Source organism: Toxotes jaculatrix, chromosome 2, assembly GCF_017976425.1.
Source record: "Toxotes jaculatrix isolate fToxJac2 chromosome 2, fToxJac2.pri, whole genome shotgun sequence".
Taxonomy (NCBI): Eukaryota; Metazoa; Chordata; class Actinopteri; family Toxotidae; genus Toxotes; species Toxotes jaculatrix.
Window position 1 is genome coordinate 27,510,142 of NC_054395.1, and position 69,641 is coordinate 27,579,782.

General features: G+C 41.8%; 4 protein-coding genes across 8 annotated transcripts in view; all 4 read left to right on the forward strand.

Moving 5' to 3' along the window:
- Window positions 1-1,311, forward strand: part of zfp64 (zinc finger protein 64 homolog (mouse)) — a 3,630-nt gene extending 2,319 nt beyond the window's left edge. The window contains exon 6 of the mRNA XM_041046089.1: window positions 1-1,311. This exon is cut by the window's left edge and continues 834 nt beyond it. Within this exon, the coding sequence (XP_040902023.1) occupies window positions 1-587 (587 nt within the window). The 3' untranslated portion in view covers window positions 588-1,311.
- A 22,222-nt stretch (window positions 1,312-23,533) lies between these two features.
- Window positions 23,534-30,951, forward strand: sall4 (spalt-like transcription factor 4). Its single transcript, XM_041045909.1, has 4 exons — window positions 23,534-23,699; window positions 26,001-28,457; window positions 28,548-28,852; window positions 28,977-30,951. The coding sequence occupies exons 1-4, from the start codon at window positions 23,633-23,635 to the stop codon at window positions 29,412-29,414; spliced, it is 3,267 nt and encodes a 1,088-aa protein (XP_040901843.1). The 5' UTR covers window positions 23,534-23,632; the 3' UTR covers window positions 29,415-30,951.
- Window positions 30,952-32,468: 1,517 nt separating this feature from the next.
- Window positions 32,469-60,650, forward strand: LOC121195022 (probable phospholipid-transporting ATPase IIA). Its single transcript, XM_041058177.1, has 28 exons — window positions 32,469-32,599; window positions 33,990-34,134; window positions 35,644-35,757; window positions 35,943-36,051; window positions 37,021-37,079; window positions 38,034-38,085; window positions 39,178-39,272; window positions 41,313-41,393; window positions 41,978-42,053; window positions 42,647-42,723; window positions 42,964-43,124; window positions 43,234-43,376; window positions 44,144-44,256; window positions 45,054-45,263; window positions 47,555-47,716; window positions 48,300-48,392; window positions 48,521-48,604; window positions 49,586-49,756; window positions 50,882-50,980; window positions 52,709-52,798; window positions 53,081-53,225; window positions 53,925-53,989; window positions 54,782-54,937; window positions 56,634-56,698; window positions 56,932-57,040; window positions 57,133-57,190; window positions 57,990-58,193; window positions 59,145-60,650. Exons 1-28 carry the CDS (start codon window positions 32,532-32,534, stop codon window positions 59,279-59,281), a joined length of 3,141 nt encoding a protein of 1,046 aa, XP_040914111.1. The 5' UTR covers window positions 32,469-32,531; the 3' UTR covers window positions 59,282-60,650.
- A 5,918-nt stretch (window positions 60,651-66,568) lies between these two features.
- nfatc2a (nuclear factor of activated T cells 2a) overlaps window positions 66,569-69,641 on the forward strand; it is an 18,695-nt gene continuing 15,622 nt past the window's right edge. For 4 of the 5 annotated variants that reach the window (XM_041059486.1, XM_041059494.1, XM_041059503.1 and 1 more), the window contains exons 1-2: window positions 68,146-68,445; window positions 68,877-69,641. The exon at window positions 68,877-69,641 is cut by the window's right edge and continues 166 nt beyond it. In XM_041059486.1, coding sequence (XP_040915420.1) covers window positions 68,316-68,445; window positions 68,877-69,641 — 895 coding nt within the window. In that variant the 5' untranslated portion in view covers window positions 68,146-68,315. Of the gene's footprint in view, window positions 66,898-68,145; window positions 68,446-68,876 lie in introns of those variants that run through there. The other variant, XM_041059519.1, reaches the window with a different exon arrangement.

Here is a 69,641-nt window from a genome sequence, read left to right on the forward strand (position 1 = left end):
TAAGCCCAGAAAACCAGGACATGGTAGTGAACTCCATGATCCAGCAGGTCAACCTGCTTGCTCCTATGCAACCGCTCGGCTCGTCCCAGACTGCAGAAGCCACCCTCGAATCCCAGACGGTGCTCTTGACACAACTCAACCCCCAAGACGCCAACAACCCACTCCACCAGGCCCTGCTGCAGACCGCCATAACCACTCAGGACTCCAGCAGCGGCACGCAGACTTTCATCACCACCTGCTCTGAACTGGAGGGCCTCAACGCCTTGATCCAGGAAGGTGGCACAGAGGTCACAGTGGTGACAGAAGGGAACACCGCTATGGTGACCACAGCAACACCACCCAACATGGTATGTGGTCCGTCGGAGGACATGTCCAAATCCGCAGGGACGGTTACGGTCGAGGAGAGTGCCTTACCCTGTGAGGAAAGTGCGCTACTGGTGCCCAACATTGGCCTTGGCAGCCAGAATGTGGTCATCCACAGCGTTCCACTGATTGTGTCCACTCAGCCACAGCAAAGTGCAATAGGGCAGCTCTCTCCTCACACACTCTACACAGATTCACACACACTGGAAGGTATTCCACAGTGAGCGGAGGGTTCAGTGTGTTGAAAATGAAAAGACTGTATCGTAAGTTATTTCTTTGCCAGTAAGAACTCTGAGGCCTAAAGGTTACGTATGTGCAGGCCATTAACATATAACAGTTTTTGTTTCTAGCAGTTTAACCACTTAAGTAACAATACTGTTAACTTTGGACATATAATTGTTCTAATTTCCAGGTTTTAGAATATTTAATTGTTGTCGTAGCACATTCATTCAGTCCAGAATGTTTAACACTGAATAACTTTTGAACATGAAAGTTAATCATTAGCACATCATTTCATACACTTTATTTTCAAGTGTCATTTTTGGAGGCATCCGAACTAAAATACTGTTTATTTTCATCAAACCTCTTAGAAGAAATTCTAAAAGGTAGAAGAATAAAATCTTAATCAAATGGACACAACTTGAAATTGAACTTCTTTGTGCCATGGTTTTCTCCCGTTTGTCCATAAGGTGGCAGCGGAGGAATTAGAGTACAGGGAGAAGTTTACCCTGAAACTGTGGGTTATTGCACTCTTGTAGTACTGATTCTACAAATTCTGTATATGTAGCTTTTTTTTTTTTTGGAAATGAATATTTGCAAGCCCTCATTCTGAGTCTACAAAGTAGATGTCAATTGTAGAAAGCATCAGACAGCATATCAAGGTCTTATTTTCTAAAAGCCAAGTTGCTCTCCCAATAGATTTTCAATAAAGTGCCTGTTTTGCTTGTGGCTATCTATTATTCTGGCCTTTTTTTACACTCAGACTCCAGCACTTAGTATTTGCAGAGAGTGAAGGCTGGACCTAAATAGGAGTCTCCTGTGAACAGTTGACCATTGATTTCTCTCTCGTCCCTCAGCACTAATGGCTCTCCTGATGCAGACTCCTACATTTTGTGGCTCGCCATGGCCACAAACTCAGATGAAGTTGTTTGATGAATGACTCTTTGACTGCGCTGATGTTTTACCTCAGAGTTGGTTTGCGGTTCAAAAGGTGAACTGTCTACTGTCGGAAGAGGAAATGGCAAAGAAATATAATGACAGTTCCACTTCTTGTTGTGATACAACAATCTAATAACTCATCTTTTACCTCGTATATATTTTATTTAATGCTATAGAATTTACTAAGTACATTTACACAAGTGCAATTTAGAGATACTAAATAAGATATAACGTGTGGCGGTGGGCAGAGACAGCAGGTTTGCTGTTTCAGCATGTTGCTAAGCTAAGCTAAGCTAAGCTAAGCTAGCCGCTGGCTGTAGCCTCATATTTAGGTTCTGTATGAGACAGATATAAGATGATTCGTCCGTGGGTCTGGAATGGGACGAGTTGTGCTCCTGCATTGTCAGTGGCTGCGCTCACATTTATATTGTAGTCACACCACTGATCTGTGATGGTGTCTCCGGTGACCCGTTTGGACATTGTGTGCGATTCCAGAACCAAAGTCTTCAGGTAGAATTGGGAAAAAAAAAAAGCTCCTGAAATTCCATTATATATGAAAGTGAGTGTTATGTGGGAAAAGCAAGCGGTGCTCTCTGGTGTATCTCTTTGATCTATTATCTAACAGGCATCCAGGCCCTAATCCTGAGCACTCTTGAGGAGAAGAGCCCATTTTTCCCCCCCTTCCCTTTCTCCATATGTGACATCATGGCTGGGGTAAGTGCTTTTTTCTATGGGCTACAACTTCTTCAGAGATTTGCTTGAGGGGAGAGTTTGAACTTTTTTGAATCATGCAAAGCTCAATTTATTCAGTGCATGTTTGGTTTTAGGGTGAATGATGAATGAATGATGGGATGGGTCTCACCTTATTTAAATCATATGTTATAGTTGGTTTCTGTAATGAAATCTACAGTTTCTCTTTGATTTCGCTGTGATTTTAACCCTCTTTGTTTTCCAGAGGGGTGGCAGGAGTTTTAAACAGATATCAATACTGTATGGCCCTTCTCAGTTCCTTCCTTCCTGTGTTTGAGATGTCAGCCTTTGAATGGGGTCATAAATGTCTCCCCAAAAAGCAATTTCCACTCACAGCTGCTTAAAGAAATCGTAAGTTGTGATGCATTCTTTCTGGACATAGACAGACCCAGAGAGCACCAGGTGAGAGGAGGACAGCAACCAGAACTAGATCACATCGGTAAAACAGATCTGGCGCTTTAAACAGTGTGAAAATGTCAAAGGGCTGTGAGTGAATTTAGTATTATGGTTAATTTCTCTCATCAGTGGTGCTTATAAATCGCTCAGACAGCCACTGAGTGCAAACTGTTTTTCCACACTGCGCTCTCCCACATGTAATCCGTCTCTGGGTTCAACAATACATTTTTGACCTTTGCTTTGTTTGCACACAATTTGCTATCCCCAGAGTAAATGGCATTGGTTGCCTTAATGAAATTAACTGATTGGTAAAGTATTGATATGGATTTGTTTTCCAATGCAAGCATCTTTTGGCTGTGACACTATTGACATCTTAAGTGAGTTTTGATTTCTCAGTACACTGGAGGCTTTTATCTTGTCTTTGTTCACTGCTTTTTGTCTGTGTGATAGAAATACAAGACGATAGTGCAAAACGATTTGATCAGCCTTTTACAGCCGGGCAACAAAAAGACACCTTAATTTGCTTTTCTGAATGCGACGTGATTATTTGTTAAGACATTATTAGGCCATTGTGTCTAAGAGTGGAATCAATGGCGTCACTTTAGGGCATGTTCTGGGTGTGAGATTATTTCTGCCTCTGTGGGTGGTTGCATGTTTCATATTACACGTTTTCAGTTTTTATTTTAAAATCACGCATAATTTGAAGCGATTGTCTTCTCAAATCTTCAAATTAGACACGTTAATTTCCTCGTTCCTTTCATGTTTTCTCAAAGCATTGTCACCTTTTTTTGTGGCATTCATTTGGCATTTGAGTGTTTATGGTGTTGTTTTTGTCTTTATTGTTTTTTTTTTTCTGTCTGTCCTGGGTTGTCAGGAAGTATTACCCTGACAGGCTCTTTTGTTGTTGTTTCTTTAAGATTGAAAGCAGCAGTTTAAAGCCAGTCCTCAGGGGGCAGAAAAATAAGTATAATTTTGGGCCAGCAGTCATGGCTGGAGAGAGAGAGAGAGAGAGAGAGAGAGAGAGAGAGAGAGCACGACAAGCCCATAAATGTCCTTTAATGGACAATGGAATGCTACAGTATCTCCTGCTCTCCAACACAGAGCCAGTGCCTTTTATAACAATGTCCTTTATAACGATGAGGGTTTCACCATTTAGCAATGAGCGCTGAGTGTGATCTCGTGAATGCAAATAAGCAGCTATCAGCTTTTGTGATTCAGTAACAAAGACATTTGGCCTTTGTTTTCCTGTCCTGTTTCTGTGCCACTAACCCCAAACAAATGAATGTTTGCATGGTTTTGACCGCGCACACGGTGCCATGCATTGAAGGGGGGAACAATCACTCAATTGTTTTCTTTTATTCCATATTTTGTGGGACGCAAGTTGCGCTGGGAACACTGGCTAAGTGTCAGTCTTGGGCCATCAGGTTTAGCTCTGCGCAGATACAGGATTTGTTTTTTAATGCTCGGGTTTTGCGGCGACCTCTGATCATTCTCACATGTCAGCATGTTGCTTTGTGTTTTTCTCTGTCCGCATTCTCATAGTTTGTCCAGCAGGACAGTCGGTTTTTGTGTGGTTGGGCATTTGCTTTCACTGCCGGCCTGTCATCATAGAGCGATTAGATTGTTCTTGGGCATTCAATAATTAGAGTTATGCTTGCAAAGAATTGGTAAAGTAAATTTAATTATAACAATACAGATAAATGGGATTCTGCTGAGTTAAATGTTTAAGTATTTTAAGTTGATATTTGTTGCTTTATTTCATTTAAAGGCAAAAAAAAGTGCAACCACCGTGTAGGATTCAAAATTTAAACATTTAATTTTTAAATTATGACTTACTTACAGTAACCAGTGTTAGAATATTGTGCCAATTAAACTTGTTGCATAGCCAAACAAACCTATTTACAATTTTAGGGATTCCTCTGGTTTCAACAGATGGCTACGAGCAAGCCAAATATTTTCTTTGTTCTCACATGCCTTATCCTAAGAAAACAAACATGATGGAAATCTGATCTTTACACATACAAGCCATTGTTGTGTGTGTGAGTGTGTGTTTGTGTGTGTGCGTGTGGACTATGGACTTCTTTTACAATATTCGTAGGGACCGAAAACCCCAGGAGTCCACTATATTTGTGGGGTCCAACGGTTTCGTGGGGATCAAAATGCTGGATCCCATAAGTTTAAAGGGCTGTTTGAGGGTTAAGACTTGGTCTTAGGGTTCAGGTTAGAATCAGGTTTAAGCTGAGGTTATAGGATAATGGGCTAGGGAATGCATTATGTCAATGACTGGTCCTCACGACTGTAGTAAAACAAGGATGTGTGCGCATGCAGCTGCGTGTGTGTGCATAGGTCTGTGTTTACCTTGCCTGCTTTAAAAGCTTTTAATGTGCACAGATACGGCTGCTGCCAAATTCAATGGTTCAGTTCTTATGCAATGGGAAAAATATCCAATCCAGGGTGGATATGAAGCACTTAGGAAAGCAGTGCAAATAATATAGATTACTTTTGACATTCAGCATCTCCACAGTATAGTTTTGAAAACTGACATTTATGTTTTTTCATCATCTTTCCAAATTTCTATCCATAAATGGTGTGATAAAAGATTTTCACATAAAGCGTCAAGACATATTTTATTTTCATATCCTGTGCGGTTTGGGCTCATCAGGGTGATCTGAGGTACTTTCAGTTTATCTTGTCTGCATATCCTTTTCATTACTGGTGATGATTCAGTACACTGAGGGACTCGGTCAGTGCCAGACCCAGGAAATGTCCTTGTTTTCGTTTTGATATGGTGTGGAGAAAGGGGATGGTGACGGGGGCAGAGAGGGGAGATAAGATTAAGGCTCTGCTTTTTCAAGTACTAGCATTTGTTACCGTAACTAATGGGATTGCAAAGAGAGTCACTTCTGTTTTTTGTTGCTGCCAGTAAGAAGGACAAAAAAAGGGGAAAAACAAAATATGCCTTCATCCCAGGCGTTGTCTTTTTGCCTTAAATGAAATTCTCTCACTGCCACCATAATGTCCACCCAACCCCATGATCTAAGTCATAGCCTGTCCATATTTGCTGTTTGTTTGACCCCTTAGGGGCATGAACCCTGGCTGATCCTTCATGTGAGGACAAAGCTTATGTTTGCAGTGACATAATAAATGCCTGTGCAGGGAAAACAATGGCTGATGAATTCAGCGGGAGTCGGGCACAGTGGACAGCAGGGACTCGGAGACATGGCCCGAAACTTCTAGTGTCATGGAAAATTTTTAGACGAGGACCCACACCTTGGTCAAACACGCAGAGTGCTCCCAAAATGAGGGGAGCTGTCGCGTGACAGGATCAAATTGCTGCGGTTGTTTCGGAGACAGTGGCAGGGAGGGACTGAGCATGGCTTGGAACATCAGGTTATAACACTAAATGTTTACATGAAGCTTTGTGAGTGGTGGAGACAGTCAGAGACGGGGCTCTGCTCCTTGAGGAAGAAAGACGCTTTGTTTTTATAGGCTGCCTGGAATGTGTTGAGGACTGCGGACATCTGCTTTATTAGCATATGTGATTCCACCCCCAGCTATGAAACTGCTGGTGGTCTGATAATGTGTCATACTGTTACTGATATCTGTAAATACAGAGTGTGTGAATGACTTGTCTGCAAATTTATCACATGTTCATGAATGGGTTTTTAATCATGCTTAAAAAATGTTTAACCTGTGACTGAAACTGAGGAAGTAGGCTCAGTTAAATGCTCTGAATGCAAAAAGTTTTTGTTTTTTCAGTTGCACCTCACGGAGATTAGCGCCATGTGCATGAATGTGTGTCGCTGCAAAGTTTTAGTCTGGCTCTCCTGCAGCTTATTGGTGTGAAAATTCCTCAGGAGCATTCTCAGAGTCATTCTTAGGTCATTACAGATGCATCCCACCCATGCTCTCATACCGGCTCATGGATTACCATTTTCTTTGTTAGGCAAATTGCATCACTGTGGCTTAAAAAAAAAAAAAAAATCAAGCAGGGGGTATGTGGGCTTTTGTATTAATGTACAATCACTTATGGATGAGATTTATTGTTTTTTCACTGGACACTGAAGTCTGGTTTTGTTATAACATTTCATGCTTAAAATTAATTTTTAAGATTAGTTGCTGATTTGATGATTTTTTTTTTTTTTTTGTAGAACATATCATCTCAAACTCTGGGGTAGACCCACAACACAGCCTCAGGGTATTTCTTGTTACCACAACGTCGTGTCAGATGATGAATTAGTTTATGAATGATGCACCATTCTTAAAAAAAAGCTGACTGATAAAGATCCTGTGGCAAAGTCCCTTCAGACAGATATCATCTATTAAATAGACCAGGCCCGTGTAACCAAACACCTTTTAGGGAATGCACTCAATCAAGCCTATTGTTTCTGCTCACATACAGTTCCTTCTGTGAGATAAGTATGGCCTGGCCACAGAGATAACAGCAACGCCTTAAAAGCATGGATGACATGTTCACTGTCAACACCTCCGTTTGTGAGATTCTTGCTCAGTTTAATGCGCTGTCTCAGCTCAGTCAAGCAGCTGTGGAAGAAAAATAACCCTATATTTGACCATGGTGTGTGTGTGAGTGGCTCTCCACTAAGCCATTGTTCCTAATATCACATCATCCCAGACTAATATTCAGACAATTAGTCAGGATATAATGCGGTGAGCTGGTGACTGTGGTGTGATTCACTTTGCTATTTGATGAGGGCAACTTCTGAATAGGCAGCATAAATATTATGGCACGGAGGATGTGAGTCAGGACAGAGAGAATCCAGTTCACTGGGCCATTACTTGAGTTGAAAGGAAGGAGAGGAAGTCAGTTTGAAGATTTGTCACCAGAAGATCTTTCTGTTTTAGGAAAGGGGTGGGTACTGCACAGCTCAGGAATGTGGAAAAAAGACCTGAACGGTGGAAGTTTTTTTTTTTTTTCATGATGTCTCACTTGTCTAATTAGTCCCCTGATTTAAAAAAAAAAGTGACAGAGGACATTATTTTTAATTTCATATTTATTTCGTTTCATATAATTATATTAAAATAGTGATTGAAAAAGCAACATGATGCCTGGAGGAAAAAAAAAACCTAAATATGCTTTAAATATGTCTTGAACAACAGGTTTTGTCTGCTTTCAGAAAATCTGCAGAGCAACAGGTAAATCAGAAACTGACCCAGTTCTTTTGTTTTCTGTCTTCCTGCTGTCCTGATGAGGTTGACTCATTATTTCACTTCAAATCTTTTGACTGCATCTACATTCCCGCTGAAAGCTAATTTGAGGCAGTTGTCCCACCAGACACTGATCGCTGGTGGTGGGAGGCTGATATATCCATCTGCGCCTGTGAAGGGGCGCTAATCCTTGACAACTGTGCCCCTCTGGCACCATATCCGTTGCACTGCTGGTTGTGTGATACAATAGGCTCCCCTCCTTTGTCCTTGAAATTGTTTTAATTAGCCCCACGGTGGGGGCTGGGGTGGCAAACATAAGGCTGACTCAATGGGACTGATAAAATCACAGGAGCGTGATACTACAGACTTGGGGATGACAGACACGTGTTTGAAGCAGACGATCAGTAATAAAAACAGATAAAAGTGACGCATCAGCCGTCAGCGCAGCCTTTTTTGAATAACAATGAATGAGTCAAATTAACCTTGGACATCAGGATCACTTCAAATATCCCTAAATTTGAATCCATAAAGTTCTGGTATCCAGCACAGCAGAATATGTTTAAATAAGTGTTTATTCATAAGAATTTAATTATTCAGAACTTTGATGGACTGATTGACCTAATAGAAGGCAAAGTCCTGTTTTGTTATTCCAGTAGTTGTGTGTGTGTGAACGTGCATGTGTAGGGTTAGATAAGCCACAGCCACATGCAATTGCTTGTCCAGTCGCAGCATGGTTCACTTGGACCTCCCAGCAGTCAGCCAGCCCTGCCAACAAGAGGTGACAAGAAGCCAGGTCGTTACGTGATCCGAGAGGATCATGTGACTTCTAAAACGCCACTTTAATCCAATATCCGTGTCTGTTGTGCAGGTCAGTGTCTTTTGGAAAGTTAATTCAAGGAGTCTCTGTGGAATGTCAGTCCAAACCTGAGCTTCGGTTTTTGATACCTGGTTGAAATAGCTGTAATTTAGAGGTACGTTTTTTTTTTTTAAACAGCGATACAGTAACTCTCCATGGATGAAAAAACTGAGGCAAAAACTTACTTTGGCCTTTTATGTAAATGCTCTCACCCCCTTCCAAATTCAGCTCTCCCGAGTCAAATACACCCATCCCCCCCCTCATGTTGTCCTCCTCTCCCTGCCCCATGGGAGGAGGGGTGGTGGTAGAGAGAGAGAGAGAGAGATCCCAAACCATCTGAATCCCTTTTAACTAAGTGGCCAGAGAGGAGTAAGGGCAATTATTCCACCATGATGCATTCCTTTTCAAAAGAGGATACCACCACTGTTCAACACATGGAATGCAAGCTGTGTTATGGGCACTGAAGGCATGTCACATCCTCCCACTGCTCACGAAAAACTAGTGATGTACATGAGAAACAGCAAAACAGGTGCTTAAGAAGGAATTAAGTGCCGCATGCACAGTGGGAAAGACAGTATAGGCAGATATATTAAGTAAAAGTGACATTTGTACACTATAGAAATAATTAATTACAAGTGAATGTCCTGCATTCAGGGTTAAGGCACCGGGGTGAAATGTAGGGGAATAGAAGTACAAAGAGAAGGAAGGAAGGAAAAAAATCCATTTCTAAACAGAATGTACCCTGACAGATTTTTCACTGCGTGTTCAGAGGATCTGATCTGATCTGATCAGAAGGTCTGACAATCGGATCTCAAACTGCGTCTTTGAGGTTTGATTATGTGGCTCTGGTGTTGTAGGTCAGTTTCCTTGCACTGTAATTAAACCCAGTCTAAATGATTTTTTTTTTTTTTAAATGCAGCTGTGGGGACATTTAGTTGCAGAAGCCTACAATTAACAAAGATTAATAACGGTGTGCTGTGATGAAGCCCCCTCCTCACACACTGGGTCCCTCGGGCAAAAGTTCTCAGAGAAAAAAGCGTTTGTTTGTTTTCACCCTTCACAGTTACTGATGCTGATTATAAGAAACTGGAGACGTTGCATTCTTGGAGTTTGAAGTGGCCTTTTTTCCCCTCCTGACACCTTTCATCATCAGTTCATTGAAAATGGAAGAAAAGAAGACACATTGGACAATAATCAGGACATGCACTCTGAAGGCACTTTTGAATGTTCTCAGGCGTGAGAATGATGTGCTTGGTTTTGCCCCTTGTGTATTTGCGTAGTCTGTCCTCTTCATACATGTTTATAATCTATGAGTTTGTCATCCTGATTGTCCATATTGTAAATCTGCCTGTTCTGTGCTCTATTATTACACATGCATGCATGTTCGTCCTCAAAGAAGGATCCCTCGTTGCAAGTTTTTTGGCAAAAACATGATTTTTATAGCTGTGTGGCCTCGGTCCCCATGTCCCACCTGTAGCCTGTGCAGTATTGATTGCTCCAGACAGCCTTGCAAGGTCCTCTCCTTCAGTGGTGTTTAATGGAGCTCATCGTCCCCTACCAATTCTCTCACCATTTCCCCTGAAACTGGACACTTCTGCCCATGTTTCATCCAACAGCACCTTTTTTAGGAAGCGACTGGAGCATGGAGTGAGAGCTTTAACACTTCTTTCAAAGAGTAAGACAATGAGCGCAAGACAAATTTCCAGCCGAGCAGCTGTGTGGCGGAAAACACTTGCCTTTGTCCAGTTCTTCCCACAGTCACATAGGGGCTGTCATATGCTCTGCATTTGTTTGACTGTTTTAGATGGGTTTTTGAATGCTTGTGGGGTGGAACCAAACACATTCTTATGTGTGTGAAAGTCAAAAGGTATAAAGACAGATGTAGCATTGCTCTGTGATTACTGGGCTGTAATATTAGAAACCAAATCAGGTTTCAGATTTCTGTCCTCACATGAGCACCTATGCTTTTTTAAGCTTAGCTTAGCACAAAGACTGGAAACAGGGGGAAGCAGCTAGCATCACTTTGTCCAGAGGTCACAAAAGCGTAGAACAACAAGTTGCACTTCAGTTTTTATGCAGATTAAAGTGTTACTGCTAGACAAACCCAAACTCGCTATAACCTGCTGAAGCTTGAGATTTCTGTAGCCTGCATCTCATACCAAACTTCACAGTGTCTGTGTCGTGTTAGCAGGCAGATTTTATGCGCTGACACACAAACAGCAGCCAGCTGAATGTGTCTGTGTGATAAGTCCAGCCCGAGCCTTTCATCCCCTGGACTGGACGGAGACACAGACAGGTCAGGGTTAATGACAGGCTGTCATTGCACCTTTAATGTACAATGTGTTGAGTAAAGGCCGTTTACTCATCCAGATATGGATAATGGTTTTCCACTGAAAAGAAATAAGTCAAATCATTACGTGACAGGATTGTAATAATCGAATGTTAATGAAAACCCACTCATTCCGTAAATATTTTCTCTGGTTTATAGAACGATTGAAACTGTGCGTTTGTCAAAATGAGTCTGATTTCTAATGAATTTATTTCCCAGCCCGCGCCATCAGGGTGAGTTCAAATTCCATATCTGTGTAACCTACCTCTCTCCCCTGCCCTGCCCTCCCCACGAAGAAACAGAGTATGAACATTTCCTTTAGAAAAGTCTGACTGTAATGGAATACTTGTTAAAAAGAGAAGAATGTGCTTTAATTTGTCAAGGGGATCTGAGCTGACAACTTTGGTAAAGTCCACTATAACAACCTTCGAGGGCCCCTGACCTAGGGAGGGAGTGACCCCTGACCTTATTTGGGCCTCTTTTATGAGGACTTTTTTTGGCTCCGGCCAGATGGCTAAACTATCAAAGGGTTTTTTTATGAGAAAAATCTGCAGGCAAGAGCGGAGTAGTATATTTATCTCATTGTGTGGAGGGCGAAGCCTCTGTAACTTCCGATTAGGTGAGTCAAGAAAGAAGAGGCTACACACAGAGTGTGTGTGTGTGTGTGTGTGTATGTGTGTGTGTGTGTGTGTGTGTGTGTGTGTGTGTGTGTGTGTGTGTGTGATTTATAATTTTTATCCAAAAGAAATTAGTTCTTTTTCAGCAATATTATCAGCTTCATCCTAACGTTTCAGGAATGGAAGCTGTTTCATTGAACCATCTCCATACTTTCTCTCGTTCAGCTTTTGTTTTTTTCATATTTATCTCAAACACAACCTTGAGAGCTACACATAATGGTTTGTATTAGCTATCATCAAAAAATGTTTTCTTCCTGTCTCCATTGTCAGTAGCTTTCTATCAACTTAGTCCTCCATCCCAGGCTAATGCTAGCAGCAGCGTCAGACAAGGGAAAAAAATATTGATTTTATGTCTTTGCAACTCATAAGCAGCTGCTTGTCAATGGTGGCAATAGTAAGACAGTAAAATGAAATGAACGGCCTGCTGTTGAATGGGGTTGCTAGTTTTCTATTTTCAAACAAAAGCTGTGATTTTTACAAGTAACGTAAAACCAGTGTTTGAAAGGATTTTATAAACGCTACCCTGAAACTGATGTGACAGTTGCCGGAGATCACAGATGAGTGCAAATCAGTGGAATTTGTGTGTTTGGGAAAGGGAAGAGTTGTGTGTCCCAGGGTCACTATAACTCGCCCTGCTCACATCACTCATGTGGCGTCTTTATGAGCGATGGCCTGTTTTGTTGGATTAGGTTTCTGGGGAAGCATTTAGGGGCTGGTCTACGAGTACAGCAATACACAAGCAGATTCAAAATCCCACTAACTTTTTGATGTGCATGTAGTCTAGTGCGTGTTTGTGCGCATATTTGCATGACTTTAAGAGTTAATGACAACAAAGCTACTCTATCTGTGCAGTCGCACCGGTGAAAACCCCGCTCAGCAGGAAGCAGGTTCTATATGCACAAGAATATTCACACAGCTGTTGTAATCATTACCTGTTTGTTGTTCACCTCAGAAACCAACTCCTCTTCTCCCTCTGAGCCCACTCATCACGGGTCTTTTGACTTCTGTATGAACAGGAGAAAGATAATTTCCAGAGATGTATTCCACATGAGTTGGAAGAGCATTCACGGGAGTTTCAAAGTTATTGATGTGCCACCTTTATCATATACATGCGTATAATAGATTCAAAGGAATCATTTGGTTTTTCACATTCTGTGCAAAACTTTAACTTTAATGTCAAACTTTGCGATGTTTTGATATTTGAAACCGTCCATAATTATTATCTGATGCAAAGAAGAGACATCGATCAATCATTCAGGGACATTTGAAGCTTCAAAACTAGTATCTAACCCTTCACAAGTGGGGTAACCGAAGCGGTCGTCGGCCCGGCTTGTTTTAATGTGGCCATTCCTTCCCTTGATTGCCCTCAGAGGTCGAGCAAGATCTGAAGTCACTGGAAGCAGTTAAAATAATAGGAGCTGACCATGTGTTTGAGGTTATGAGAAGGGAAGGGACCGCCCCCTTACACAAGAGCCAAAACAGTCACAGTGGAGACTGCTGCAGTTTACCTCCACGTTATTAGATCATAGAGAATGTAAGGTGATAAAACATCAGGTATGAGGATTCTCATCAGTTATACTTTGGGTATTATTTTGACTGTTTTCTCTCCTTTGATGTTGGTTGCCATCATTAACAGGGAGTGTGCAACTCATTTTGATCTGCTGTCTCAGAGTCCGATGTTTGTTTCCATCAAAAATCCACATGATGTCATTTTAAAGGAAACATCCTACAGATCAGATCAAATCTGGAAAATAAACTGAATAAATAACTGCAAAGTGAAGTCAGTCAATCAAGACAGAAAAAAGCTCTGGGAGATGTTTTTGCCAAAAAACTTGCAAAGAGGGATCCTTCTTTGAGCTGGGATTTGTACAAACTACGAAAATTATTTAATTTTTCATATCTTCCACAACTCAATTAGAAATGCTGTTGTTAAAGTCTGTACAAACTGCCTGTTTACCTTCCCCCTGCAGGGCAACAGCTCAGCACATGTAGTCGCACATGCGCGCACCCCCCCCCCCTTTCAAAAATACTCACTGGCACCACATGTACATACACTCCAGATAGCTGTCTCCACCCATGTTCATTCACAAAGAGAATCGTGGTGCAGGGGGCGGAGCGAGTGCTCGCCTGAAAATTTGTATGAGTCACTGAAAGACCACAACAGGCGCCTGCTGTGTGCTGCAGGGAAAGTCGCTTGTTTGTCTCACTCATGTTGTTATTGTGAAATTTCACTACAGATCCTCAAACTTCTAAACTAAATGTTTTTCATCAACATGATCGTCGCTGTGGTTCCCTTTATGAGCACTTTGCTCCGTGCCATCTTAACTTCACAGTTTGGTTTGTGTGTCTTGGAAATGAGCTAGAACCAGAATTATGAGGGGGATCCTTCACCTTAAGATGTGTGTGTGTGTGTGTGTGTTTTCTTTTTTCAGTTTCACTGTTAAATCTCCTAAAGTTTAGAACACAAAGACCCCTCAGCGCTGGCCAGCCCACCCTGCAGATGGCCAGAGGATCAGAGGCTGTCAGCACGCTTAAACGAGCCAAGAGTCGAGGCTTCAGCCCTGCGGGGGAGGACAGAGCGTGAATGGGGTATTTCCACCAAACTCTATAGCCCCCCACTGGGCATTTGTAAAATGATTTGTGGCAAATTTGTTTAATCAATATGGATGTGGGGGTTTGGATACCCTCCTCACACAGAAGTCTTTCTTTCCCCTTTTTTTCTTTCTTGTAAATGCACCAGTGGCCACTATGTACAAAGAAAACTCACGGCCAAATCAGGTTTTTGTTTGTCTCTGTGTGTGAGTGTGAGCACACACTCAGGGGGACGCATACCTGAGACGAAAGAAGTTATTGATCAGCGGAGGACTTGCCAAACAGCACATGGATTCAGACAAGTCATACAAGTTTGGACACTTCATAATTAAGACTTGTTCTTTACATCTATTGCATGTCTGTTCACCCTGGAAGAAGGTTCCTCTGTTTTTTGAGGGGGAGTCTAAAGTTGGACGAACAAACAAACAAACAAAAAGTAAAAATCTCAGGCCTTTATGTGTGAATGCAGTCTTCTTCTCCCTCCATTCACGGTAGCTTTGCAGACAGGCAGGTGGCTTCAATCCAATTCCACCATGGCCGCTGTCCGTGAGGAATCAAAGGACAAAGACACTATAGGGCTTTCTCCTTTTTGTCCAGCTTGTGATTTACAGTTGTGCCTCCCATAAACTGAACCACCTTCTCTCTCACACACATACTTGCCTAAAGTTTTGCTCGGTTTTCTCTGGTCAGAGAGGAGATTGAGGTTACTGTGGTCTTCACATGACATGAATGAATTATTTCAGTGACTTTTTCAGTCGAAAATCAGAGCATCTAGGACATTATGGCATTTCTGACAACTAAATAGTCTAAACTGACCCATAAACCCACATATGCTGACTCACATAGTCTCACACACAAGCCCTGCTCCTTGTTGCCATGTAGTCTGTGCTGTAAACTAAAAGCACAAGGCAAAAGAAAGTTCCGGGGGTGTACATATTGTGGCTCCGCATAACTTCCTGGTTGCTATGCTCAGTTATAATTTGCAGCTTATCCAGCTGGCTGTTTCTGGCTCTTCCTCTGGAATTGTTTGCCATCACAAACCCTGCACGGCACATAAGAACATTTGTCACACACTTTTCAAGCCCATTGAGTTGAATAACACCGACAGGCCCTCACGTGTCTTTTCCCCTCTCTTACTTCCTATCAAAACTACGCTACCAGAGCTTTGCACATCACAGTTCCTGGACAGATGTTGGCAGAATTCCTAATTTCATTCTCATTCTCTCAGCCTGTCAGTTTTGAAAGGGGGAAGCAGGACAGAAAATAATCGGCAGAACATCCTATAAGTCTGAATGTGGGGGCAGCAGATGTGGGTGTGGAGGGGGCTGCCACTGGGCCTCCCCAAGGCCCATCTGACCATTGTTCAGCAGAGAAGCCATTTCTGTGGTTGCTATAACAACCATAATACACTCTTATCCATGTCCCTGCACAACACTCATGGTAGTATGAGCTCTGATTCTTTCAGCCTAATTGACGAGAGGAAGCAATAACATAAACAAGTCCTTTTAATGATTTTTCTTTTATGATAAAAAAAAAATTACAAATCTGTACCTTTCATATTAAACATCACAAGACCAACGAGAAAACGTAACCACAGGAGCACAAAGTAACAAGAACTCCGTGATATTTTACTCATCTCATAGGAAATGTGCACAGATTTTAAGTGCCTGTGAGTGAATGAGGTTGAATACAGTAGGCAGAGGCTGTGGGGATTAAGAGTTTCTTTCAGCAGTCACAGAAGGCAGTCAATACCTCTGAGGTCAGCCGCTGTCTTTGTCAATGGCTGCTGTAAACCTACAATGAAGAGACTGAAAACCCACCAGGTGTCTTATGGTCTTTGAGCCCCACAAGAACGACCACATTCACTGTCAAGTGCTTTATGCTGCGTGTTTCCTTTGTGTCCGGGGACGTTTTTCTCCTATAACACCCAAGGGCACTTTTGAGTCTTTTGCTAATGCTAAACTGACCATTTCCAAACTGCATTAAAACTATTTCCCTCATTATTCTGTTTGTGCTTTGTCTAATACCTGTTGCCACTTGTGTGAGTGACCTAAGAGTCAGATGTTTAATCAGAAAAACAAAAATTTCAAAGTGTCTGACAATGTATTTAGATCATGGAACATGAAGAATGAATACTTTAATGTGCTTTATTATTAATTTTCTGCTCATCATTCAAAGACATTTTTTTGTTTGTAGATAAATTTTGATCTGAAAATGATCAGCAACGTTTTTTGCTTTGTGGCAAATGCAGAAGCCGAGCGTGCGTGTGCATATGTCGATGGGCGTGTCAGCGTGAGAGCATGTTAACATGGGTGTGTTACAGTCAGTCATCAACGTTTCATCAGCATCATACTTTTTGCTCCGGTCACTTTGCCATCTGGGTGCGCTTTCCACAAAACTTAATCCATCACTGTGAATGAGCATAACATGTGTCCTGCTGCACCATAAACCAACTTTGTTCTGTTTGTTTAAAAAAAAAAAAAATACAAAATCAGTTCACAGTTTATATAATTTACATTAAAGTTTTACATTGGTGTTTTCTGAGGGGCCATTCATTCATTCATTTTCCTGAGTCAGATTGTTTTTAATTTATCTCTGAAACGACAGAAACATTCAAACTGATTCTTTCACTTTGATGCATTTTGACTTTTTTTATTTTTAGTATTATTTTTTTGCCCTTCAACTGAAATTAACACATGGAAATGACCAAAACAGGAGCTGGCAGTGTGCTATTGTGTAACCGTTGCGTTCCTCATAAGCTAATTAGAAGTGAGAGAGGGCCGGTGTCCTGCAGCCCCCTCTGCTCAGCACTTCCCACCCTGTAAATGTTTATGACCCTGGCCCAGATTGAATCTCAGATTTGAAGGATTGGCCCCCCTGTTGACTCACAGCTTGATGGTGACTGCTAAGCTCTCTCTATCTCTTTGTTTATTGTGTCTCAAATTCTTCAGGTTTGACCTCTTCTTCCCCAAAACTGCAGTTCCTTTTGACAAACAGATAGAAACATGTGAATTAATAGCAGTTAAAGGAGCTGTGGGTCATTCTCCCCTTAAAACATTTGTGACAGTGACATATCGCGTGTTGTGCTTCATTTTCTCTGTAATGTGTGACTTCTGCTCTCCCGGCTTGTTATTGCTCAGATTCATCTTACTGGCTGATTAGAAGTGAGAGTGAGAAGTGGGCACAGTGGATTTCTCTTCATACACTGAGTCCTTGTCCCCACCCCACCCCCACCACCACCACCATCACCACCACCACCCCAACACTCTATTGTTTATTGATGGAGGCAGTTGTCATAGTCATGCAATAACAAAAGCCTGACTATTGCCGTGTTTACCTCTGCACAGGAACCACTGGGCAATTCTCCATTAAATTACAGCCATGTGTGGGCCACTGATCTCTCCCCTCACCCGCCAGCTCCTGCACCAGGAGACACACATACTCACACAGATCACACACTCAGGGTAGAGTAGGATATTAGACTGTTACCATCACCATAAACCAAGATCTGAAAATAAATAAATCACTAAAAATCCACACGGTCACCGTCACCGTCTGTGAGAAAATGTCACAAAACTCTGGTAAATAATCAGCAGTTACAATAATCTGGAAGAGAATTATTGTCCAAAACTAAATTCAAAGAATTCATGACCAGAGCTGAAGTTGTTTGTGGAATGCTGTGGCACGTAATTTCCTTCAGCCCCAACCCCCAACCTTTTCAGCCAACAGTGTGAGACAAATAAGCAGTCATCTTGTTATCTCCAAAGACACAGATCTAGTTTAAAGACAGAGTCATTTATACTTCCTGTTTCACCCAGGTGTCACAACCATTTCCAGTTAAACTCTTAACATGCAAATGCTTCTTTTGAATGTGATTTTGTGTTTTGCTGAATTTTGTTAGTCACATTTTTCAGTCAAATGTCTCCTTCAGACATGTTTTAAGACACCAAAAAAAAAAAAAAAAAAAACAACTAAAAAAAAACAAAACAGATTTGTGTTTGTGGTTGGGTTGGTTTAATACAAAAAGTTAAACTACTCATTAAAAATTCTCAAAATTACATCAGCTCCTTCTTCCTCATTGAAAAATTCTAACTCTATGAACATGCAAACTTTTTTTTTGTTCTTTGTGATGATTTCAATTCACAAAATCCTGCTAATACGATTAAATCATTAAATTCACAGGTAAGGTGAGCGCAGGGAAACTTGTCAATGTGAAAACAGCCTTTTACTGGGAGGAAGACTTTAAAAATGTAATCTTAAATAGATTCAGTTATATACATGATGTGTTTGTGCATCTCTGTGGTCAGTTGACCAGTAGGTCTATGTGGCATCCAGTATGACTCATATGTGTAATCCTTTTCAAAACAGCGACATTCAATGGGGGCAAAACAATATTGGTACAGCATACAAACATCCAATACCTTTCACCTCACTGCCCTCAGTCTCTATTCTAGGCTGATGTTACCAAACAAAAGACTAAATACATGTGTTCATGAAAAGGAGGACGTTTGAAAGGGTGTTTGCTGATCAATAATGAAAACAGTCTGACACTATAGTAATCACCGTGAGCCTCCCAACTTGTATTTGCTAGATAATGCCATGTTTAGATGATTGTGCAATCGCTGAAAACAAAGGGTGGAAGGGAAAATTACTGAACAGTCTTAGCAGTACTCTCATAGAAAAAAACGGTGCATTGATTGCCTAAAAGCAAAGCTTATGTTGTGATATGACTAATATGAATGGAAAAAATAATAATAAATACAGGGTCTAGGTTGTCCAAGTAACAATAAAAGGTCACCCAGACTGTTTTCATTTGTGCTTTCCTGTCCTCAGCATTACTTACCCTTTCCATGGGAATCAAGTCTTGCATGAAAAAAAAAGAGAAACTTTTCCCTTTGTCCTTTGTGCGAGTTTAATGATGTTATTTATGACTGCAAGGGAGGAAATGTTTTAAGGGGCACCTGAAGAAAACCAACAGAGGATAAAATAATAAAACAGGATCTAGGAAACACACTCAGAAGAAATCCTGATGTCAGTGAGCAAGAAACTGGTCAACCATTAAAAGACCATTTGTGGTGTCCCACTGCTGAGGAGAACACATCTGAAATGGTGAGAAATGAACCCACCGGCTGTGTTTTCTTTTCTTTACATAGAAATATGCAACTTTTCATTGTGTTTCTCCAGTAGTCAGTTAATTATTTGCAACCTAACACTTGTCATGAGTGTTATTCAATTCAAAGAGGCTCAGGATTATATTGAAAAGTCACTGAGAATATTGAAAGAGTGTTTCCTGGTGCATTTGTCACAAATAGTCACAAACCATTTCAAAAGTATTTGTTTTTCTTTCAGAAGGATTCAGAAATGCTTGAAGACATATAAAAATACTCTGGTTTGAATAAGAGTTTGTCCCTGATGTGGTTTATCCACAAAAATGCAATAAACTGGAGGAAGGCATATGCACTGCTTCTCTGTCTTTGAAAAATACACAATGAAATAGGTCCTATTAGAAAAGTCCACTGTCAGTGTTTGTGCAGGTATAAGATTCGTAAGCTTGCACATTACAAACCACCGGCAGTGTCACAAAATCATAGTATTACATCTAAACCTCACATTTAAGGCAACAACAGAGAATATAGTCCTTCATAAGCAGGTCAATGTGAAAACAATGTAGAAACACAGAATTTTGCACAGTGATGGTCAAACATCCAAATGATTTAACAATAAGCAAAATCCATTTTTTGAGAAAACGTGGACTTTAACTTGTTTTAATTTGGCTAAATCTACTTAATCTGTGTTCTCACAGGAAAAGTAAAGCTGACACTTTTCATTAAAAAATTGTGCTTGTTTTAACAACAGCACTGATTATCACACCGACGTGAAATAGCTCCTCTTCCCAAGTTGGTCTGTGCCTTTCATCTTTTACTGAGTCCTAAAAAACACATGTTCAATTCACAATTCCTCAGCAAGTGTCGGGCTGTTATTGTTTGTCCACTGCAAGGTCATCGTAAAGCTCGGCAAATGACACATCTGCGAAACTTTACGTCTCTGCATCTCGCAGCATTCTCTGTGTAAACCCCAGAAAGAATCAGTGATTGGTCGGGATATAGAAAATACTCTGTGAATAGTAACTGCCCCAAGGCTGTTTTCCAGCTGCCCTGTTGGCCATTTATGAGTTCTTTCATGTTTGACCAATGTAGATTCACTATTGTCAGATACATGGTCTGGTCAAGGACACGGTATTACGTTTGCGTTCTGTGCTCACTGCAACATGCCACTTCAGCAGTTGTTGTTTCTCTTTTCGCAAAAAAAAAAAAAAAGACATAACTGACATTGACCAGCACAAAATGATCACAATGGGTCACTTTAACAAAGGGTAGAGAAAAAGCCAAGGAAGCAGTGGTTTATGGTGCAGTGCTTTTCACAGAGTACAGAGCAGCAAGATGGATTTCTATTCTTTCATATAATCACTTTCTTCTTTTCTTCACAGATTATGTTCCAAGGTAAAAACAGATTTGTTTGTTTCATATTTCAGCTTTACTGTTATTATTTCATTTTCAAAACAGAGATGGGTCATACAGCTGACATCCCTCTAGTTCCCGCAACTACAGTTTTTATGACTGCGCGCAGTTTGAGTTGTTTAGATTGAACGTGGAAGAAACAGCGTATTCAAGCATAGTTTCTTATTGGGGCAATAAACCGTCTAGACAGAACTCCCCTCTTTTTCACCTTCAGCCAGGCCCTTAAAGGGCATTTGTTTATCTGAATATATTGGCTTGTCTTTGTCTCACACTTATCAGCTGTGGGATTATATAACACATGCTGAGGCATTTTAGACTGAAACAGATCCATAAAAAGGCCATTATCATGTATAATGTAAAGTTAGTTAGAAATTGCACATTACACTTTATTTCAGTTAAGTCACGTCTAAAATTAACCTCAGCTAATGTATGAATTACTTATTCCTGTAAAAAAAAACTAAAAGATATTCAGTTTGAAATAGTATGCAAGTGAGAGAAAATAAGATTCTCACATTTGAAAAGCTATAACCAGCCAGTAATTATATTTTTACTATTATAAGTGACATCAACAGTGAAATGATTACCAATCTTTGGTCCATCAACAGATCGATCAATAGTCTTCAACTGTTTTGTTCATCACCTTTATATTGTTTTGTTTTTATGTCTTTATTTTTATTTAATGTTTGTGTCTAAAACTTAATGTCTAAGTTTAAATGCACTTTGAATTGTGAATTGTGTTGTATGAATAAGTTCGCCTTGTCTTAAAAGACTAATTCTATCAGCATTATTGTGAAAGGAAAGCTTTCTGTGTCTATTTTTCCTCCACGAACAGTTTAATTGTTTACTCTCTGAAACCCAGGATGAGTTTTATATATAATATAATTCTTGTCGTATCACAGCGTCTCATTAGGATTTTTTTCTGTCCCAAATAGACTTTTCCCACACTTCAGTGATCTCAGCTGACCCCTCAGTGTGGTATGCCCTTGGTGTGTCACATTCCAAAAAAAAAAAAAAAAAAATCCTGAGAGAATATATATACCAGGTGTAATGTTTTTAAACCAGCCAAGTGAACAGGGTTGAGTTGAGTGACACAGAGCCAGTATTGTGGCTCTGTGTGATTTCTACTCTGTCAGGACATGTAATGTTGGGTTATTCATTAGCTCATAATCCATTCACTTGTTCTATTGCATCTGTCTAAAGCAGCTTTTTGATTATGGAGTTCACTATAAACATGCAGGGGGCGATCACAGTGTGTGGTTTCTAATAAAGGTTTTCCCCTTGTGTGATGTGCAGTGAACTTCCTAGAATGTTTTTGGAACACGAACTATGCCCACAAGGTGACTGTTAATGAGAAGCAGAGCTAACAACATCATTCCAGCATCTTCTTCATTCCAACACAAACACTATTTGTTTCCCATTAAGCCAGTGTTGCACCAGCACCAAAACGTTTAATGACATTTAGGTGACATTTGTCACATTTTCAGAAATAACTATATATTTTGGGGCGTTAGGACTCAGCAGACCGACATGTACGGAGCACTGGACAAACTATGCGACAAATTCAGCCTCATTAATAAATAATGCACCACTGCAAATTGATAATCTGTTGGCATCATCTCAGGCACGGGTGAACCCAAGTTACTGCAAAAAAACTTTCCCAAAAGCCACCAGTGTAGGAGCTTATTACTGTTTGCATTAGCCTGAACATTCACATTAGTTTGGTGAGATCTGTCTACAAAACTAAAGGATTCATTTTTGAACAGAAACATAAGAATTCAAGTGAGAAACTGCAACTTCTAGTCACAATAACCATCAAAAAAAGTTGTTGATGTTTTGGCTTCTTATCCCTTACAAATTACATACTACTTCTATAATGTCTGAAATGTCTTCTATAAAAATACATATGTCAGTCCCAAAAAAACCCATGTACAAAGAGAGTTAATGTGTGTGTGTGCCAGTGTGTGTGTGTGTGTGTACCCTTCCATTGCTGCACAGTCCATGCACAAAACTGCATTAACTTTTGACTGTATTTGGAAGAACTTAGATGAACATTTATAGCCATGCCACAAAAAACAGAGATCTCATGATATTTGTCAGAAAAAATATCCAAACAAAAAAATCTTTAAATGCCCCAAGAACTATTATGAGAACAAGATGGTGATACCGTGTGTGTGTGTGGTGTGTGTGATATGAGTAATTGACTGTGATACTGCATAAGATATGAAATATGAAGAGTTTCCTGGAAAGTGATGGGCAGCAGTGAGTCCCTGCAGAGACACACGAGATCAAAACACGTATGTGTGTATGATTTTCATAGTTACCTTATTGGAAATGGCAAATAAAATAAAATAAAAATCGCAAAATGTTCAAGTTTACCGTTTAAACTTATCCTAATTATAACTTCTGCTGCAGGTAAAGTGTCTAATGATGCCTATCGATTTAAGACAAAGATGTTTGACTGATCTTTTGCTCGCTTCAGTCTGAGGGTAACTTTTTTTTTTTTTCATGAACAAGGAAAAAGAGCGATGAGTTGGGTGTTATTAACCCTGCCTCCATCCTGCAGTCCATCCACTAGCATGGCTCCTCCCGCCCCCTCCTGGCACTCCGCTCCGCTCATCAATAGGGAGCGCATTTGAATAATGTGTGAGCACTTGGACTGGAGCCAATCAGCTGTCAGAGGACCGTGATAAATCGCAATGCATTATTGATAATAATAATTACGTTGACATGCGCATTTCTACTTGAGGGGCTAATTTTCCAAGCAGAAGAATTTGTTGAAGAAGGGGAGTAAAATTGTTTGCAACTCTTTGCTCCTGATGGTTGCACCATGTCGAGGCGCAAGCAAGCCAAACCGCAGCACATCAACTCCGACGAGCCCGGTTCGCTTGAAAATGGTAAGTTTTACGCACAAGATACGAGAGAGCTGGTTACCCAGAAACTTAACGTGTGGCCCCGCCATGTCAGCTTCCCGACTATCGACGTTTTATCTCGGAGACTTTTTACATTGCTCCTCTCGCACTTTGACCTGTTGCTGTCCCTTTGAATTGACCAGGAGTTAAACCTAGCCGCAGAGCTGGGAGGAGACACGTTTGTTAAATTATTTTAAACACAATACAGGTGCCTCGCCGCTCGTCGCTTAAAAATACAACACAACGCCGTCTTTTACTTTTACTAGTGACCGAGTTGAAACCTTTATGTGAAACATTTTTGGTTCTGTTTAACTAGTTTCATCCCGCATCGCCTCGTCTGGTTGTAGGTTTTTGTGTAGTTATTTCGTAGGTAAAGTTAAAGACGGTCAACTTTTTTTTCCACCAATATTGATTGAATCGAGTGTTTGCACCGGTTGATTTTTTTCATTATAGACTTCCATAGGAATTTGTTTGGCTAAGAATGACTGCACACTGTGGTCGGGATTTCTTTCGTGTGTATTTTTTCCCTGTATTCCATTTAAATATTACTAACTTGCCTCGTTTGTCATTTAAACATCACTTGAAACTAGTGGGAAATATGAGCGTACTTGTGTTTGACTAAATTTAGATGGGTATTGTTACAGTTGCCATTGTTTAGTGAGTTTTTAATGACTCTAATTTCTACCTTTGCTTATTACTTTGATGCATCTAATGTATCAGTGCTTGTATTTTGAAATGAATATTTTTCTTGGCGGAACTGATTTGCAAGTGTGCGCCAAAGTTGAAGTTTTAAACAAAGGTAGCCCCCAAAAACTGTATGAAATGTGACTCTGGAGTAAGCTGACCTATAGGCAATAAATCCCCCAGTTTAATGCATGACTGTTTCCTTTCGTTCATATGTGGAGAGGTGGGGGATGGAGCAGTGACCTTTTTGTGGAGACTGGGTGGGGGTGCGTTTTGGTGTTGCCATATGCAAGTTCCAGCTCTGTGGCAGATAGAGCTCACCTTTAGAATTAGGAAACTCAGGATAGCCCGGTGTTTGGAGCGCCGCGGGCTGTTCTGATTTCTATCTGCCGTTTGGCACTTTATTGTTAATGAAAGATGACTTTTGTGTACCACACCAGCGCCCGTGAATTGAATGTTTAGTCTGACCTCGTGTCCTGTACCCCACCAAAGGTGACCAGACGCAGGTCATGCGCCGTCAAGTGGTAAAACTGGAGCGTTGCCGCTTTTTATATTTCCCCCAATATTCGGCAAATTGATTTTTATTCTAAGTACGCTGATATAAATTGTTCAGTTGCGCTTGTGTGCACTGTGCCTGTTGAAGTTGACCCTATCGAGATAAGAACGGCCTCATGGTACAGTGTGCAGATGTGTGTGGCTGAGACATACTCAGCGTTTCCTCATGGATCAAAACGTGATGTAGTTTGCGACTTTCTTTTTTTTGTGTGTGTGACACCGCTTCAGTGCCTCCTGGTGAGCAATTAACAAGTCCAACAGTTTCCTTGGGCAAATGCAAACAGGTGGTCTACCCCCTTTCTCTGGGGCATTAGCATTTAACAATACACCCAGTTGTGAAATGGCCTCTTGGTTAGCAGGCAAATTAAAATGCACACTTGGAGCACTTATCAGGCTTTCACAGGCTGTGGAAATAGGTAATCAACATTAGATTGCCCCTTTCTTTTTCCCTCTGTTTTTAGCCTTTGTGTGCTTAGTAAACTTAGTCTTGCTTTTCTTGTCTAACTGGGACATCAGAATCAGTCTTTATAGACATCCAGTGCTTATTGAGGAACAAAGCTTTTACTGGATTTTGGTTTGGGATCAGTCACAAGCACTGCCCCACACGTGGTGCTGGAAACAGATCTGATTTTTTTTAGCAAGTGGTTGGGGGCTTATTTCAGAAACACAGTAATTTAATGCCCAGTGGCTCTTTGTCTTCCTGGACATTGTTCTGAGTAATGTCAAAGGTAGATGATTGCCCTCTGCTGGCCCTGTGGACAATAGGCAAATCTTTAACAACCCAGTGCAGTGACCCAGAGGGAGTGGACAAATTTAAAGAGGGATATGATACAAGATTGTGTTATCCAATAAACACAACAAGCTATTACCACAGTTTTATTTATCTTGACACATTAGCAGTAATTCTGTTCCTAAACCTGCAAATCTGTGTATGCTCTGTTTTTAATTTATTAATTTATTTTTAACTAATTAATTCAGTCTATTGGTCAAATATCATCATAACTTGATAGAGCGTTAATCTAAATCCTGTTGTCCTCTTGTTTTCAGGGATTCTTCGAGATGAACAGGCTGAGGAGACTGGAAACGAAGTGAAGAGGTTCAGATTGGATGAGACCAGAGTCTGCAACAAGTGTTGTGCTGAATTCTTTGACGAAGCAGAATTTCTTGAGCATGAGAAAAATTGCACTAAAAGTCAGCAAGTGGTCATCATGAGAGATGGAGATGGCAAAGAAGTGCCTGAGGAATATTCACAAGATTCTCCTGAAGGCCCCACCAGTGACCATGACGATAGCCAGTCCAGCAGTCATTCCCTATCGATTGTTAACACAGACCATCTGGAAAGAACAGAGGAGGAGTCGAGCATGAATGCAGAGGACTCAGGACAGCAGGATCATGCAGAGATGTCTGCTAGCCCTGACATGACTTTCCACCCCTCACCCAAAATGCAAGATTCAAATGTCACTCTTGAAACCATGGCAGACACTAAAGTTGCTGTCTCCCAGCATTCTTCAAATAATACATCTCTGACCTCGTCACAGGATGCCCTGCAGGTCATCCCGATGATCTTGGAACAGTTAGTGTGCCTCCAGCAACAGCAGCTACAGCAAATCCAGCTCACAGAGCAGATTCGAATCCAAGTAGCTATGATGACTCCACAGGGTCTCCAGTCATCAGTCGGGGCAGCAATGGACCCTCTGAAAGCCCTTGGTGCACATCTCTCTCAACAGCTGTCTGCTGCAGCAGCTCTGATAGGAAAAAGGACTGGCACTCAGAGCCTTTCTATGGAGACAATGAAGCAAGGTAAACTACCTCTGCCCACTAGCATCCCTACCTCTCTAGCTGGAGGACTGGGTTCAGTGACTTCTAAAACAGACATTTTGAAGGGCATTCCAGATCTGGCCAGCCGTTTACCAGCACTACTGCCCCAGTCACCAGGTGTCATGGGTTTCCCTAGCTCCTTCAATGGGATCCAAGCAGGACTGGAGTCCTCCAAAAAGGTGAAGACAAAGATGCTGAACCTCCCGCCAGAATCAAAGAATGGGGACTCATTGTACAAACACAAGTGTAAGTACTGTGGAAAGACCTTTGGCAACGACAGTGCTCTCCAGATCCACTTGCGTTCTCACACTGGTGAGAGGCCCTTCAAGTGTAACATTTGTGGAAACCGCTTCACAACCAAAGGAAACCTCAAAGTGCATTTCCAGCGGCATAAAGACAAGTATCCGAACATTAGCATGAACCCTCATCCTGTGCCAGAACATCTTGATAATATTCCCACCAGCAGTGGCATTCCCTTTGGCATGTCTTTGCCTATTGAAGAGTCAAACCTGACTGAAATAAAGCCTATGCTTGGCCATCCTGCTGCTGGGTTCCACCCGTCGTCCATACCAGGATTCAAGACGACATTTGAAAGCTTTGGAGGGGACCCATTTTCCCAGAGACCCTCCCCATCAGCGAGTGATGGCTCTCCATCTGTTTCCTCTGTGTTTGGCCAAGAGGGTGGACTGGATCAGAATCAGAAGGATGCTAAAGAATTGCTCGGAGCACTGCATCATATGAATGGGAATGCACTCCCGGGAGAACAAAGCTCTGGAACAGCAAAACTTCAGCAAATGGTGGATGGCCTGGAAAAGAGGACCAATGACCCCAACGAGTGTGTAATCTGCCATAGGGTGCTCAGTTGCCAGAGCTCACTCAAGATGCATTACCGTACACACACCGGTGAGAGGCCCTACAAGTGCAAAATCTGTGGCCGTGCATTCTCCACCAAGGGTAACCTCAAGGCCCATTATGGAGTGCACAGGGCCAACACTCCTCTCAAGATGCAGCACTCGTGTCCTATCTGCCAGAAGAAGTTCACCAACGCTGTGGTTCTGCAGCAGCACATTCGTATGCACATGGGTGGGCAGATCCCCAACACCCCGATGCCAGAAAACCAGTTTGAAGCAGCAGAAACAATGGAGCCATCTCTACCAGAGGAGAAGCCCATGGATACCAATGGTTTTGAAGCGAGCATGGAGGAGCATGAGCCTGAGCTGAACTCCCAGAAGCCAAATGATACCTCAGATTCCCTCCCATCTGCCTCTGACGAACAACCACAGAACCATGCTGCCCCTGTAGCATTTTCCAGCCTAGATGTCTTGAAGAACCTCACCTCTGCTCTTGCACTGAAACGACAGAGTAGCACTGCCTCAGAGAGCGAGGGAACCTCCAAAGAATCCCCATCAGCTCCAAGAGAGCAGGATTATCAGAATGGCCGCAGTCCTGCCATTTCTGACTCGGCCATGTCTTTTCATTCATCTTCCCCAGTGAACATGAGCAGTAGCAAGTCTCCTGAATCTGCTGCTGATGAATTTGCCTATAGTGGGTCAAAACCAGAATCTGATGGTGGCACTCAGGAGGGCACTGAGTCAAGTGGAGCCCTTGACCTCACGGCTTCCAGCAGCTTTACCCCCAAAGCCATTAAAGAAGAACCTGGCATGCCATTCACAAATGGAGACTATGGTGAGTTTTGTTAGTTTAAGAGTAAAAAGTATTTTAAAAGCTGTCATGTTGAATATATTGGATCTAATTTTCGTCTTCTTGCATCAACAGTTCCTAGTAACATGCCTTTCATGAGGATACCAACAAGTCTGGCCAGTTTAGAGATGAAGATCCCCCCAGAGAATCCTCTGGGCCCTCATGGTTTGTTCAGCTCCCATATGCCTCAGGGAACGGCCATGTCCTCTCCCATCTCCACTGCACCTCGACGATCAACCAAACAGCACATATGTAATGTCTGTGGCAAGAACTTCTCATCTGCCAGCGCCTTGCAGATCCATGAGCGCACTCATACAGGGGAGAAGCCTTTTGCCTGCAACATCTGTGGCAGGGCTTTCACCACCAAGGGAAATCTAAAGGTAAGCCACCACTGTCTCACAAAGCATTGAATAGACCATGTTCAGTCGATTTAAGTATATACTTTGGAATAATGCAGCTAGTGTTTTGATGGGATTATAACTGACTGGGCGTCTTGTTTTTCAGGTGCATATTGGCACTCACATGTGGAACAACTCATCACGGCGTGGTCAGCGCCTGTCTCTGGATAATCCGATGGCACTGATGGCAATGAGCGCCGAGGCTAAGATGTTGCCAGAAATTATGCAGGCGCCCAAAGAAGTGGGTGCTCCACCAATGAATTTTGACCCATCTCTGTGGAACCAGTACGCTGCTGCTGCCTTCAGTGGTGGCCTGACCATGAAGACCAATGAAATTTCTGTCATCCAGGGTGGCGGCATCCCACTTCCTGGGAGCCCTGCTGGTGGGCCTCTGATTGGATCCACTGGAGGCCTCATGAAGATGGATGGCTCCCACTCTGGCTTGCCTGCCACGGTGGCTGAAATAGAGAAGAACAGCTCAGACAGTGTGCCAAAATCACAGTTCCCACATTTCATGGAGGAGGGTAAAATTGCAGTCAATTAGGCTTTTTAGCCATCTGCCGGCTTATCACCTGAACTCGGTTTATGAATGTCTCCATTTTGAATGAGGTACAATCAATATTCAGAGAAAACCCTGTAGAATTCTTCTTAGATAGGTTAAAAATTTTCCTCAGTAACTTCATTGCAGCTCTCTCTCTCCTGATCTGAACGATTCAAGTGTTATTTTTAGTTGAACTTGATATAACTACTGTAGTTGTATTTTGTTTTATATAAATATATATGCGGGTATTTTTTTTTTTTTCCTGTGACTTTTTCTTTTTGTTTTGGTGTCTATCCAGAAGTTTGAATGTATAACTTACTTGAAACTGCTTTAATTCAGACTGTCTCCTTGATACTGAAGGATTTTGACTTTAATAGGAAAAGGGTATGATGATTTCAGGGCCTGACACAATGTCTGTGTTCTGAAATAATAGTGCAGTTAACCGTATGTGACTATGATGACTACTTTCCCTCCTATTGTGTGCCATAGGTTTTATGACATTGTACATTTTCGTAGTGGTAAATGTCATTATCATGTCTCATTTTGAAGGGGCCTTTGATCAGACTGACAGATTACTCCTGTGGCTTGTCTGTTAAAGCAAGTTGCAACAGTTGAGTCATCGGTTTTGGACAATGCAGATTATAAACCAGGCTTTCGTGTTCGTTGCAAGATACAGTAGTTAATGACTCAAACCTTCCAAGTGCCTAATCTAAACTGTACCTGTTGCTGTTGTCTTTCACTGCACCATTAGGTTGTTATGAAGGGTCTGTCAGACTGATAAATTAGTGTGTTGTACAGTGTAGCATGGCATAGATTTCATATTTTCAGTTTACAGAAGTCAATTTTTCGACCTACATATTCCGCTTGTAAATCTGCAGAGTCAAGTTTAGTTGGCTGAGCTCTGAAGGCTATTTATATGCTTAATGTTCTCATGCCTGCACTTTATTTCAGGTGTTAGTTAGGTTTACTTTTTAATAGGTGCATTTCAGTTTCACTGCTTTTATTGTGATGGCTTGGGAAAGAAAAACGGGGAAAGGGACAAATCAGCAATTTTGTCTGCTTTTCCTTCCTGTCAGATTTTGTTTGAAACAACCATTTAGATTGACTGTCAGACTTATCAACTTGTAGCATCGTTTATTTATTTATAATACACAAAATGCTTGAGTTTAGGGGTTAAGTTCTACCTCGTTTTAGATTTTAGTTGTCCTCTGTGCCCCCTACTCTCAATGTAATGCTCTGTATATTTTCCGATACATTCGTGAGCATGCGATAAGACTTGTCATTCTCAACCTGCTGAGTTGAATAGTAATGAATGTATCACTGGACACTTTACACAACTCAGAACGGTCAGAGTACTTTGTAGGCCCCTGCTGTACATTCCTTATCGATATGCATTTGCCAGATTGTGCCTTTCTTTAGCAAACCATGTCAAAACTGCTTTCAAGTTGTCTCTACAATTCAATTAATGTTGAGCCAATTTGGCCTGTTTACAATGTAAATGTTTTTTTCTTTTGTTTTTCAAATGTTTCCTTCACCTAAATGTTTTCTGATTTTGAAAAATAAAATCAGGGTGACTTTTTCAATATTTTTACTTGTCATTACTCCATCACAGACGACATTACTGGACTCACCTGAGCTGATGCTCAAGGACAAAAACTCTTCCCAGCTACAAAGGGCGGGTAGTGAAGTGAAAGTGAAATGTACCCTACCCATATGCTAATGTCACAGGTCAGTTTGAAGGTACATCAAATCCCTTATTTGTATCAGTTCACCTTCAGAAGTCAAGTCGTTAAATTTTTCTTTTCCTATTCTTGTTACGCATCAGTGGCCATCAATCGCTTCCCATTTTGCATCCTCAACGAAAAAATATTTGCATCCACAACTGAAGCATGCTCCCCAATCACGCGTGTCAACAATCCATTATAGGTCAATTATACAGTGGCCCTTTATGTGTTTGACATGATACTGTATGTAATTGTCAGTATGAGGTGGGCATAAGCAGAAATACAGAAACAACTGTAATTCAGCCATAGACAACATACACATAGAACACTTGTCCAAACATTCACAAAAAAATATGAATATAAAAGACCTGGATATACAAAGACAAAGAAATAATAATAAACCAAACCACAAGGGTTTACGTGTAAAAGTGAAGCATGACACAAGATAGAAACACTTAACTCATTTTCATAATGGTTTTCACCCAAACCATGATGACAACACAGGCTGCTGTGCCTCTGCTACATTAGAAACTTAGGTCAAAGCTGTGGTATGCAAATTTAATTTCTGTTGGCATTTCTCATTATACAAACATTGTGTGTTTTTTGCTAAGGTGGTGTACATTCACTCATCTCCCCTCTTCCCATTTCTGTTACTAAAAAGTTTTCCCACCTCTTACCATTTATGTGTCAATATTTAACCAACATTTAATGTAGCTGGTTTAAGGTGGAGCTGACATGAACTATTTCATAAACTGTTGGGTTGTTGAAACCCCCCGTTTCTACCTTTTCTCAGAATCATGTGTGAACATGCAATGACTGACTGATGATTGCTTTTTAGAGTAAAATCAAATATAGCTGTTAAATAACTGAAGTGCCATAAGGGCACAACACATATTCCCTCTCAAAGTATAAAGAAGCATAAAATAGAAATACTCAAGTAAAGTACAGTCTCAAATTGTACTTTGTAGTTTCCCCAAAACAGAATGATAGTCTGACATGTAAGTATTTTCAAAAAAGCACATTCTCCCGTGTTGCTTCTGATGGCACCAGTAACAGAAATAATTATTCCTAGGTAAATATTATCTGACAATTATAACTTCCTACTCTGAATTATCCCCCAAGGGACATGATAATAAAGAGTTATTAAGTCCTGTAAAAAAAAAAAAAAGTGAACACTAAATCTAAAGTATAATAATTATCTAATGGATCAGTGAGTCATATCTAGCGGGATTTCGTCCAGGTTTGCTCTGCAGGCTCTGTCCCGGCAGCGCTAACCCGCTGACTGTTGAACCGTCCTGTGTGACTGACAGCTGCGGAGCCTCCGCCCAGAACCGCTACAGCACCTCACAGTCCGGCTGCCCGCAGCTTGTGCCCGGCTACCAGGGGGGCCGCAGGAATGACCGACAATATCCCTCTACAGCCCGTGAGACGGCCGAAAAGACACGACAGTAAACACAGAAATGGGTAAGGGCGTTGTTCATGGAGAAATACTCATACGAAGCCAGTTTGTTAGCGCGTTTCGCTCGTCGGCTCCTGTTGTTCGCCAGTGTAGCCGCTAAATTGTTTACAGGAGCGCGTCGACATTGTCTCAGTAACTAGCAAAGCGGCGGAGGGTTTTAGGGGATCAATAGCGTCTGAAGGAGGGTGACAGCAGCTAGCAGATATGTACATGCTAATGAAAAAAAAAACACAATGTTATGGCCGTTCATAGTCGCTTTAAACCAATGTAAGCTAGCGCTCCAGGGAGACATCCTTGTTCCGGGGTGCAGTTGGAGCAAGTGCATTTCACGCCCATGTCAATATTTGCTCGGTTGACTGGATGGAGCTCAGTCTCAGCAGAAGCCGAGCAGAAATGTTAGGCCCCGACTCAAAAGTAATGCTCGTTAAATTCACACGCTGGGTTAAAATGATTCTCTGCAGCGTTATTTGGACGAGCACACGAAGGGGGCAGGCCTCAGGGAAAGGATGATTTAGAAACGCGTACAAGGGCGGACACAGTGCTGAAATGCAGCCAGTGCTGAGGACTGATCATCCGGCTGCCATGGTGATGTCACCTCCACTGATAAAACACACTGTGCAAAGACTCAGCTGAAAATTAGCTGTTGTGATGAGGAAATATGGGCCTGTGTCCACACACTGCTGCTATATGTATTTTATTTTATTTTATTTTATTTTATTTTATTTTATTTTTTTGCAGTTATCAGCACAGCAGCACTGCCATGGTAGTATTCAGCATGAATGAAAGTTGATTTAAAAGGCAGTGTTAAACCAAAAAAAAAGTCTTAAGCTGCAGATGAAACATCAAGATGATCTGAGAGGTCTGCGTGGCTCGTAACGTATCACCAAAATTTGGTGATACCATTATATAAATCTGTGTCGTCTTTCGTCTTTCGTTCTTGTCTTTGTTATTCTCCAACAAGGAATATCTCATATGTAGGCTGAATCTACTGCAGCAGAAACAGTTGTCAGGCCTGCCAGACAGATTTTCAACAGTGAATATTCTTATGGCTTTAGAAAACTGAGTCATCTGTCATGCTAACATTGGTTCCTTGCTGCCCTTCCTCTGAATGTAATCCCTTTGTCCGCTGCTGATAGAGGCTGTAGATTTCTCACGCCTATATTATGCTCTAGTCTGAGTTTTATAACCTGCGCAGTCAGTTATTAATCACCAGGTCACTGGGCTCACGGTTGATTGATATGGAATGTTTTGTTTTGGCGGAGTTAAGGGAGTGGCCACCCTGTTCCAGATCAGGTTAATATTTATTTCACAAGGCATAATCTCTCTTGACTCAATGGTCATGGACCTTTAGCAAAGCCTTGTCTGTTGTTAACCCTCCCTGCCTTCTCCTCTCAGGTGCTGCCCGTGGTCGAGATGCTGTGGCATGGGGGACTTCCGTCCCCGCACCGTGTGGCTCGGCCACCCAGAAAAGAGGGAGCAGAGGTACCCCAGGAATGTCATTAACAACCAGAAGTACAACTTCTTCACCTTCCTGCCTGCGGTTAGTGTCAGCCAAAGGTCACTCCTCCGCCTTCCCTCCCTTTAACCCCCAAATCCACCACCCACCTTTCTGGGCCTGGGCCCGATTCACTGTCATCTTGGTGGACACATTTTCAGAGATTCCTAATATTAGGAGTCTGGTCACCATGACTGTCATTTTATACTCCTCATTGTTGCTTGTAATGTGAGTGGTCAGGGCATCGAAGCTCAGTGATGGATTTTAAATCGCTATAGATCAGAGTATCAGATCAGGGCTGCAACTAATAATTATTTTAATTATTGACTGATCTGACTTTTGTTTTCTTAGTTTAATAAGTGAACTTCCAGACTTTAAATGGCCCAAAAAACACTGAGAAATGCTCATTAGAAGTTCCTCAAGCCCAAAGTAGGGTCCATAAATCACTAATTTTGTCCGACCAACAGTTCTAAACTGAGATGTTCAGTTTACAACATTACAAAACAAGAGAAAATACTCACATATCTGTGATTCAGATGTTTAATCTAAGAATACAGTAGTCTTATTTTCTTATAGTCAGCGTAATCCCAAATGACTACATGTTAGGATGTCTCTGGATGTTTAGACACATGCTGTCGGTGTCAATAGAAGCGTGATAGACATAAACAGTTACACAATCTCACAGCACCAGATCTTCATGTTCACATTCAGATTCTTAGAAGAGTACGGATGTGACAGATGGGACATTGGTTGGAGATTTCATAGACGGATCGCAGTTACTAAGCTGTGTGTTTTTGACTCCCGCATTTTCCTGGCCTGATTTACATATGCATTTGTTTTCCAGACATTCAGTTGTCTTAAGATCTTATTTTTGTATATGAAGGCAGACATTGAAAGTAGCTCAGATTTGCTTGGAAAGCAAAAGGCAAGACCAAAGCCTTTTTGCATTGTAAATTGCGATGCTTTTTATTTACATTGGTTAATGTCAAAAAGTTCTTCTCACTGGAACATATTATGATCTTTATGTTTATGTGCACGGTCTCTCGTTTGCTACTCTTGGCAACAGCTTTGGAAATGACGTACAGCAACGACGTGAAGACACAAGCTTTCCCTTGGTTGTTATCTTACACACCGGTGGTAATGAAACACAGCAACGTTGCTGAATGTGTGTTAAATATGACAACAACACCGGTGGAAGAAAAACTACTGAATGTGTTTGCATGTTGTTCCATAGTGAAAAGATTTGTGGACTAAACTCGGACTATATCTGATTGAAGTCTTTGTACTTTTTAAATTATATATAAAAAATTACATGACATATACTGCGATAGAGGATTTTATCAGTATCCATATAAGTTTATATATATGTTTGCTGGGTCACTGGTCTGTCAACAGAATTGTGTTCCCTAAAAGAGGGATTGTTAAATTAAAAAAGTGAGTCACAGTTTTAAAAAATAAATAAAAGTCCAGCAGTCAGTGTCAGATACAGTCATATCCATAATAACTGGCCACAGCAAATATTTCACTCTGTACTTCTTTGTTTTCTGTTCACAGGTGCTGTTCAATCAGTTCAAGTACTTCTTCAACTTGTACTTTTTGCTTTTGGCCTGCTCTCAGTTTGTCAAGGAGCTACGCTTAGGTGCCCTCTACACCTACTGGGTCCCTCTGGTATGTGGTATTTTACAAAGCAGAAGCTGTTAATTATCACAGTCAATCTACTGCATTTTCCACACGTAAAATGTGTTCAGAGCATAAAGTATTTCCCACAAACACAGTTGCACTCACATACATTAAGCTGTTTTTGTTGTTTTCTACATTGGAGATTTCTTCATTTTCGACCTGTCGCTCTCCAGGGTCTTGTTTTGATCATCACCATCATGAGAGAGGCGGTTGAAGAAATAAGATGCTACCTTCGAGACAAAGAAGTGAACTCTCAGATTTACAGCAAGCTTTCAACAAGAGGTAAGGATCAGAAGCGTGGACAGCTCCGGTCATGTTTTGTCCGTGTTGATATCTGAGCCATGTTGCTTATTTCTCAGCATCAGCGTCTATTAACTGTAGGAGGTTGGTCCTGTTAAAACTTATTGGGGCTAGGGGAAATGGTTGGTAATTCAAAGCAGAGATGTAAAAGTGTACATAAGAGGCCTTGGTATAAAGTGCTAGCAGCAATAAAAAGCAGGAGACCTCTTGTGGTTTCCATCACTTTTCTCCTTTGATGTGGCAGCTTGTTTTACCCATAAACACAGTGACTGGTTGCCTCCATGATAGTGGCCCTGTGCATATTTTAAGAGTTTATAGAAACTGTATGGTGAAGAAGTCAAAGCCTCTCATCTGCTCATCTTTTTTTTTTTTTTAGATACACGCCACTTTTGGTTTCTGAAAGCCGTTACCTGAAGCTGCTGTGTGGATTTTTCTTTGTTGATCTGTCTTTTGTAAAGAGATGTGTAAAATTTTACTGCACCAGTAGAGCAGAGCACTTTTGTGGAGTCCCATGAACCCTAATGCGTAGCAATATTAATGCGCTTTAATGTCTTACATATGCAAAGCCCAGAGGTCACGGCAAAGGTCAGGGGTCAGTGATCTCTTCCAAACAATTTTGCCCGTTCATTCCAAATGGAATGAGAGAAAAGGCTCAACTCCCCCAGCATTCTTTCAAATCTGCACGGAAAATTACTTTCCCAAATTCACTGGGGCGACTGGTGAGACGTGCAGAACAACAGTTCACCAAGAGAAGACATCAGTACTTTTTATAGTCATATTTGATTTTTAAAAAAAAAAACGCATGTTTTAAAATGTATTTATAGCCAAAAGAATTTTGTGTGTATCTTTGAAGAACCAGTTCCAGTGCTCAGTTTGTTTTAATTTTGTACCACATGTAACCCACATATACAAACTTAGTTAACACTTCACTAACTCTGTTCTGTGTTTCAGGCACAGTGAAGGTTAAAAGCAGCGGCATTCAAGTTGGAGATCTTATAATCGTGGAAAAGGTTTGCTGATGATTGTTTCATCCACATCTGTGAATAGTTTTTTTGCGTTTTTCGGACTGTCAAGTTACCATTTATATGAGGGGGGGTGGGGGGCTGTTAATCTTCTGTGCTCCATTGGCGACTGAGGTGAAAGGAGTTAGTAAAGATTTTGTAATCTTGTGATCAATGCTGAGCTCCAGCCTGTCAAACTCAATGCATACACAGCAGACATGAACCTAAAATGCTTTTAATTAGATCTCAGGCACAAATTCGATTGAGTACTATTTATTGATATAATTTTTTCATTTTGAAATCACATTTATAGTTTGCAGTTGTGCAAAATATTTAAGTTACTTTGAGTTTTTAGGGCAGTCCGCTGTGTTGCTCTTTAGGCTGGATACTCTGAGGTCTTTGTGTGTGAAATATGAGAAGTGAGTCCTGTCTTCAGTTTCCAACTGAGGGCTTCTTTCTGAATCGCTCATTTCAACGCGGCTGAAGGAAAGGTCACACATGTTGTCCTACACATTTCACTAATATGACTGAGTGACTCAGAGTTATGTGGGTTGCGATTCAGACAGACACTTCAGAAGTGAAACCAGTAGCAAAAGACAAAAAGCTTTGGAAAAGCTTTGGAATTTTTAAATTAACCTGCATCTTAAAAGCCATAATACATCTTTATTAGACTATCAACCACTTAGCAATAATCCATGCACAGTTCGGGGGACTTTGCCGGGTGTAGTGGAGGGACCGGGTCAGGCAGAGTGTAAAACCTGGTCAGGGTCCCGTACAGGCCATGACAGAATGATTTGTGTTGGAGGGCTTATTATTTTGACTGACTGGCTGCTGGTAATGTGACACATGAAAAGCAAAAAAAGTCTTATTCTGCTGCAGTTAAAGAGCAGAGCAGGGAGTAGGAAGAGTGCAGGATCAGGAACTGATGTTGAACCTGTGTTTTTCTTTCTGCTCTCTTTGTAGAACCAGCGTGTTCCTGCTGACATGATCTTTTTAAGGACCTCTGAAAGAAATGGTAAACATCTGCTGGTCATTCATCCAGATCTCCACAACAGACTGGCTGCCTGGCTGGCTGGGGAAATGACTTGTTTAAAAAGGCGCTGAGGTGCAGGGATTAGCCCTGAGCCAGGACAGGAAGTCCTACAATGTCTAAATTGTAATTGGGTCCAGTACTAAACTATCACTCAAAGCGTGGTGTGGTGGAGAATTGCTCCTCTATGTAATCGTGAGATGGTTCACTGTAGACAAAACATTGTTCTCTCTTCATCTTCATCCATGGCTGATTTTGTCTTTCAAATGAGAAGATAATGAAAAGGAGGCACACACATAAATCAAATGCAAAGAGAAAGCAGGAGACATGAGAGGAGGCTGCTTCATCTGAATAATCAAATATGGATTAGATTTGTCACTGGTAACACCAACTTAGTGAATTGCGCTGCATATTTTATTTGCAAATATACAAAATACACATAAGTCCATTCAAAATGAGGACTTCTGAGGCAGAGCACATGAAAAATCTCAGCACAGGGAGATTTTGTTTTGATGTTTTATTTTCAGCTTACAGAAGAGCAATTGTGGCTCCAAGAGAAGCTGGATGCATGTTTTTGTTGCGTTTTCCTGTTAGGGGAAGAAAAACAACAGCTTTGTTTTACTGGAAATAGTGCTCGGTTATCTCTCTTCCATGTGGAGGCCATTAGGTCAATTATGAAGAGCCTAGGCCAGGATTGGGAGTGAGGGCAGGATGACGCATGTGGGCCGGTGGAGGGGGATGGGCTTTGGTGGATGCCTCCACTTATTCTCCCAGCTTGATCCCAAAAGTGATGTGCAACGCAGGGTTAGGGTTATTCTCAGAAGCTGCTATTCAGCTGTGACTCCAGATTAAAATTCCTTTATAGGCCCTTTTCATCTATTTATTTAAATTAAAAAACAGTTGACCGTAGCCTGTAGTATGTACTGAAATATAAATCATACATTCAGTGCCATCATCAGAATAAAAAAAAAGATTGTGAGGTTCCTTGTTTAACTAAATGCCTGTCTATTGTTGCCCTCTAGGGGTAAGTGTGTCTCCACCTGGCATCAGTGGCAGCTCTTGTCTTCTCCTTTCCAGGCTCCTGTTTCCTGCGGACTGACCAGCTGGACGGAGAGACAGACTGGAAACTACGCCTCCCAGTGGCCTGCACACAGAGGCTGCCAACTGCTGCCGTGAGTCACACAATAAAGATGGAGAGGTTGTAGGGAAACTTTAATGTTGCAACACGGCATTTATGACATTGGTGTGCAACGAAAACTAATTGCTTTTATAAATGGAATCATATTCAATATAATTTGGCTTTTTGACAAGATATCACAAGAAAAACTCTTTAATGTCAATGTGAAAACATTTCTACAATGTAATGTCAATTAATTCAAAATATAGAACATAAAATAAGCAATTGCATAAATATTCACCCCCTTTAAAGTGACTGACCTAATTCAACAGAGGTCCTGCCAGTTGGTGCTAGTAGTCTCACAGTTAGTGAAACGGAGATCACCTGAGTGCAGTGAATGTGTCTCGAGTGATTGTAGTTTAGAGACACCTGTCTCTTTAAGGTCCAGTCTCTGGTTAATCAGTGTTCCTGGCTACAATTACACTATGAAGACAAAAGAACACGCCAAGCAACTCAGAGAAAAAGCTGCAGAAAGCTCATATTAAATCTCAGGTTTGCCCAAAGGCATGTGGGAGACACACAAACGCTGCACATCACCACAAACACACCGTCCACACTGTGAAGCTTGGTGGTGGCAGCAGCATCATGCTGTTGGGATGCTTCTTGGCACCAGGCCCTGGACGATTTAGTTTCTAGCAAGACAGTGTGACCCGAAGCATATAGCAAAAGCCACCCGGTGCGCATGGTGTGAAGACAACAAGGTGAGTGTTCTGGAGCGGCCGAGTCAAAGCCCAGCCCTCAAGCCAGTAGAGGATTTGTGGCCGGACTTGAAAAGGGTAGTTCATGCCCGATCCTCATGCAGCCTAACAGAGCTCGAGCAGTTGTGCAAAGAAGAATGGAGTAAAATTGCAGATGTCCAGATGTGCAAACCTGATTGAGACCCATCCACACAGACAAAGGTGCATCTGCGAAATACTGACTTGAAGGGAGTGACTGTTTATGCAATCACTTACTTTACATCATATATCTTTAATTAATTGACATTACTTTGTAGAAATATCTTTTCCCTTTGACATTAAAGTGTAAATTCTTGTAAAAAAAAGCCAAATTATATTGATCATGATTCCATTTATAAAAACAATAAAAGGAGAAAACATCAAAGGGGGTGAACTCTTTTTTATAGGCACTGTAATTGCACATGCTGACTATGGTCAAAGAAAAGCAAGTCTGTCATTAGGACTGAGTAGTCATTTAACCAGAGGGCAGGACGGCCTGGTCATCAGAGAACGTCATGACTGAAAGGTCAAAGGTTCACCTCAGGCCTCTACTGCTAGAAGAGTTTTTAGAGGCAAATATTCATGTTGATATTTCAGTAAATTCAGTTTTTAATATGATACAGTAAAATTCTGTATTAAAGTAAATAAAATAGTGTTATTCTATTTTCTCATTTTGACAGAAAACCCTTGTTTGCAGCTGTTTTGGCAATAAATTATGAGTTTTAACTCATAAAAGTGAAAGTGCCAAAAAAAAAAAAAAAATCAGATTTTGGCTTCTCAGATGTGAATATTTGCTGGCTTTCTTAGTCTTCTGTGATAGTAGATTGAATATCCTGTGTCTGACTAAACTAGAGACTTTCTTAATTTGGGCTTTGGGAATTGTGTTGGGTATTTTTTACAGACCAAATTATTCATCAAGATAACAATCAGCAAATTAGCTCAACCCTGAACTGTTACTTTTTCACACCTATGCCGTGTCAATCATCTCCTGCTCTCCGAGCCCCTCGTGACAGGAAGAATAACGACCATATTTGTCAAACAAGTCAAACATTATTTATTTTTTGAATGTCTCATAGCAGTTTGTCCACAAATTGTTGCCTCAAGCAAAGGGGTCTGTGTAAAGGAAGCAAAGGAAGTGTAAAATGCAAAACTATAGAGCAAACACTGCTGCTACACAAACTGTAAATGATAACAGAAATTAAACTGTCAGTGTCAGTAAAATGAAATCATTTTTCAAGGCTTGATGAAGTTAGGCAAAGCTTTGCTGGTCTTTGCTTGATTACAGTTATTCATATTCTGATATTTTTGATGTCTCACAGGACCTTCTCCAAATCAGATCCTACGTGTACGCGGAAGAGCCAAACATCGACATCCATAACTTCATTGGAACTTTTACCAGGGTGAGTGGTGACATTGCCCAACCATATGCCTCTCACTTAATGTTCTGTCCTGAACATGTTGGATATTATACCGCAAGCAGCAAAATTCTGCTGCTGAATGAAACAGATTCTAAACGTAAACCACTGGTTTCACAGTGAGAAGTGAGGCTGAGCATCTCTTGCACCCACGACGGTCAGTAATCAAGGCTTCAACAGAAAAATCAGTTTAAAAATCCATCAGTGATGCCGCCTGTGACTCTCTCTCTTTCTCCCTCTCATGCACCAGATGCCAAATATCTCTCAAAGTGGTGCAGGCGTTGTGGTTCATTCTGTAAATGTGCTCTAATGTCTGAATAAAGCCATAACGACGAGCATTAGTAAGCATTAGCGTAATAGACATCTGTGTCTGAACGACTGAAAAAGTCATGACTTCAGCAGATTGATGAAGCCAGCAACGTTTCATGTTCCATCTTTCAAAAATATTTCCAGTGTATTTAGTGAACTCTGTTTTCTGTTTGCAAAGCTTTTGTTTGTCAAAGACTGCAATTATTTGACCAGTTTCCGTCTCCATTTTCTGTATTTGCATGTTGTGTCAACTGTTGCAGGAAGATGGAGATCCCCCAGTCAACGAAAGTCTCAGCATCGAGAACACCCTGTGGGCCAGCACCGTTGTTGCCTCTGGTAAATATCTGACTGGTGGTACAGCTAATACCCAGGAAGTAACCAGGACCAGCCTTCGCTCTGTGCCAGAGGTGTCCCGACTGTTCCACAAAGGGGTCATGTGGCTGCAGGTTTTTGTTCCAACCAAGCAGCAGCACACCAGACTTCAGACAGTTGACTGGTCAAACTGTGTGCTCTTCATTGGTTGGAACAAAAAGCTGCAGCCACATGGCTCTTCGTGGAACAGTTTGGACACCTCTGCTCTGTGCTCTTTGTTCGTCTGACCAAACACATACACACAACAAATAAAAATAATGAGGCAATCAGACATTTTGCTCATTTCTAAATGGCTCTGGAGCAGCAAACCATCGTGGAAAAGAAAGTGTGCTTCTTCCACAGGAGGTGGAATCCACTTTAACCCACGCTAACATATGTTATCTATTAAGCCACTGGAAATCTGCATCCTATATTTCAAATGACATTCTTCATTTGAAAATGTCTATACATGTCAAGATTATAAGTCTGGGAAACATCCTCTTGACATTTTATGTTTTATGTTGTTCCTTTATTATATTGGCCTGAGGCGGTTTTTCTTTTTCTCTCCCACACTCCAGGCACCGTGGTGGGGGTTGTGATTTACACAGGCAAGGAGCTGCGCAGTGTCATGAACACCTCCAACCCGAGGCACAAGGTACAGTAGTGTGAACCAGAGCCTAAAGACCAACATTAGGTCATTTAGTTTGCACAAAGACGTATTTATTTGGCAGATTTTCGTAGATAAATCAAATTTATCCGTAACATATCAATTGTGTAATTTATGTAACATTAAAATTAATTCAGACTTCAGATTAGACTTACATATTATACATCAACAGACCATCTGTGTTTATGTTCATTTGATGCGTGATGTTTTCCCTGTGTTGCGTGATAGGTGGGTTTGTTTGACTTGGAAGTGAACTGTTTGACTAAGATCCTGTTTGGGGCCCTGGTGGTGGTGTCACTGGTCATGGTGGCCCTCCAGCACTTCGCTGGGCGCTGGTACCTCCAGATCTTTCGCTTCCTGCTGCTCTTCTCTCACATTGTGCCCATTAGGTGCGATTTAAAGATTCAAAGTCATCTGCAGTGTTGTATTGCATTTATGTGTAAGGAGCTAAAAAGCACTCATTTCCTTTTTTGTTTTTGTTTTTTTTAACTGATGCAGTTTGCGTGTCAATCTGGATATGGGCAAGATGGTTTTCAGTTGGATGATTAAAAAAGACTCCAAGATCCCTGGGACGGTGGTGAGGGCTAGCACCATACCTGAACAGCTTGGACGCATCTCCTACCTGCTGACTGACAAAACAGGTTAGACGGCAGGAAGTGACCGTGAAAAGCAGCACAGCTTTAAGACAGCCTCGGCTGTGTGGCCGAAAGAAGCGCTGCGGCCGGTGTGTGGAGCACTGAAATGAGAGGTTATAGTGCTGAGGATTAGCCAAGGAAGTATCCAGTTGGACAGACTTAAGTCATTTCCTTCCCTGGGGGGTTTTGCTGTGTGGTGGGGTTTCTGCTCCCAAAGACCTGCTACTTATTGGACCCTTAAATCATAAAAAAGGCCCAAAGTCTCTCATCCATACACACCTTTAGAGCACAACACCTCCACTCCAGTGCACTTCCTCAGGCGCGAGGTGTTGCGCGTCAGATTTACAGCCCTCATGGCCAATAAAATGATCCGCCATTTCCCCATCCAGACCGTGATAAGGCCGGGCGGTGGGGTGGTGGTGGTGGTGGAGTCTGCAGGTCAGGCTAATGTACGTGTGAGGCCCCTGAGGTCTTTTTGATGTACTGGTGGAAAATGCTTTTAAAGTGAGTGTGAGGATACAGAGGTGGTGTGTAGTGTCAGAGGGGAAGGTTTCTGGCTTTCTCACCATTTTGTTTTTTTCCACAGTCACAGTATGTGACATGTAAACTCTGTCTTAAGTTACTGACTAATGTCTGTAAATCCCAACCAGTGTGTGAAAGGTGTAGAAATACTTTTATAGATATTTCTTGACACTAGAAAATATGGGAATTCTTACTGAAATTAACTGTTTCAGTTACAGTTATTTGAATGCCTGTAATGTTATGTTTACCAGGGACTCTCACCCAAAATGAAATGGTGTTCCGGCGTCTACATCTGGGAACTGTGGCTTATGGGATGGACTCGATGGATGAAGTACAAAGCCACGTGTTCAGTGCCTACACACAGGTAAAAAAATAAAAATAAAATAACGTGTCTCTGTGTCTGTCAAGGAGAAGAGGTGAACAAATCCACTCACAACATTTAGAAAACAAACAAAAAACAAAAGATTGAAATTCCTAAAGCTTGGGAAAGGGAAAGGGTAAAACAAACAGACATGAACATTGTTTTAAGAATCATATCAGTTTGTGATTATTGTTTGGTTGAATGCTTCCTGACCTCAGATGACACTCTTTGTCCCCCTTGACACCAGAGGTTAGTGAAGCAGGAAACAGGATTAGCCCACAAGCGAAGCACTGGCCGGACTTTTTAATGACGCTACCATTAACCCCTGGAACGCGCGGCTTTCTAAAAATAGCAAGGCCACAATGCAAAAGAAAATTGTTCATATTTTCTCCACACATCTGGTTTTGTTTACAGGCCACTATCACAGCAAAGATTGAACCTGGGTTGGTTAAGCAAGTAGTTTCTCAGACTTAAACATACACATCTCCAGTTAGCAGTCTCTGTTTTATTATTAGCTTTTTTAAAAAAAATGTGTATCTTGTTGTGTTGTTGTGTTGTTGTTTACAGGGGTTCAAGTGTTTGTACAACTATTTTTTCAGTTTGAAATTTTCAGTCCCTCATATGGTGTCTTTTTTTTTTGACAGTACATATTATTAGTTCTGTTGGCTACAATAGCTGCCCTCTCTCAGGAAAACCTTGACCCCACTGAAGGACTCCTATAAGAAAAGAGTGTTATAGGTCTTTTCAGATTCCTGTGAGCACTTCTGTTTGATGACAGTGCCTTCTGTAATTTTCTTCAGCCCACCCACGACCTTCCAGCCTCCAGGGCTCCAGCAGCCACCAAGGTCCGCAAGACCATCAGTAGCAGAGTTCACGAGGCTGTGAAGGCCATCGCCCTGGTACACAACGTGACACCCGTTTACGAGTCCAACGGGGTGACAGACCAGGCCGAGGCCGAGCAGCACTATGAAGACACATGCAGAGTCTACCAGGCTTCCAGCCCAGATGAGGTATGACGGCCGGTCACACAGAGCCATGTCACGTTCCTTCTTTCTTATTATTGACACTGATGTTTCTGCTCTATATCCTGAGAAAATTCTGCTTTTCAAAACCTGCAGGCCATGTGCTGATATGAGAACTTAATTATTTTTTTATTCAAAATACTACTAAAATTTATCATATAGTAGGTGGAGACCATAACACATGCTACTTGAAAGGTAATAATAATAAACTTAATTTATATACTGCTAAAACTTTTCATACAAAAAATGCAGGTCTGTCCTTTACAAAAAAAAATTAAAATCTGTCAATGTAAACAACAGGTAAAATATTTAAATACATTTAATAAGAGGAAAACTTACAAACCGGAGCTCGCTGGGTTTTTCATTATAGACATTTTTAACCATCAAAAACAATTTATTGCTTTTTTTTTAAAAGTTGTTTTTGTTTTTTTTTCCTGTCTGTGTGGAAACTTAGACTTGGATGTTTCCCACATTTATTATATAAACAGCTACAGTACATTCATCAGATAATGTACATAAATAAATAAACACACACACACACACACAGGCAAATACCTTTATGTTGATATATTTCAACCTGCCCTGTTGGGAAATGTACACTTCATCTGCTTAAACATCCATTTCTCAAGGCCGAGCAGACGGGAGAGCAGACTTCCGATCTCAACATGGGGAGTTCTTCGTTTTTGTCAGTAAAAGCCATTATCTTGAGTGTCTTCACCGCTTTCTTCCTTAAAGGGGAACATTCACAATCCAAACGGCATTACACGTTCATGTCCTTGATCGGTATGAAATCTTTGAACATCAGGAAGAGGGCTGCGGAATTCGACTTGATCTGTTTCCTGCGGTGTAAATACGGATTTCCTTAATGTGCTCCCCAGCCCATTGCACTTATCCCCTTTTTGAATTTGCTCTTTGATGGCATATATTAATAGAGCCTTCATATCTGTTGTTATTAAAGAACGGTGGTTTGTGTTGTTGGCAGAAAATGAAGCTGTTTTATTGGTTTTTTGGTGACGTTGGATAAAAATTTCAACAGTTTCCTCTGAGTTGCTGAGCCCTGAAAGGTGCACTGGATCAGTCTGATAAAATCTAGACTGAGATTCAGTTTGCTTTCCTACAGCTTTCAGGAAGTCTTAATATAGATCTGGTTTTGGCTGTGAGCACTTTGGACACTATGTCAGTGACTGTTGAATACATGGTTTTTACTATAGCATTCAACACTGACACTTCACTAAGATATGCACATGTAAATGAAAACAGGATTATTTACTTATCACGTATTAACATCAAAATCGCCTTATTGGTATGTAGTTATCTAAAGGGTGACATGTCACACGTGATTCACAGAGGAGAGCTGATATCTGAATCACTTTTCTTTTCAGCTCATAAAAACCGTGTCAGCCATGTGGGGGTTCTGAGTCAAGCCGACTGGCTGCAGCGTTGTTCAGTCCAGTTAGAAATCAGCAGCCAGCCCAGATGCTGCAGTTAAAAGGTGGTCCTTTTGCGGCGGACACCAGATCCGTTAAATTCCTCCACAGTGAATATTTCTAGACTGTGACTAAACGCCATCTTCATATTTCCCAACCTGGATGACAAACATTACGGTAGTCAGAGCTTTTCTGACGTTACAAGTGCTCCTGGCCAGCCGCCGTCAGACTACATGGCGATCTGTTTCCAAAATAAGTAATTTCGGAACCACAAAATCTGTGGTTTTAAAATTGAGTTGGAGCGTGGCCGTCTTTGTTGGTTTCTCTCATCTGTGTCCATTTGGCCACTCTGCTATTAGTCCTGTCAGAAGATGGATGATGAATTGGGTATGTGATCTGGCTTCTGGTCTGGAAGTTATTGGGCAATGTCATCTCTGCTCTTTTTCTCCCCACTCAGACCCACACACACACACACACACACACACACACACAGACATGCATTTACCATTGTATTAATGGATGTTGTGTGTTGTGTCCTTCAGAAAAGATCAAGCAAAAACAATAATTTCAGTTCAGAAGTGGACATCTCCCTAGTTTTTCAATCGATAGGCTTGAGAGCTGAAAATGCTTGAGCTATTGATTAAAGCTAAATGTTTACTGTGCTCTCTCGCAAGCTACTCTCTCAAAAGTGTCCTCCACTGTTTTCTTTCTTATTCAAGTAAAGGAACATCATATTGACATAATGGTTTTAACATGAGAATTATCAAAAAAAACAGAAAAACCACCCCTTATATTCAGTGGTATATTTTTAATGACCTTCTACTTACAGTCTTTACAATGTCATGTTGATAGGTGTCGCTGGTGCAGTGGACTGAGAGCGTCGGGCTCACACTTGTGGGAAGAGACCAGTCCTCCATGCAGCTGCGGACCCCTACTGGCCAAATTTTGAACTTCACCATCCTGCAGATTTTCCCCTTCACCTATGAGAGCAAGAGGATGGGCATCATAGTACGAGTGAGTGCCAAGATGGTTTTGTTACCTGTGACTAATGTTCTCCTCTGTTAGCAGTAGCTGTTGTGCATTTTCCTTTATTATGTTCTTCTAAATAATTACATTGACTTAAAAAAAAAAAAAGCAGCACCCTCAGTTACAGACGGTGGAGGACAGTAGTCGTTGCTCGGACGCTGAGAGTTGCTAGACACTAGCTTTCACACGAGAAACAGCACAGCACAGTGTCATGCCCCCCAAAAAACGTACCTTACAGCGACCTCTGACTAAGCCTGATGACTAACTTTATTTCTATTGGCTGGGCTATAACTCAGGAAGTCTGGGGATCTGAAACTTGACTTCCTCGTGATAATATTTTCAAGCACTGTTTTAAACCCTTTGTTAATACCAAAATAAGGTATCCATTTCTAGGCAACACAGAAACATAAACTAGTTCATGTTCACATTGGCTCTCGTGGGTATGAACTGGAAATCCCTTCTGAATGAGGCCTACGTGCCTGTTTCATGTCGGGTGTATCACGTTTTTTTTTTTTTTTTTATTACCTATTTATGTCTCACACTCAATAAACTGGACATATTTGTTTCTTAGGATGAATCAACGGGAGAAATCACTTTCTACATGAAGGGTGCTGATGTGGTGATGGCAGGCATTGTCCAGTATAACGACTGGCTGGAAGAGGAGGTAGAGCTCCCTCTTTTTGCACAAATCATGATGCAACGACAGTGATTTTATTCCTGTTATAAATAACTCACAGACTAATAAACTTTGTAGCCGGCTGAACCCAGATGTTTGACGTCTCTGTTTTCTAGTGCGGAAACATGGCGAGGGAAGGTCTGAGGGTCCTTGTGGTCTCCAAGAAGTCCCTGACAGAGGAGCAGTATCAAGATTTTGAGGTGAGCGCTCTCTCTCTCATGAGATCGACCCACAGCGATCTGAGGGACTGGGACTCATTTTAATTCTGGCCTAGCTTCATTAGTGCCACTACACATTCACTCTCTTTGGCTTGCGTTCAGTAAAGTCATTTCAGCAATGTGTTAGACATCTATTATGTTCAAATTACACTGAAAATCTGTTGACTGACAAACAAGACACATGCACACTGATATTCTATGCAGCCATGTTCGGTATTTCTAAATGTCAAAGGGTGTTCTTGGGTAATTGGACTAACCTCTTTCCCCCTACTCCATACACCCCACCCGCCCACGCACACACACCCAGGCCCCACTCATTGTTTGAGCAGGGCAGGGCTGTCTCCCCCTGCAGTCTTCAGCCCCAGGCCCATTACTGAAGTGTATAATTGTGTGAGCGGAGCTGGTGGGCAGCAGTGAGTCACCAGCTGAGTCACACACACACACACACACACACACAGAGTTTGTGTTCCTGTATGAGTCACACTCAGATTATTTTTGCTTTATCTCACTCGCAGATTGCCCTGGAGCTGGAGCGCTGAAGATGGGCGTTAACCCATTGATCGTGTCTGTTCTGGGTTTCTCACTGTTGTTTTTTTAGGTGGCTTTTAGGGCTGATTGCAAGTAAATACATGGACATTTATATTTAAACTGAAACTTAGATGTCTTAAATGGAAGTTTCAGTGCGTGTCGAATGTCATGCATTCATACTTGCACAGATTAATCTCCGTGTAGGTTGGCAAATTCTCCTAAAGTGTGCACACTGTGTGAGACATCCCTGTTGCTGTTTTCTTTTTGTGTGTGTGTTTGTCGTGTCTTCCACAGCTGGTGGCCATTTTGATATTTTCTCCTTCTATTCTGGCTGTTTCCCGTCTTTGGCCTTGCAATGATTCTACCTCATTTTACGCTAGTTTCATCTGCGGCTCCTCCCACTCAAAATATTCCCATTCATCCCCCCTGCCCCAGGCACGGTATGTCCAGGCCAAGCTCAGCGTCCACGACCGCTCTCTGAAGGTGGCCACAGTGATTGAGAGTCTGGAGATGGAGATGGAGCTGCTGTGTCTGACCGGGGTGGAGGACCAGCTCCAGACCGACGTCAGGCCCACCCTGGAGATCCTCCGCAATGCCGGCATCAAGGTCTGGAGGGAGGGGCAGATGCCTTCATAGCTCACAGTAGCAACAAATTAAGAAAACACAACATAGAAACAAGACAAGTACCCATGTTTTTTATATCTGTCTACATGAAGAAGCCTCATTCTGTTACCTCATTTAAGTACAAAAACCAAGATTATAGTGAATTTAAATCGATTATAGGGAAATTTCTAAGTGGTTGCTGGTAGGCACGCTTCAGATGGTTGATATAAAATATTTGACCACATTTGCACGGAAACAAGCGTTTGGTTTTGTTCAAGAGAACCAGGAAGCTGATTAGTCACAGTGGTAAGAGTTAGGCTGATGGTCCACATTCACTCGTGTTGGTTCTCCCAAAATGAGAAGAGACAGATTTCCTCACTTCCTCACTGATTTCTTCCTCCACCCCAGTACAATGGAGGTGAATGGAGTTTCATTTTAACTGTTCATGGCATTTGAAAATGAAATTTTAAAAAAATAGTATGCGTAGTATAGTTTATAATAGAACAGATGGAATATAGTATGTTTTCAGAAACAGCATCGTGGTCGTCAGTGGATTATCCAGAATAACAGGAGCATTGTTCCTGAAAAGTCATGTTGCTACTGAATCTTTTTTAAATATAATTTTTTAATGTTGTGATTCATCTCTGCTGAATCTAAGTGGAGGCAGAAGTGTGTCTGATGAATATCTCATAACTGCATAAAAACATAAATTAGCATAAAAAAAATAACACTACAGTTAATAATTCTTTTTTTTTTATTTATGTTTAATAAACTTTTTAAAATTTTACATTTAAATCTTGAAGTTCCCATAAGCAACATCCAGAACGACTCTATTGAGAATCAGCCTGATTCTTATCTATGTGATAACTCGTGTTTGTCTCCTGTTTGAAGCACTAGCACTACGATAAAGTAAGAGAAATCAGACTGAGGCTACAGACAGTTACACGTTGCGCAATCAAGTCTTTCATCTCTCGAATTTAGCTTTTGTTAACTGATTGAACCGACAGATTTTTAAAACATTTTTCTTTGATTTATTTACACATGTGAGTGGAATTTCTCTTCATACGTCAGCGCACCTTCTAAAGCCAGGAATTCTCTTTGCTACGTTATTCTCTGGTTTCTGTGTAGGTTTGGATGCTGACAGGAGACAAGCTTGAAACAGCCACATGCACTGCTAAGAACGCCCATCTGATCACCCGCAACCAGGACATCCATATCTTCCGACCCGTAAGTGCAGGACAAGGAGACGTCTTCCTTTTGTCTGCATATGAAGTGGGGAGTAGTTGATTTTCGTGCCACAGGGTTCATCCCAGTTCAATGCAGCACTGACAGTTTCCTGACTCTGTCGACCCACGGGCATCCATCCTCTGTGTGACCGAGGCCCATTTGCTAGTGGTCATTCAGCCCCACACAACTACGCATGCAGCCCAAGCCAGCGTCCACAGCTGAATAAATCACCTCCCACCAGCGAAAGCATCCAAGCCACTGTCAAAGAGAACAAACAGGCCTTCGCTCAGCCAGAGAGGAGAAACCAGCTGAACCACTCCCAGAGGGAACATGCAGAGGGCTCGCTTCCTAATTTGTTTTGCAGGTTCCAGGCTCTCTCGCTGCTTTGATAGTCCCCCTCTGCCCTCCCCTCTGGAGCCGTGCCAGAGCAGAAGGAGCGCCTGCCATATAGGAAGGTTAAAACTTGCGTACAACTGCGGTTACTGGAAGAGAATAACAATGGTTGGCACGGCTTGAAAACCTCTGTCCCAGTGGACGGGGGAGTGCTGACTGGGCCTGCAACACATACATCTGGATTAGTTTCCTGGTGGCCACCAATGGCCTGATCTGGATTGACGTATGAATAGCCAGCAGTTGAAGGATATTCATACCAGAGCATAACTCTTGTTGACAGATTAACACCATGCCTTGTCAGTGCTGCATTTTTGGAGAAATTTTAAATCTATATTTGATCCTGACACAATTGTTAGGAACCTCCAGTTGATTTTATATTTTCCCACTTCCCAGTATTCAATTCTAATTAAGATTTTCTAAGCACTACATAAATATTTAATAGGTGGCATACAGCTACATTATACTATAATCTAGTTGTAGTTGTATGCAAATGAGTAATTTTTTGTGGATATTTCTTGGCAAATTGTAGTAAAAACAATTATCCCAGTGGTTAAAGTTTTTTTGTTTTACACATGGAAATATTTTTTCTCATGTAATTCATACAGTTTATTGTACTAAACATCAGTTAAATACATTTATTTGTGATTTTGCCAACATTCCCCGTGTGCTGCCAACAAGCATTCACTGATCCAGTTTAAGTGAATGTCAAGTGAACGGCCAGACACTGCAGCTATTACATTAGATGCTAATTCAATTTTCTGTTCTGCTTTGTTGAGCTAAAAGTTTAATTCCAGTTGATCCATTATAACAACGCTAGGACAATATACGGCAGCAACTGATGATTATTTTCTTTATCGAATAACCCACCAGTTATTTTCTCAAGTAATCAATGAACTACATGATCCATAAAATGCCAGAAAATTGTGATAAACACGTGTTATAATTTACCACAGCCCAAGGAGATGCGTTCAGATGTCCTGTTTTGTTTGACCAACAGATCCAAAACCAATAGAAGTTCAGTTTACAATCATATATGGTGACAAAAAGCTCCACAGTATCACGTTTGAGAATCTGGAATCTGCAAACGTTTGGCACTTTTGCTTGAGACTAAAACGACGAATCGATTATGAAAGCAGTTCACCATTAGTTAGTTGGATGTCTGGCAGATATTCGGTTGCTCTAACGATTGTCATCGCTGTAGCAGGAGTGAAACAAGCTACTGTTCTTCTGTCTGATAACAATCAGGATGCTGATCTTTTTTTTTGTGTGTCTGTGTATGTATATGTGTGTACTTGCATATGTGTGCATTTATAAATGTGGTTGCCATTGCCTTAGGTGACAACACGAGGGGAAGCCCACCTGGAGCTCAACGCTTTCAGGAGAAAACACGACTGCGCCCTCGTGATATCAGGGGACTCGCTTGAGGTAAACTCTGTGTGTGTGTGTGTGTGTGTGTGTGCGTGTGTGTGCGTAACCCTCTTCCCACTGATTTATCTCTCCTTATGAAACTCTGACATGTTTTCTGCGTGATGCATGATAATATCGCTGCCACTGAAGCATCTCTGGAAGTGGTATCTGTGGTTAGACTCATTTTCTAAACTGCAGTAGGAGTTTAACTGTAAGTTAAGTTGAAGATCCACAGCTGAGATCAGTTATGTGTGGTGGCCCACGTTGCTCACCCGTTCGTTCGTTGTGGGTTTCTTGCAGGTTTGTCTGAAATACTACGAATATGAGTTCATGGAGCTTGCGTGCCAGTGTCCCGCTGTGGTTTGCTGCCGATGCACCCCCACGCAGAAGGCTCAGATAGTGCGGCTGCTGCAAGAGCGCACGGGCAAACTCACCTGCGCTGTAGGTGAGTGGAAGATAGAAACTGTCCAACAGCTTTTTTTTTTTTTTTTTTTTTTTTATAGGTGGGAAACACTCTGCCTCTTTCCTCTTCTCCACATCCTCCTCAGAACTTTTTTATCTGTTTCAGCTAAAACCTCTGCTCCTCTCACCAGCACTTCCACTATAGGCATTCATCCATTGCCACAGTCACAGCTGATTTAAGCATAAAGTAATACCACCATGCAATGTATCACCGGGTGGCAGGGTGGTGATTCATATTTTTGTTATTGTCTTTCTTTAGAATCACATTGTGATAAGATCATATCATGTTATTGCTTCACAGAATCCAGTGGAATAAGTGGTTCCCTCTAACTTTTAACTTAAAGCTATTTAATCAGCCACTTAGCTGCTTGTTTTACGTGTGAAGAGCGAGTTTCACATCAGTTGATCTGAACACTTTATGTGTGATTTTATTGTTTTATTTGAAATGTTTTAGCATTGTGTTTTTCACTCACCTATTTTTTTTATCTCACTCTTTATTTGGTAAATTCCTCAGAGAGATTTTATTTTCCTTGGCTGATGTTCTGATCTCTTAATCAGGCCATATTTTGAAATACACGAACACACACACACACATACACACACACACACTACTCTTAACAGTTTCTACTGGTGAGTCACTGATGTGAATCCTGACACCTCCATGGCTTTTGTTCTCTCTTAGGGGATGGAGGAAACGATGTCAGCATGATCCAGGAAGCCGACTGTGGCGTGGGAGTGGAGGGAAAAGTAAGACTCTCTCCATCTCATCGCCTCACATTGACGTTTTGCTCTCACAGATTTTCACTTTGTGTTTCCTGTCAAGATCTCTCTCCCGTTCAGAGACATGTAGAGGGACGCGCGCACAGATGATTCCTCTTTATCAGGATCTATTGTCTGAGTAGAGGAAATAGAGATGACAGGATGCTTTTGTGCTTAAGTAAAAGTAAGAGTCTCAGATGAGCCCGCCTTTTGAACTTCTCTCTCTGTAAGTTTCCTGTCAAGATGGCCATTTTGCTGTGACATGAACCTCATACAGTACATGTTTCTACAGTGATATTACTGAAAGGAATCTTCAGCATTTTAGGAAATAAACTTATTTGTTTTTTTTTGGGTTTTTTTTGGCCAAAACTTGGTTGAGAAAATCAATACCATTCTCACATCTGTCCGTTAAAGATGAAACTAGAGCCTGGAGCCTCGAGTAGAGAGAAGTAAGCATCAGAATCAACTCACCTGCTGCACCTTGGACTGGCCACAGGTCCAAGGTTAAGCCTCATGCATGTGGACAAACAGGTTCTGTAGATTCTGTAGATGTGGACAAACACGTTCATGCCAGAAGGGTTCCTGAGTTTTACCAGTGTAATGTTTTTAAGGACTGGTTGTCGCCCTTTAGTCTCATTTTTGTTGCCAAATAACCGAGCTATATTTCTGTCACTGTGCAATCAATTCATAGCACAGTAAGAACTCAAAGGCCTTCTTTTCAGGTCAGCAAAGACGTCTTGTAGCGTGTCCTCACTGCCCTCTGTGCTGTGTGTTTGACAGGAAGGAAAGCAGGCCTCCTTGGCTGCCGACTTCTCAGTGACTCAGTTCAAACATTTAGGCCGTCTCCTCATGGTTCACGGTCGGAACAGCTACAAAAGGTCTGCAGCCCTCAGCCAGTTTGTCATCCACAGGAGCCTGTGCATCAGCACCATGCAGGTAGGTAGAGTGCAGCTAAAACGTGGTGCCATTTCAAATTTTCACATTAGCTTTGGCTGAGTTTTCACATCAGTGCGTTTCAATTTGTAAAACTCTGACCACAGTGTTCTGCAATCTTTTATTTTTGCCTCCAAAGTCCCACAGAGCACAGAGAATGAAACCACCTGTGTTAAATTAGGGAACACATCACATATTATGTTTATCAGAGCTGTAGAACAGAAACTGTAGATGTTAATATTTCAAAATAGGAAATACTTCTGTCAAACAGTAACTAATTCTCATCAAGACAAAGTCCTGTCATTTTCTCAAGATAATACAAATAAGGAAAAAATACAAAATATAGGCTTTAACAGTTATGCTTAACAGGATGCTTTCGTTTCATTTGTTTAATATGCAGTGTTTCTGTAAATACACTTTGGGTAGTGAAACCTTTCTGTTCTGTATCAAAAACAAGGTTAATTTTAAATTAAGGCATAAAACTTTAGATGTTTCAGTCACTTGTGAGTTTAATCTTTAAAAATACAATAAGCTACAGTACTTACTATAATGCAGGGAAGCATAGATTGTTAAACCACAGTTTACATTGCTGTAACAGACTCATTTCATTGTGACAGTAATCACAAGGAAAGAAATTGCAATTGCAACTATTTTTTATTAATATTTTTTTCTTCTACCACTGCCATACATTTGACATGCAAGTGCTTAGCTAAGCCGGTAAGGAGAATAAGAAGAAATGCTCACACTGATCTGCACATTTAGCAATCAGCACTGAAGCCAGTACGAGGTGACTGTGTACTGGAGACTGAGCGTGTGAGTCAGCGTCTAAGGTCAGCATTCTGGGCTTAAAAGTAAGAATTTAGCAAGTCAGTTTGGCTCCGAGAGTTTTCCCACATCGAAACTCTGAACCAAAGTAATTGTGCAATCCTGTAAAATGTCTGAAAAAGAACATAGGTTAAACGGTTTTTGTTTTTCCACAACACCTAAAATCTAAATGTGAGGAGGAAATGATTGGGGTGAGGCAGAGGGAGAAGTTTCAGGGGTGGTCATGGAAGGGTGGGGTGCATGATGAGTCAGAGGAGTGGGCCTGTGGTGCCCTTCTGAGCTGACCCCCCCCAACACACACACACACACCCTGGACACTATCCCCGGTCCAATTCCCATGTCCCAGTCCAACCTCAGCCCCCGCCGTGGAGGGACAGTCCATGACTCACTGCATCATGGACTTTGGGGTTTCAGGGAGGCCCTCCTCCACATGTCTCACATTAACGCCGACCACAGCCGCAGCTGGGACCCGTCTGGTCCGGGGCTGCCTGGATGGTAGGCTGACTAGTGTGACAGCACAATACTGGCATCATCCATATGTTGACGGCACATGCCAGAATTATTCAGTGAAGTGTTCTCGGGCAGTAGCGCTGCGGTAGAGTGGGGATTGTTGCGGTGTTGCGTTTTATGTTTGGGATTTAGCTAATTGATTAGTCAGAGTGCGGTGACCTTTTTAGTTTGTGTGTTACCGCGGCAGGTTAATGTTATAATGCAATAATAATTTCCCTTTACTTCCCTGATCGAAGTGGACTTATCTGTCTGCAGCATTTGAAAACTGATGTCCCTGATTTCTTCCATCATCATCTGTAATAACACCACGTTATTAATATGAAAAGCAGAATAAATCACTCACTTGGTCCTCCTCTGTCCCCAGGCGGTCTTCTCCTCTGTTTTCTACTTCGCTTCAGTCCCACTCTACCAAGGATTTCTGATTATTGGGTAAGATACAAACTCTGAATGGCGATGACTTATCAAGAGAGCATTTGGCTGCCTTCTTTCTATGGCATTTCCTCTGTGTTAAGGCACTGTTGAAATGCGTGAAGGGGGAAAATATGAAAGTTCTGACTTCTAGACTGAAGCATTTCTAATGAATCCAAGAACGAAATGTGTGAAACTGTTTGTCCTTGTGCCATTTTCCCCACACTGAAGACACATGATGTTTTCTGTTTCAGCTACTCCACTATCTACACCATGTTCCCTGTCTTCTCCCTGGTGTTGGACAAGGATGTTAAGTCAGAGGTTGCCATGTTATACCCAGAGTTGTACAAAGATCTCTTGAAGGTATATACTGAGTGTTCTCCTCCCACATGTTACAGTGCAGCCAAAAATATGGAAATGGTGAAAATGATGTTCTGTTGTTTTCTTTTCCGCAGGGTCGACCACTGTCTTTCAAGACATTTCTAATATGGGTCCTGATAAGTATCTATCAAGGTAAGGAAGAGTCTGTACAAATTTCTTACTGTCAGAGTCAATACGTGCAGCTGTTGGAGATACAGATACACAAAACTTTAAAAAAATAATAAAAGAAAAATGGCCACAGTAAACACAGACATGAGCTGTGAGGTTAACGTACAGTGCAAACATACTGAATCACGGAGTCATCACTTTCCATTCACACACTCAGCTATTTTGGAAGTTGGCTTAGTCATATGTAGAAGTACAAGGCATCAGATGAGTTTCAGATGTTGAATTTGGGCACATCATTCCCCCAACGAACGAAGAAGGCACCTCGCTCTTCTGCTTGACACGTTGCTGTTTAACAACCCACACACTTTTCTTCTTAATTTCTAGAGAAGTCTGTGTCTGAGGACTTTGTTAAAAAAGACCAAAGGTTAATTTCTGACACTGGGCGCTTGCAGGGGAAAAGTGTTTGCAGGAACGTACCAAGCTATGCCTTGAAACTTCCATTTTCTGACTGAGCTAAAGATACTGTATGTTTCAAAGTAATGGGGACTGGTTTCTAAACAGTTGCTCTGTAAATACTTTCTTACTTTATTTTATTTCATTAACTAATCAGAAATAAAATAAAAATATAAAGGCTGGTGTTTCCTATAATTTTGACTGTTATAAGTGTTCACTTCCTCCTCAGATCAGATCCTGCAGGACTGTGTTTCAGTTGCTGTTTTTCAGATTAAAGTTTGGCTGTGACGCCGGATCATGGCGTGGATTACGAAGTACATCTCTAAATGTTGGTCTCACTCTGAGGTCGTGGCCTCTTCTTCCTCCACAGGGAGCATCATCATGTATGGGGCGTTGCTGCTCTTCGAGTCAGAGTTCGTCCATATTGTTGCCATTTCCTTCACCTCTCTCATCCTGACTGAGCTGCTGATGGTGGCCCTGACCATCCAGACGTGGCACTGGCTCATGATCGTCGGCGAGCTCCTGAGCTTGGCCTGTTACGTCGCCTCGCTCGTCTTCCTGCACGAGTTCATAGGTGAGCGAACACATACACATGCATGTAAACTCATTTTTCACCCACCCGGAAGGCGACTCTGAGCCCGTGGCGGTGTATTTCACAGAGACGAGAAAACTAATGCGTCTCACTGCAGCCTGAGTGATGTTGTTGTGCTGTGGCCGACCTTGAAATAGTACGTCAGCATTCAGCGGTGAGGGGGACCTGCTCATTCATAAAATGCCTCTGGTGTACAATAAGCTGTGGTATGCTGGATATTAGGAAGTCTAAAGGTGAGCGCACTGACAAATTGTCCTGGCGTGGACGAGGCTCAAACATGCCGTAGTATCAAAAGAGGAAATGCCAGCAGTCCTGTTAGCTTCCTGTGGACGTGGCTCATGTGTTTATCACAGAAAAGGTGAGTTCGGTAGAAAACACCTTCCACAAAAACAGTGCTGGACATGTGAAACATAAACAACGTTTGTAGCAGAGGGGAGAGTTACTCCATTACAGCCTGCGTGTTTCCAGGCTATTGGGCATTTATTTTCTTGAGCTTGGCTAAAAAATAAGCCAATTATAGTTGTGCCATATTAAGGCCCGTGACATATACAATACTTTAACCGAGAGCTTTGCAAGCCTTTATTTTCAGCTTTATGTGGGGTGTGGAGTTCCATTTTCAGCCTACAATCTAGACCACTGAGGATCATGACTGGCATGTGGTCAAACGTCCCCTTTTTGGACACTTTTCCTCTCTCTTGAAGTCAGACCGGAATAGATTTTAAAGGCTATTCTTCTGCTGCATGTGCAGTTTACACACTTAATCTGGCATTCTCGAGGTCAGTGCATGTGAAACAGTTACAGGTTCATTTCTCTGTCTCCTGCGTTCGAAGCAGACTGGACAGATATGAGTCCAGCTCAGGAATCTTGTTGAATGGTGAGAAGTGTCTGTATCCTACAATCTCATTCTGACCTTTGACTCTTTGTCTGTGCCAGATGTGTACTTCATCACCACGGTATCTTTCCTGTGGAAGGTGACCGTCATCACGCTAGTGAGCTGTCTGCCCCTTTACATCCTCAAGTACCTGCGGAGACGCTTCTCTCCGCCCAGCTACTCCAAACTGACCTCTTAGAGAGCGAGAGGATTCTCCGGCCTCATTTACTGGGGAAGACGGGAAGCTGTTCGTGTTCTCACCCGGCAGAGCCTGCGCTTAGACCAGAGAATCAAACCTGGATTTATCCCCTTTAATTTGTTCTCCTTGGAAATGTGAAAGACCGACAGGGAGTTTTGTCAGGGACAGGCGAGAGATTGTTAATCGGGGAGATTGTGTTAAAAAGCAAAGTTACTTGCTACATGTGTCTGATGCAAAGACTAACTCATGATTTTTTTTTTTTTTTTTTTTTTTGAGCAGACCTGCTGCGAATTGTGAATTGGGTCAGTTTAACAAGCTCTGGCTTACTTACTGTCAGCTCTCCTGTGACAGAATAACATGACTATTGCCTGTGTGTAAAAAAAAAAAAAAAAATGGAGACGCAAAATGAGTAAATGCAGGTTTTATAATGTCAAAAATCACCAAGAGAAGCAAGTGGAAAAGTTTTAACGTCTCAGTTTTGTAGATGTGTCATTTGGGCTGGAAGCTAATTTTCTCTAATTTCTAGTTCCATCTTAAATAGAAAAGCCGTTTTTATTATTAGACGCTGAAATTGACGTAGCATTCTCACTCAGGACTTGATTCACACTCTCCTTAAACAGTGATTTCCAAATGGAGTTTGAGAATTACATGGTTAACAAAAAAAAAAAAAAAAGTTTACTGGCTAGACTTTGCATAAAACACACGTCTGCATGTTTGTGTATTTGTTTATGCGTCACCCCGATGCTGCAGCCCGACACGGCGGAGGTGGTGTGGTTGTTTATTTTAGCGTGACCTGTGGTGTCTGATGCTAAATCCGTTTCTGTTTCTTTGTGTGGACTCCGAGTTGTTAGTGTTTGTGGAGCGCGGTCAGAACGGCCACAAAGGAGTGTTGGTTATTTGCAGCCGAACCTTCCGCCGGGGCTCCCGACAGGCTCTGTGTCCGCAGGGGAATGTGCAGCCTCTCATGTGGCCGCTCAGGCGGGCCAGCGGCAGCCACGCTTTCAGCTTTGCATGATGAGTCACTGTAACAGTGACCTAAAGCCATAACTGAAAATACCCGTGTGACCGGCGTCCAGCTGCCCCCTTTCATGTCGACTAATCTAGGGCCCCCTCACTTCTCACTGCTACTAACCTCCACTGTTCAGCTGTGAAAGAAAAAAAAAAAAGGGAACAAATCACAGTAGTCAGTGTGAATATTGTTAATAAGTATTATTACTGCACATTCAGAAAGGAAAAGAAATCATCTCATTAGTTGTGTGATGATGGGGATACTGTAAATAACTAGCAACTGAGAAAGTTATGTGACCACATTCTCACTCATTTCAAAATGATTTTAGTTGTTTAAAAAAAAAAAAAAAAACATTTCTCATGTGATCATGTGAATCTCACTGTCGAACCGAATATCCAGGGTGCCACGAGTAACCATCTCATCATGTTCTGTTAAACTAAACTTTTAATCCCCACTGAGCTCAACAAGTTGTTTGCACAGAATTTCTGTTTTGTATGATTATTATATTTTTATGTTGTAACAGAATTGCGAAACATAAAAGATGCTAAAGTCATTTGGTTGCTTGTAAATAACCTGTATTTTTTTTTTTTGTAATTTATTAACCTTTTTTATTTAATGGTGTTTATTGCACTCAATTGATCTGAACAAAAAGGGATGATTGTGTTGATGTCAATGTCGTGATGATGATTAATAAATCTCATGTTTTCATTTCTTGGGTCATTTTTTTTTTCTACACAAGACAGAACAACTTAAAGGACGAGGCTGGCTGAACGTGTTGTTCTGTCTCTCAAGACTTAAATGATTTGTATAATAATCATTTAAATGATTGGATGATTTTATGGCACAGAGGAATAAGAAGAAAACTGAATAATAAGAAAAAAGACGACATCCTTTAAGATGACAAGCTCTGAGGAACACAATTTTGAGAACACGATCCATGTGACAGGTATTTTTGCAGAGATCTGAAGGACTTTGATGTCATTTTGAGGTTTTATGAATACAAATTATGAAACGGCCACAGACTGTAATAATGGAGCTTACTATGGCTTAGTGACCTTTTAGTGAAATTATAAAAGTGGAACCAATTTAGCTTAATGTGGCCTAACATGACTTAGTGGCCACCCTGTCATGTGGCTGTAGACGTTCTGCCATCAGAACAGTAAGGAAAAAAGAAAAAAAATTTTGTTTTTTTTTTATTATTATAATGAGATAAACTGTTATACTTTCTTTTTCCCCAGGTTATTCCCTGTACTTTTTCCCAGGGTATTCCCTGTACTTGGAAACTTGAGTTTGGAGTGAAAATAACATTTGTATGCAAAAACAATCATGGCTATTCTGGTAGTGTTCCACTTCAGTTTCTGATGAGGTGTGAGTTATACAGGACATACAGGCAGATGGAGGGGGCTGGATGTTTGGCCCTCTATGACCAGAGGAGGGAGTCCCTGATGCCTGGAGATGCTTGTGTTTTCACCCTCCTCCACACGTGGTCACGTCGCACGTGTTCCAGCTTTTCCACAGTCATAAACTTTGACATTAAGCATAATCAGGAATCAAAAAGTAAAGTAGTATAACACAAAATAATATGTAGAATCACTGGAAATGAATGAACTTTTCATTATCTTTCATAAAAACTACTACTGCAAACATCTTTTTTTTATTTTTCTTTGAGATCAATGTCCACACTTAGTTTGAGTTTTAGTTTTTAGATGGAACGTTGTTAATTATCCATGTAGGTTACAAGTTGTAAAAGTGTTGAAGCTTACATGGTGTCTCAGCCCAGAGATGGTTATAGTTGGACGGGATTCTCAGCCATAAAATCTTTTCCTTTTTTTAACATGCAGTCGAGCACCTCGGCACTGCATGTTCAAATTAAAACTACAGTGTGTGTCCAACTTTTTTCCTCTTATTCCACTGCCCAAATGCGTAAGTTATACCATTAAAAGAAACCATTTAACTTAATCAGTCCCATGAAAGCTGAAATTCCACTCCAAAATCGACAGAGCTGCCTGCTAACCTTAACGTTTGTGGTCTTTCCTCCTGTCTTGAAGCTACGGAGCCCCCCGCTGGTTCACTGCCAAATCCACAATCCAATCAGAGTCAAAGTAAATTTCAAAATGTTCTTTGCATTTCACAAGATTTGGAATTTTCAGGCTTTAAAAACGAGGTAGCAGCTTACAGCTGTTACATAACATATCCAGGCTAATTATCACAAGGTTGGTGCATTTTATCTTTGGCACATCAAGACAGGAATTTGTTTCCAGCTTGGAAACATCTTACACACTTCTCCCAATGGAACAGTGCAAGAAAGGGACAGAGAGAGAGAGAAAGAGAGAGAGAGAGAGAGAGAGTGCCCTGAATATGGTACAGAATACACCACAAACTGTCACAGGGTCCTGACTGGAGCGGTTAATACAGATGATAGCATGGAACCATGTGGGATCCATATCCAACCCTCAGGCCAAGGCGACCACATCAACAAGGCCGCTGGGGCCTTTGCCAGTTTCCCCGCACTCCTGAGGTCAGCTGTGCCTCTGCGTCACATCCGATTGGTTAAAGGCCTGACGAACTCACTCGCAGCAGCTCTAATTTGCATAACGCTCCCAGGATTATTTGCCGCGTTGAGCTCGCCTGCTTAGATGCAGCGAGCTGTTTTGAAACAACAGAAACCCTTGATGGACGATTTGGACGTGCACCAAATAATGAACAAGCTGGTGCAGATGAATTGTTTACTACACACGTTATTGCCTTGTGTAAACACAGGATTTTGGCAATGGCAGGCCCCTCACAGAAACGTTGCAAAGCATGAACACACACACCCTCCTCTGGCACTATATATAGCTCTGTGGGCCTGGAATGCTTTGATTTGTCTTAGCACCCACGACTGTTAAAGACAGGCTGCAGAAGTGTTTCCCTGCCTCTCCCTGTGATCTCTAATGACAGTCGTTAATGCCTCCCAAAACAGCTGAACGAAACCACCCAAATCACCTTAAGACTGACAGGATTAAACACATTTTCAACTGGTGCAACGAGTGATTAATTGTGATTGTTGAGGCTGAATGCAACAAGTGGTTGAATGAGTGAATGAAGTTGTGATGGGACGGATGTTTTTCTTTCAGCTGAAAGACTGAATAAAGTTATTCCTCTTTGTTTTGACGACCAAATATTGACATCTTTTCATCTGTATAGTGCTTAAAATAGATACAGAGACATGTTGAAAATATGAAAGACTGTAGATAGAACTGGAAACCTGGGTTAGACAGAAAATAGTCCTGACAGGGGGGGTGATACTGTTTCTCAGGATTTCATACTGCTGTGCTGAAAAGGGAAAAATCCATGAGCTAGTCCACCACTTTTCCACTGGACTTAAGACACTCGAATTCTTTCTGCAAACATTCGAGTATCGATCAGAATCCTATTACATAAGGAGGCGGTTTCGGCCAGCGTGGATGTATGTAGTTTCCATGTTGATGGAACATATTAGTTCATCCGAACAATTCGGAAAAAGAAGCAAAATGTTTTCCAGGGATCTCAAGTTGTGGCAGGAAGGAAATAAGATGCCTTATTGCACAATGACATGCCAGAGCTGCCCAAACTGAAATCCTGTCAGCAGTGGTCTCAGCAGCTCCAGCGCCGTGTTTAACACAATCTAATTTTATTAGGCTGCTACATCATTAAGTCTGTACTCCAGTCATCTAAGATCATTTTTAAATCTATCTACACATGTTCCGATAGTAAAGTCGCCTTCCATGTTTTGATTATTGTTGGATTTTTGACTGTCACTGACACCAGACGGCTGTTTGCACATTCATCGGCTGAAAAGGGAAAGTTTATCTGAGTTTGAGTACAGAGGATCATAATTTGTGACATTACAGAGTTTGGAAGCCACGACAATGGTCCAACAAGCAACTTTCACAAGTGCATAGAGGGGATATTTAACGACTCGTAAATCCTGCTGATTTAAAAAGTCATTTTCGTTTATTTTTAAATAAGGGCCCTGCAACCCTAAATGGAAGAACGTGTGTAGAAAGAGGATAACTGCATGGATGGTTTACTCCAAATATCATCAAGGGGTAAAAAGTTTAATCAGAGTTTATGCAGAGGAGAAAATGTACCTGACAAATGAGGGAGCAGATCAAAAGACCCAAACAGAGGCAAAAGTCCATGCTTCCTTTTGCCCCCTGAATTTCCTTGGAAAAATTTCCATACGACCTGATGCAATATACGACTTCCATATCAAAGTTCCACTGCTTGGATTTAAAAGCTCAGTCACATGTTACACTTGGAAAACTCAAACGGGGCAATGCTCTAACCCAGACAACTCTACCTCAATGAGCTGTTTTACAGTGATGGAAAATACTGCATGAACTTGGAAAAAGTGGATTCTCTGAGAAAAAAAAAACGGAAGTGCAAACTCGGCCGTCTGGACAGAGGCAGTTTTCCTTTCTTCAGCGTGTGCCCTGTTCATTTACTCATTCATGATTTTGAGTTGCATAAGTGTTCCATAACAGTGGAGGAATTTACATCTGGTAGACAAGGCTGCTGGATGGTTACCCCCAAAACGTCGGCTCTGTCCTCTGCGGTTTACAGACTCATTGCAGTCACCTTGTTCACCCAGCAGTCTAAGCACAGGCTCCCTCGCTCAGACTAATCCACGTCTCAATCCGAAACAGATCCTCTGATTACCCCCACCTCCCCTCACTCAAGTACACACATTTTCCTATGAGTGGCCTTGGGTCTGACATGACTGGTGTAAGCACAGGATCAGCCTGTGAGGCTGTGCAGAGGGTTCAGAGCCTGAAATATATAGCGAAGATGTTTCACACTGGGCTTTTGGCTCATCCTGATGTTCACTGGATTTGTGTCAAATTGCTGAATGTTGTGTATTCTGCCATATCTGCTGTGTTGAATATGGACTGCCTGTGTGCAGTGACAGTTAGCTGTTTCTCTTTGCTTCATTAAGCTAATGAAAGCTCACAGTTTCCTGGCTGTAGCTTTACATGTAAAGGGAAAATGAGAGCGGCACTGACCTCCTCATCTAACGCTCGGCAATAAAATGATAAAGCATATTTGTGGCATCTGTACTAAGCTCGGCGCGGCACTAAAAGCACCAGCACATTCATGGCACTGGGACAGTAATGTATAGTTTAACTTGGCTCCTCAGGATGGTTTATTCTACAGCTTCCTCTTCTGGGCAAGATGTGAACTTGTTAATGTTTGAAAAAAAAAAAAAAAAAAAACTTCTCCTGAAACAGTTTCAACAACCTGTTTCTTGACTTAAGCAAATATACTGAGGCTAAACTTTATGTGTGACTGTAAAACAGCAGCAGTTAAGTGTGATACATAAACTAAATGTGATGGTGACCTCAGGTGACCTCAGGTGACCTCCTCCTATGTGCTGACACACACAGCTCCCTCCATAACACAAGCAGCTAGTGAAGTTTAATGCAGAGGTGGCAAAGGAGAATCTTTAGTTTGTCAGTGTCTGACAGGAAACTACATAGAAGCCTTAACACAGATGAATCCAAAAATATAAATATACATGTATAAATAGTCTTTTATTTTTTCCTTAGGACGTTACCTTACATAACTTTTGTTGCAATGGAGAATTTGTCCACGTGACTGCTGGGGTCAGACTATGTAGTGGTCTTGTTCAGACTTTCTTTTTTTTTTTTTTTTCCAGTCCAGGATTAGAAGATGCTGCAGATTTCCATTAGGACATGAAAATGGAAGGCAGCTTCTTCCCTCAATGGGGACAATGGAATTCTCTATATTCCACGTTCAAAACTATTCATGACCCCTTAAATTTACTCTAAATAAACCGTTTGCAGCTGTCTGCTGTTTTATTTTTACAAATTATAAAACAGATTGAACTTCTAGACAGAACGGCCCAGTAAACTGTGTTAAGTAAACTTCATGTAGTGAATCATGTAATCAAACTTCAGGGCTATTTTTCTTTTTTCTCTCTCTCTCTCCCTCAGTGTCCTACAGTAATTTCTTCAACCCTACAATGAAGTTCTTGTGCTACTGTCTGAGAGAAGCCGCAGAAATGCCTTGGCGCAGGAGCCGGAGACGTCATGGATTCCTGAGTGTGGGGCTTTGCAGGAAAGCCCTGAGTCTCCGACATGGACCGGCTCCAGGTTTCCATGGCAAAGGCGCACAAACAGGAGGAAACACTGAGGGAATCCCGTTATTTTACAGCATTGGACCATTATAAACACCCAGAGCGGGGAAGGAAGCCGCTCTTGATACTCAAGTAATCCTTATAGAGCTCTAGGAAGGGGGACTTCATACCAGAACCACTGCTGTAGCTGATGCGGCTGCATGTTTTTGAACAGAAAGGGAGTTTGCGCGCAGCTGCTGTGTCGCAGCTTGAAGTTTTTGAACGTTTACAGAGAGTTTATTTTTTTCCTGTTTCGTCTCTTTTCAACATCTTTAACCGAAGAGCGCTTCATCTGCTATGGTTGTTAGGGGAAAGTAATTTTTCATCTTTTCATTTCATTTTATTTTATTTTATTTTTATTTTTTATTTTTTTTCACCGTTTTCTCCAGATGTTTAGAGATACTTGGAGACTGGCACAGTACCACACCATGAGGTCGATGGATCAAGGTACTGCTGAAGTGTTGTGATTATCTGGTAATCAACCCATTTGATTTTTAATTGATAGAGCTGTGTTAGCCTTGGAGTGTGTGGTTTTTTAGTGTCATCTGTCAGTCGCCTGCCTTACGTTTCACTGATAGCTGGGGTGTTGATGTTTGGGCAGACACACGCTGCCGCGCTGTAGTGGCTCAGCGTGGATCAGCTTGGCATCACAGGGAAACATATTCGGGGAGAATCGGGAGCCAATTAGACACATCAGAGTCTTATTATTGTGATGAATAATGAAGTTGTCAAACTTCTACTTTATCAGTGAAAAGCTATTCTAAGAGACATTTTGGATTGATTGAAAAGTAAAGGTAAGATGTTTGTCAAGTTTTAAATTTACATTTGGTGACATCGGTTTACAGACTGTGAACAAGTATTTTTAATTTTGTGTCACTATTAGTATCATGCAAAGAATCAGATGTGTTATATGTTTGTCCAATAACTTCATGGTTGTCTCTTGTGTATCATCTCGAATACTTTCTAATGTGCCTCTTGTTTGATGTGGTACAAATTACTGTCACTGGTTCTGGTTCATTTGCGTTAGATGGACAAATCTAAGTCGTTGTCAACATTATAATTAAAGCTGGCATGCGGGCTTCGTGGTGCACATCGGTCGTTTTTGCTGACAGAGCATACAGGCCTTTGGCCCAGTGGGTGTAAGGCTACATCTGGAAGGAACGCCCTGGCCTGTGCGCTGCCTTGTGCGTAAATCTGGGGATTCCCTCAGCAGAACTTGTATGTTTTCATTGACTGTAAAAGAGAGCATAATCATCAAGACATCCAATCTGAGACAAGAAGAGGGTAGACTGTTTGGCGAGGTGGTGTAGTAAATGTTTCGGACCACTTTCATCCATCTGTCCGTCCGTCCACCTGTATGGACGTACGCACACCTCTAAAATGCCACAGCGCTGTTTTTAATGGATAGATGTAAGGCAGCTGTTAAAGTGGTGATGAGCCCAGTCAGCGCCCAGCTGTGTCACTGCAACATGTCAGACACCCGGGGGCAGCACCAGGCTGCATAGTCTGTGAGAGGACTCGCAGCAGTCTGTTTGAACGGGTCACCTAATTCACCGCTTCTAAGATACACTTCTGCCTTTTTCCTTTTTTTTTTTTTAACGACGCATCAACGAAACACGGAGGCGTGATCAGACTCTGAGATGCGCTCGAAAATTCTGCATTCAGCGTGAAAATAGACCCGCCTTCATCTGAAAATAACTGCGGCGAGTTGAAACAGGAAACTTGTGCGCCTCACCTCCTGCAGCTCACCGATGCATTTGACACTTGAGCAGGTTCCCCAAATCCACATTAGCGCCGCTACACCTCAGCCGCGTCTCTGTCGATTCGCCCGAACCCAGCGGAGCCGTTAGGAAACATTTAGACAGATGACCTCTTTTTACGACGAGAAAGACTTGGAGGAGCTCAGTCGAGTCAACTACCCTGATGAGGATCTGGAGTTTGAGTACTTGTTTGAATATGAGCCACCTTGCAGCGACTTTGCTGGGGGAGATCAAGGTTTGTCCGAGGCTTTTTGGCAACCTGAGCTGACTCCGCTGCCTGTCTCGGTTATTTCTTGTTATTAAAAAAAATATTATGTGACCTGTAAGGTTCATTCATATTAATGAAAAGGAAAAACAGGAAGTAAATTTGACAGGCTTTTTGTTGTGGGTCCTGAAATCGTATATCCACGTGAGAATATGTCAACACGAAGACGCTTTTTTCAGCTGTTGGAAAAACAAAGTTAATAATGATGATGATTTGAATGATTTGAAAAAAGCAAGATGTCTGACTGCAGCCGAATCTACTGATTTAGAAAGATGCACGTTAACTTTTGTGATGAATTCAAGTCTGTTATTGTAGTAAGAATGGGAAAGACCTCTGGCTATGACATTTACGTTTTTCAAATGTGTGTATTCTGATGCTTTTTAATCTTTGCTCCCCACCAGATGACCCCAACCTTGCATCTCACAAAGTCCTCAGTCCTGAGTCTGAGCAGGCTTTCCCTCTGGAGGAGGCCTCCCCATACGGCATCAAGTCCTGTAGTCCCCCCTACAGCGAACACAACACTGAGGTTCTCTCAGGATATGACAACCAGGAGGCCAGAAACTTCCTGGACAATACCCGTCCTGCAGGCCTGGCTCTAAGCCCGCGGATCGAAATCACTCCCTCCCGTGAGCACTACAACCATGGTCGGGACTCCCTGCAGAACCACCACCTGAACATTAGTCCCAGACCCACCCTCACTGTGCCCGGGCATGAAAACCTCGCCTACCGTGAGCCCCAGTGCCTGAGTCCCGCCAGCAGCAACTCCTCCACCAGCTGGCACTCGGAGAGCTACTCCCCTTGGGCGTCTCCTTGTGTGTCCCCCAGCAGTGGCCAGAACCCCGGAGACCTCTGCCCCAGATTACAGAACATCCACACTGGCTCCCCGCGCACCTCCCCGGGCACCTCTCCTCGCACCAGCCTAGCTGAGGACAGCCTGGGACAGCGCTCACCCTCCCCCAGGCCTGGCTCCCGCTCCACCTCCCCACAGGGAAAACGCACCTACGACATGTACAGGAATCCAGGCTTAGTCCCTGGACACCGCTCCCGCAGTCCCTCCCCCCACAGCGGCCATGAAGACCACAACATAGGTGCCCACTATACACACAGCAGCCTTGCTGATGCCATGAATGGTTTTGGCACTGGTCAGCCAGGCCTGGTGCCCACCA

Bases quoted from the DNA above. Each gene is read 5' to 3' on its own strand.
- sall4 (XM_041045909.1), top strand. From the start codon at position 23,633: ATGTCGAGGCGCAAGCAAGCCAAACCGCAGCACATCAACTCCGACGAG. The intron at 23,700-26,000 runs GTAAGTTTTACG...TCTTGTTTTCAG, and splicing joins GCCCGGTTCGCTTGAAAATG to GGATTCTTCGAGATGAACAG. The intron at 28,853-28,976 runs GTAAGCCACCAC...CTTGTTTTTCAG, and splicing joins CCACCAAGGGAAATCTAAAG to GTGCATATTGGCACTCACAT.
- LOC121195022 (XM_041058177.1), top strand. From the start codon at position 32,532: ATGACCGACAATATCCCTCTACAGCCCGTGAGACGGCCGAAAAGACAC. The intron at 42,724-42,963 runs GTACAGTAGTGT...GTTGCGTGATAG, and splicing joins CCTCCAACCCGAGGCACAAG to GTGGGTTTGTTTGACTTGGA. The intron at 48,605-49,585 runs GTGAGCGCTCTC...CCCCTGCCCCAG, and splicing joins AGCAGTATCAAGATTTTGAG to GCACGGTATGTCCAGGCCAA.